The sequence below is a fragment of the Pezoporus wallicus genome, unplaced genomic scaffold, assembly GCF_028554395.1.
Source record: "Pezoporus wallicus isolate ANWC-B61680 ecotype Strahan unplaced genomic scaffold, APGP_CSIRO_Pwel_v1 contig_6807, whole genome shotgun sequence".
NCBI lineage: Eukaryota > Metazoa > Chordata > Aves > Psittaciformes > Psittacidae > Pezoporus > Pezoporus wallicus.
Genome location: NW_026636431.1, coordinates 1091722 through 1163810, shown reverse-complemented (window position 1 = coordinate 1163810; position 72089 = coordinate 1091722). Strand labels below are relative to the sequence as shown.

Here is a 72089-nt window from a genome sequence, read left to right as displayed (position 1 = left end):
ATATAAAGCTTTTGGTTTTTTTAAACTCAGGTTGCAAAAGACTTTGCTTCACTATGTTGGGGTGTTAAAAAAAAACACAACAAAACCCCTGAAACTAGTCATAGAAAATTTAAAAATCTTTAAACATTAACTGACTTGTGCAGGTACAAGCAGCAGTGGCTGCATGGGATGTACTTTATGCCTCTCATTATCCTCATAAATAAGTATATTGTTGATTGTTTAACAGACAAACTGTCATTCCCTCCAGATGTTATTTGAACAGCCATGATAAGTTTTCAATACGCTGAGTCAGAAAGCAGGTGAAGAGCAGGGTTTGGTTGGTTTACTTTTTAATTTTAATTCTCATCAAAACTAAAGAGTATTAGAGAAAAATCATGTGAACAAAAATGTAAAATCTGCAAGGAGAAATGTTTTGGGTTTGTTTTTAATCATCATTTCACTTTAGAGGAATGAAACAAAGCTTAAGATCTCAAAATCAGGCGGGTGGTGTCTGTTGGAAAGCCTTCAACATATCAACAGCACAAAGCAGCGGCCTGATCCTGCACTAATGGCAGAGACTGGAAATGTGGGAATTAGTCACATAGGTATGTCGGCAGGGTTGTGTCATCTGTCCTATAATGCACCTGGTTGTTATCACTTTTACTTTAAAGAGCACTAAAATCCAGCTAATAAAATTTAAAAAGAAAATCATATGAAGTGACATATAACTAGGTTTCACATATGCATAAAAAAGCTTTAACATGTTCTTTGACAAGGGAATGTATATTGTCTTTTATCAGGCCTTTCCCAATTAAAATAATGAAAAACATTAAGTACCTAAAAAAAAAAAAAGAATCCCAAACTCACCCACATTAAGAAGTACTGCATGTGTTACAGGATTATTCTGGCAAAGGAAATTTCTCCCCACCCCTTCCTGAAATTTTCTTGGGTAACATACAACAATGCATATTCTTCACACTGTGCACAGATTTGCACACATAAAGGGACTTACATGGAGGCAAGTTTTTCTCCCTGGGAACTCCTCTCCCTTTCCAGCAGTAACTTTAATTACCATGTGGCACACCTCTCTCTTCCATTGGGGCCCTTGGCTCTGCTACTGCCACCCCAAGCAAGTTAGTCCTTCAACCCAAAGACCTCAGCAGTGCGCACCTCAGGAAGTCCCAGCCATGCAGGCACACCTGCATCCCATGCAAGTGATCTGTGTCATGCTTGCAGGGACACTGTATCTCTTGTCACTGTCTTAGGGAATGGCTCTGCAAGCCCTGGAGATGCTGATGGGAGTCAAGACTACCCCAGCACACACCTCCTAGTTGAACTACTTCATTAAAAGAGACACAGTGCACCTTGAGTTATTTAAATTATTTAAGTTATTAGGGCAGATAATGTAATTCACATGAACTCATTTTGTAGCTGTATGGTTGAATTTCCAACACTTTCTCCACCGAAGAGAATCATAAACTCCAGCCCTCACTATGAGGAACTAAAGAGCCAGTGGCCAATAGACACCATTTCTTTGCTGTAGATAGGCTTTGTATCTGCGGCCCCTCTCCCCTTTGCTTTACCATGTGTTCACAGTTGTGCAGGTATCCCTGCACAGGCTGGCTACACACAGGCAACCTGACTGTGCACATGAGTACAAGATGACGCAAAGGCAGCCGCTTACAGACACCGCACAGAAGAATATCCCAATGTGGGACCTCACCTTCAGATAAGGTTTTCTCCACTTCACAGAAAAATGCTCAACCATTTTTGTCAAGAATGAATTAAAAAAAAAAGAAAAAAAAAAAGAAAAAATAATATTCTTGGCCTCCCATCCTGTATACGAAATTGAAATGGCTGGATCAGAAATGCTCCACCATCATGTGCTGTATATTTATTTATGTGCAAGGTAAAGGCCAGTGTCGGAGCGAGCACTTTGTTTCACTTTGTTTATCGACATTTCTTCATATCAATTCAGTGATCTACAGGATCAATTTCTTAATTTTCAACATCTTTTAAGCATGTCAGAGAGCAGAAATGAACCACATCTTGCTTCTTAATAAGTTTCTGTATAAATCACTGCCTTATTAAAAACAAAATGCAGTATCTTCCTCTAATGATCAAATTCTCCAGTTTAGCAATGTTAATGACCCTTTACTGTGGCACACTGAAATATTTTTACAATAAAGGTTAAGACTTGCATTGTATTTATTGTAAGCAAGGATTTTCTGTTTCTTAAAAATCGATATTTTAATATGTAACACCTAAATATATGACCTTATTATGGCTACATTTCAAAGGCAATGTGTGTGTTCCATTTAACTTTTTTTGTTCTTAAAAAAAGCTCACTCTTCAGAAAGTTGTAAATATTCTAAAAATCCTGTTAATCATGAATTCTTGTAAACTGAAATTCTTTCAGGGCAAGGGGAATCTGTATGATTTTCAGCAAACAGCATTTGTTTCAGATGTATTGGTTAGCATGTCAGCAATCCAATGTGTCATGCCTGGTTACATGTGTCTTGTTGTGTTAAAATTATGTTCCTGACATACCGAGGCTCAATGCCCCATCTCCATTATGTGTCAGGCTGCCCATTTTAAGAGTGTTAGCTTTTAATTTCCTTATTTTTTGCCTTGCATGAGTTTGCTAACTAGAAAATAAGACTGATGCCCTCTTCAATCACTGGTCCCAGCAGAGACTGCCCAGCATGACTCTTGCACCCACCAAAAACACTTAAATCATATATGGCAATGGTTCAAGCACACAGGAGAGGCAGTACAATAAACAGCTGTATCAGCTGAATATGACAGTATTGTTCGATTCCCACTGCTTTCCTAGAGCCCTCTCTGAAAGCCCAGCTCCTTGCAGGAGAAATAATGAATGCTTACATTTGTCATCTGTGCTAAATACACTCATGTTAAACGTCACAATCAGTTTCTTGATGAAAATCTATGTTGGTGTAGCAAGGTAACTGGCTCTCTTTGCAGGGCACATTCAGGTAACTCTTCATGCCATGGATGTTTTAGCTACAGGGCATCACTTCCAGTGGGCACAGAGGTGGCTGACAGGCATGAAAAACTTCATGGTTAACTAGAAATCCTAGATAAATTAAGCAAATGTGGGCTTTGATGACACTGGAAACAATCTAGGTAGAATTATTTTTCTACAACAGAATTCATATCTAGCTATTAGAAACACAAACACATGCCAGTCTCTAGTATTAACATTTGCTCTGTAAAGTTAGATTCATCAAAGTATTCGGCTTCTGTCTTCCTCTGAAATACTGATCACTGTCAGCCCAGCACCCAGGACTTACTTTGGAATAGCAAGGAATCATCAGTAAATAGAAGTTCCCTTAAAGGACATTTTGAATTTATTTTCCTGCTTGAGCACCAGTGTTGAAATGTCAAACCTCTCAATACAGAGCTCAAGACTTAAATATGTATTTTGGTAAAATTATAACTTTTTCCCTTTATTACAAATGTACAAGAGACAGAAAATGTAGTATCAAATTTTTATGGGACTACAGCGGTAATATGACAGGTATAAAACAAACATTTTGTGCATTAGTTACATGGTTTTTAGTTCCCTCTTGCTGAGAGACAGACCCACGGTACAATGTTTCACAGTGGCAGGGGGACTAACTCCCATAAACACCCAGCCTTTACTTTATCATACTTGTGTCCTCTCTGTACACTTGACAGTCAAAAACTGGAAGTCAAACCTGACAGAATCCAATTCTATAGAAGTAACAAAAAAAATTAATAATCAAGTTGTCAAGCATAATTATGCCACAAGTCAACATTTCTCCAAAAACAGTAGTTGATATATGCTGTATTATCTCATGCACTCGTAAAAAGTAACAAACATTACTTGTTGGTGTAAATTTTAACAGCAAATCCTGACTTTGGAAGCTAACATAAATACTGATATGATAGGTGACTGTAAGAGATCTTGAGTTTTGAATAAGTCTGAAAATTTCACCCAGTGATGTAGATTGGGCTAAAACTTAATATTTTGTAATTCAAAGTGTAGCTTTTCCTTATTACAAGGCTCCATATGTCTGCAAAGTACCCCAGTACTTCCATTTTCATATGTGTCTCTTACAGCTGGACAGTTTATGACCCAGAAATGATAAGACCCTAGGTTCCAGTTTGGGACCTTCTGAACTGCACCAGAATTTTCTGAAGAAAATTTGAAAGGCAAATTTGTTAGTCTGAAGCTAAACATGGTTTGGTGGCTTTTTGTTTGGTTTGTGGTTTGGTTTTTGTTTGGTTTTGTTTCAGTTTTGGGTTTTTTTTTGTTGTTAGGGTTTTTTTCCAATTAAATTGACTGATTTGAGTCTTGCAGCATTCCAAAAAATTAAAAATAATAAACATCTTAGGTTTGCTGCCTCTTTAGCTAGACAGGTTTCCCACAGCTGAATCCTTTGATGATACTCCTTGGACTTTCTATTTTAAGAAGTCATCCCTTTCTGCTTCTCTCTGGAGGCAAACTCTTTTGCTCTCCTGCCAATCTTCCTGTTGACCTTTCTGTCCTGTGTACTTAGCCCTTCCATCTCTTTTCCAAAGCCTTTTCTCTGTCCTTCCATACTGCTAGACCTTCTTTATTTCCAATGCAAATAAATCCCCTTCAGTTGCCAGCAGACCTCCTCTTCTGCCTTGGTTGCCAAACTGTTTAATCTTCTAGCCATTCTCTTTCACTTTTGCCAGATTTCTCCAACTTCCAGAGAAAGTGTGTTGCTGAGACCACCCCATGTAATTTGCACCAGTATAACAGCCAGTATTGATACAACTGGATATATAAACTGCAGGAACCACTTGTAGCAGTAAAAAGTTATGTTATTATGACATTGAATTTATATGTAAACATTGATCTTAATTGCACATGAAGAGGAAATTACTTTTGAAATACTATAGGTAATAATTTCATCTCAATCTCTAATTTCCAAACCAAAATATTATGTTAAATAACGCATAAAACTATACTGGAGACCACCTGTTTTGCATGGAGAGGCCTGCTTACTAAACATCTCTTTACCATGAATACTATAAAAATAGCAATATGGTTAGATCAGCTTCTTTTTACAAGTTTCATGAAAACTATTTGTCGCAATAGCTGCAAGACAGTATCCAATAACCTCTTCAGAAACTCATTGACATAACTGTTTGCAAAAAAACTATAACTCTCACTAAAGATTTTTTATTAAATCCCTCCACTCCTCATGTCAGATCAGGAAGAACTGTCCATGCCTCGGGACTAAGGGGCAATGTTCTTTTTGGCTTTGGACAAAGCCCTCATATACATATGCGTATTATTCCATCCCAGCTACAGCAATATCTCTATCCACTCCAGCCAGATTGATATTTAAACATATGACTATGCTAGTCAAAATCTTCAGGCGTGATTACCATGGTTCTCATAGTCGCAGTAAAAAACAACTAAATAAGAAAGAAACACAAATCTTTTGGAGTACAGAAAACCAGAAGCAGAAGTGGCTCCCAGGACCATCACCCTTACATCCTCTTTCCATTAAATATAAAGCTAGATACTTCATTTCAAGTTTTAGAGACCTTCAGAGGAGCAGAGCAGCTCGGTGGGCTCCATCACCCAGCATGAGCACACTTACACTTGAGAATTGCCTTCAAATAATAACATGACCAAGAATCAAACTCATGCAGATAGACTAAGTGGCTTAGATAGCAAAAAGACATTCTCTCCTAAAAATATAGCAATTATTAGAATACTAGCATTTCTAAAAGACACAAATCTTGCTATATTGACCTACAGCAGCCTCACAAAAACAACACCCTACAACTTCACAAAGCCCTTCTTCATAGATTAAAAAAAAAGTGTCTCCGCTGAAAAATTTTGAAACCAAAAAGATGAATGTTGCATAAATACCTACACTCATACACAAATTGATAAAAGCAGTTGTAAAGTTAGCCAAAACATTTTTAAATACTCTTCTTGCCTGATGTAAACTCTGCTTAATACAAAGACATTGTCTGCTCAGCTCAGAACATTTCAGCCATTCTTAGCCTTAGACCTGTGAAGTCTTAATAGGTTATTGTGATTTTGAGAGCCTTCAAGCTCTCCCTCTACCAGTTTTTACCTGGCAAAGGTACCTAACCTAATAATCAAGTCCACCTTTTATGCAGTATAGTAGAACAGCTTTCAATTTAGGGAATAAAACACCCTTCAGCTGAAGAAAATTCTCACATTACAGTACGTTAAGAAGAATCTACTTCAATTGTGGTCAGTTGTCATAGAAAGAGGAGGTGGGGGGGGGAAATGCATTCCCATGTGAAAACCTCTTGTTCTAAAAAAAACCCAACCAAACCCTGAAAAAAAAAAACAAAACAACCCCCTCCCAAGAAAAAACAACAAAAAAACACAACACAAAAAAAAAAACCACTTCTCTCCTTCCTGCGCTTGACATTTTATGCAAAGTAGGTGAATCCAGAATGAGGGATCATTTAAAAAAATACTCATTATGCTATTTATGTACATAAATGTGGTTGTGTAAAAGTATAACAGGAATGCATTCACAATTGGTTTAAGTAATTTTCTCTTGGCAAACCACCATAAAAAACGGGCGTCATGGCGCCACCAGAGTCCTAAGTTGTGGTGGAGAATCATCAGTACACATGGCATTAATCTCTGTCTCCTTGCAGGAGACACCCTTGCCTGCGTTACTGGCCTGTCTCTTAAATCTAAGACGTTGTAACTTGAGTTTAAAATGACACCATAAATAAAATACGCTCTCCCTCCCCAACAAAAAATTTACCCACTTTATTAAAAAAACACAGATTTCATAAAGTTTACTCCAAATAGAGCTCTTTATTGCTAAAGCACACCAAAAATGTAGTACTAATGGGTTAATAATAGATCATGTTATCTTCAGTATTCATACTGGTCATGAGTCAAACTACTGAGAGACTTTTTAAATATAATTAGTTAACCCATTGGTATTACATTCTTGTTACTTTGGATTGATCACAAGACTGTAGGGATCTCATTATACCATATCAGTTTATTTTCCCTAGTGACTGAGAACGCTTAGCTGTCTTTTAATATCTTACTATTAATCACTTTCTAAGTTTTCAAATCTTCTTTTTCCTTCTTCCAAACTTAGGCACTGTTCTGTTAACAGAACAATTTAAAATATCACCCTTATCTTTGCAAATTTCTCCATGACTTTTAAATATTTTTTAAATATTCCATCGAATGAAATTCATGTCTTTTAAAGGAAAATGTGTCTACTGTCTCTCTATTTTGGTGAAGAAAAAGAAAAAGGTGGGGGGGGGGGAGTGGGGGGAAGGGAAGGGAGACTGATAGTTTGGGAACACCCACTCAGGATAAAATAAGGATCCTGAAAGATTTCCTGTGGAGGTTAATGGAGGCCAGGCCAATGGTAAATGACCTTGAAGTCCCCAGATGAAGCTTTGTGTTTCTCCTCGAATTATTTATGTATTTTTATAAAAGATTCTTCAGCATGCAAAGCTAAGTTTGTCAACCCTGATATGGCAAGAGTCCAAAAAATGTCACAAATGCCACCTTTATATACACACACAAAAAAAGGGAATTCAGTATGGAAATATTTTTAGTTGATTTTCTTATATTCTAGTCAGTGCAGTATTGCCAAAAACATGCTCACATAATTCAGAGACAGTACAGCAGCATAGCATTAGCATATTGAATAATTAGTAGATATAGGTATTTTAAATGAAACTTACCCACGACACATGTTTAATTCAGACTGCAAGCCATAGTGTGCTTTTCCCAACAAGTTATATGACTGTAACACTGTCTAAAAAGCTATTATTTTAGGTACCTCAGAAAAAAGAGGGGGGAAAAAAAAAAAAAAAGTGTTAAGGATCCATACACAAGGTTTCTGCAAATGAATATGATGTATTCCAGAAACAACATGCATTCACAAAGACGCTCAATAAGAAAGGGACTGTTTACTCAGTTTATAGCTTGAAAACCACTAGGGACTGTGTTTCAGTATGGGAAATTTTAGTACAGTGCATTGTTAATGCAAAATAAAAAACAAGCCTGGGAAGTTAGGATTATATTTTTTTGAAAATGCTTGTTTGGACCATTAAAAAAATATTGCCTTCTAATGTCAAAGTAGGAACAAATACTTTTTCAGATGAATAAAATCTGTAATCAGTTAGATCAGTTAGCAATATGCCCTTTTCTGGCATTTAATCAAACAATGAAATCACATACACATTTCCTGACACAAAAGACAAATGATGTAATAATCTGAAGGAGTTTCTCTATCTCCTTGGAACTTTGCATACTTGACTTGTTTTCCATATTTTGTGACTTTAAATGGTGGGAAAATTATATTAAAATGCTTGTAGCAGTTCCTCTAAACTAGCATCCTTTTTGTTTTATTGTATTTAATATAAAAGCAGCAATTATTTGATTTCAAAGTTATGAAAATATGTACCTTATGAGAAAACAAGCAATTTAAGCTTTAATTGGTGTCATTTTTCACAGAACTGGCAAGATTCTTGCATCCCTGGCATGTTGTTTTCTATAAAACTGCAGAGCTGCTTTCAATGAATGTTTTACGAATGTATAAGTTGTTACATGAAGGTATGTGAGTGGATGTCTGGAAATATAAGATTTCTGGGGGGATTTATTCACAAAAGATGCATTTCATTTCATAGTGTATATACTGCATTTTTTCCTTAATATTCCTAATGTGTTTTGCTTCCCATTAAGCATTTCTTCCCTTCTTGTATGGGAAGAAAGGGGAGGTATGCAATAGGGATATTTTGCACAAGAGAAATAGAAACAAAGATGGGGGAAACAATGGAAAAAAAAACCTGCTTTGAAAAGATTATTTTATGTACATATTTTCTATAAAATTAGACACTCTGACCAGTTGGGTTTTGGTTAGTTTTGGTTAGGTGTGTGTTTCTTTCCTCCCTAGTGAAAGGCTCAAACCTCCCCCCCCCGCCCCGGTTTAACTTTCCTCTAGGAAGCTTATAATACTTATTACCCTTACCTCTTAGGGGCAAGATTTTCTGTTTTAATTTATCTTAAATGGCACCTAGAATATATGAGCCAGAGGTCTTTGATACTAGTTCCTGTAAAGATGATCTTAGTTAAAGAGGTTGGCATGTGTGTACAGCTATCCAATCCCACACCTACCATGGAAAGGGGTATATGAGTGCAAATAAGACACCCAAAATGTCAGTATTGGGCCTTAGGAAGAAGCAGGAGTCTCGTGGACACTGTCCTGCTGTGCTATTCATCTTCAATGCCCTCTCAGAAGCTTGTAGGAGCAAGCTAGGAGAGGGACTCACTGGTACCCAGGGTGGTAAACAACTCCAGAAAGAGCATACTTCACCAGCGGGTTGATCGAGGACTTGGTGTTGTCTCACTAGCAGCGTGATGTCAAGAAAGGTGTGAAGGAATGATGTAGTCGTGGATACGTAAGTCCAACAGCAACAGGGAGCAGCCCTATCTCTCCATGGGACTATCTTTCTCCTAGCGCAGACATAGCTTTCCCCACTCAATGAATACATGTAACACAAGGACTTTGGTGCTTTGATTTAGCAAGCAAGACTTACACATGACATCATCCAAGAGGATTTCAATGAGCAGACCTTTCACCCTGCACATGGGCCAAACTGGTGAAGTAACTCAATCATGTACCCAAGAATTTTTTTCTTCTGGAATAACTACATGCTATTAAAAGCCCACCATTGCCACTGGATTTGGAGACTTCCCTGTACAATCAGCCATGTGTGAGGTGGTCAGTATCTCAGAGTCAGAGCACAGAAGACCAGAGGATTGTTTTCCCCCCTCTTAGAACTCAGGAACACCATGAGCTGAGGCATCACAGGCTCTGCATGGCAAACATCAGCCTCAACCAAGAGGGCACATTGGTGTTGAGCACTTAATTAAGGGTTTTCAGCCATTTAGTCCATAATTTTTCAGTTCTAGATTTTATGTGGTAGACACCAGCTCCTTTGGCTCACAAATATTTCTATTCAACCATGCATTTACTGGAACTAGTAGTGGGTACCTGTGAAATACCCAAACAGAGTGACAGTCACTGCACATCTCCGCTGCCCATCTACCTTCTTATACATTCTCCTTTCACATCAAAACACCTACTACCGTGACTATCTGCCTGTGACCATTCCTTCTTTACACTTCAACATTTTAATTAAAAAGCAATAAAACACTTTAATTTGAGGTTTGTACATAAAAATACAAGTAAAAATGGCTCAAACAGTGGGTAAATACTATTGAAATCTGAGCTGAAAAGCAGTTAGAGTAACTTTAACCACCTGAAAAATGCAATAATCACCCTGAAATGCACAGCCTGGAGTGTTTTATTGCCATTATAAACTGTAATTTATACATTAAAATAAGGAAAACAGTCAGACCCATCCATTTATGAGCTATAATAAATATGGTTATGACATCACTGACAACCAGTCACAAACTTCCAAACACATCCAGAGCTCTAAAGCAATTTCACGATTACCTTTTAAATCTGTTTTCTATCAACACGTGTATTTTTTGGGTGTGCACACAGGCAAGGGCTTGAATCAGCAGCCATGCCTTCATGGATGCAAAAGCTTCCTACACCCTGCAAGCTCTTGATTTGACTTTGTCCTTCATGACTCTTGCACCCATCCTGTCCCCAGCTGCTCTTATCATCCCCTATCTTCCTGATGACACCCATGCAAAATAAGAAAAAAAATAATAATCTGATTGCGAATAATCCCTTTTTTTTTTTAAATTCTCAAAACACTCCCTTAACAGAATTTGGGAGAAATGCTGCTATTGGAGAAACTTTTAAAATTACTATTTTAAAATGACCATAACAGCTCTTCTGAAGTCCCTGTCTTTGAAGGAGAAGCATTTCTCAACAATTTATGCTCAGTGGTTACACCCCCGAAGAGTTAATCATTGCAGGCAGTCTTGAATACAGCTTCTCAATTGCATTTCTAGATTTCTCCTCCAAACACAGGCCCAACTTTTGTTCTTTCCATTGATGCAAGTTTCTTGGGGGAGGAAAGTTTCTAGAAAAGATAAATAGTACCTCAGAGAACGGCTCTTCTCTATGAACAAGCTAACAGGAGAAGCCCATAATAGAAATATAAATCAACCACAATATTTTGTGTGTGTGTGTGTTTAGGTTTTGTGGGGTTTTTTGCTTTTTTCTTTTTTTTTTTTTGTACTTTTTTTTTAAGAGAGTGTTTTTCTCTTGGAACCAGCAATGCAGCAATTTCTTTCTCTACTAGTCCTTTCTTGATGAAACTTGTCCTGGTCCCTCTGCCTTCCAGCTGCTGATGCTTTTGTCACATGCAGTGTAGCTTCATTGGGATCAAAGATCTTTGATTTCATCCTCAGACTCTGATAACCTGGAGATAAGCTGGAGAAGAAGAGCTGTGGTAACAGTTGCATGGGCCTGATCCAGCAGCAGCTGCCAAACACAAGGGCCTCCTACATGGAGGACAACAGATGAAGACATTCAGATCAGAGAAAACTTGCTGTGCAAAAGGAAAGAGGAGCTGGGAGTCACAGGGCAAGGACCAGCCATGAATTTGGTGCCCTGCTGAGTGCAAGGCAAGCTGAAGCAATGCACTAGGGTGACCTATCTGATTCACCACTACAAGCAAAGGCTAAATACCAAGTGAGGGAAGAAAGGAGCACATGAAGTGCTGGAGAAGGCACCGTGTTTGATGCACCTAGTTAAACACAAAGTCTTGTGAGATCTGATGGTACTAACCCTGTTATTTTACATTATAGCCTTCTCACTCAAAGCTTCTCATTCCCCTTCTATTCCGGTCTTCATAGCCCAGTGGTTTCCAGGCTTTTTGTCTCCCCACATTTTCCCTTAAATCAACCTAATTTCCCTGCAGAAAGTATTCCTGATTTTCATTCTGCTCACAAGCAACTCACCTCACCAGGGGACCGATTTTCATATCTTCCATCTTCCCTTGCCAAGCATCAATCTCACCACTGGAGTATCACCTCTTCCAATCAGCCAGCTTCACCCAAATATCTTAACCAAAGCTGATGATATGACCTTTGTCTCTATGACTTCACCTGCTACTAATATAGGTCATCGTCTTTCTTATCAATATTTGCAATTTCACATTACCTTGAGCATCACTAGCAAATGTGCATTCCGTTCCCCTAATGTTTTGTTTTCAGGTGGGGAAGACACCAGCCGCTTCTTCACCTATGCTGGGAAATTTCTGGTAAAAAAAAAGACAAAGAAACAAACAAATAAAAAAAATCCAAACAACAAAACAAAAAACAAAGCAAAACATGACAGGAAGGGGATATTGCACCTGCAATACCCACTGCAGCACATACAGAAACACGTTTCTTCTCCATTACCATACTATGTTGCATTATGGTTAGTAATATCTCATAAAAACCCAAGGAAGTCTTCATAGTTTGGCAGCAAGTGCAGCAGCAGGCCTAAAGTTTTGCAAGGAAATTTATTTTCTTGACCAGAGAGAAGACCAGGGCAGGTTCATCAGGAGAGTCACAATGAAACCATGGTCAGCACAGGAAGACTGCTAGAAGACATTGACTTCTTCAAACTTCTTTGTAGCCCTGGCTTTTCACCAGTTGGGTAAAAGTAGGCCAGACACTAAGGAAGCTATTTTATTCTGAATGAAATATGTTAATATTTGAAAAGGTTCATTTTGAACAACTCCCATGGATCTGGTTGACATGCTTCTACTGGGAGAAAGGGGAGAGAAATAAGTAGTCAAAAATAATCAACATTGGTGGTTAATAAAATGCTACTGGCAAGATGCAGAGAAGAAAGGAAGATGGAGTTGATTTCTCACTTAAAATAAAACTTTCTCCAGACTTCATTGTGCATCAAAATAGGAATTGAATGTATTTTTTAGATGTAAGCAAGTTAATATCTCTGCTTACTTCAGAACTGAGCAAACACAGACAGAGGACCAGGCAGGGGATGTGTTGTTCTTAATCTGTTGTAATGCTTGCATACATATATATAAGGACACACACCCACAACAATGCTTCTCAACCTTCTGTTTGTAATCCCAGTACTCCTAGTGGAAGAAGTCACGTTGATAACCTAAGTTTTAAGAAAATTTGTAATACAAATTCAAAATTTCAAGAGTGATTATAATAGGTATGTGCCTGTGTCTTTTAAGTATAAATGTTTGTCAGTAAAAGAAATCTTATTTTATGAACTGGAACTTTACTTCACGGATTTTTCAGCATCAGTTCATATCAATTTTTCACTGATACAGAATTTTTCTCATTTTCATCAGAAAATAATGTCTTAGTTGAAAAAACCCTCTTTAGTGCTCTTTATTAATGTTTAAGTAATTTAAAATGTTTATCAGTTTAACATATCCTAGATATCTAATTATTTGCAAACTTTCACTTACACATTCTTAATGGGACAAATATCTCGCCTCATTTGTTTTTATTTAGAAAATTATTAAGTTACAGCAAATACATTGTATGATCTAAAATTCAGAATATTTGGCCATTTATAAGTCAACTTATAAACAGGGATTACTACTCTCAAAACGCCAAGACACTGTTCCTCTCAATATTTGATATGTGTTATTTGCTATCTGAACTGAATGTTCCATCGCTGTAACTCACTTGTTCTTTGATTAGGTGATCTAAACTACATAAACAGGTGGCTAGTCTGATTAATTGGCTTTGCTTTTCTCTGAGGGATAGTGGAAATACTTCAGTTGGTGTGAATGACAGGCTATGCAAGGATGGAAATCAGGCTGGCAGAAATAATGAAGGTTTTAAACCTTTTCTTATGTACAGAAGCAAGCACTGTGTATGGCTTAGTATATGATGCAACAGGTTAATGTATCTAGTCTTTTTCTTAGAAACTGGAGCAATAAAATAGTGAAAACAAAATGTATTTTTAACTCTGAATTCAAGTTTCTTGTTTTGAGATCTCTAGTGAAAATGAATTTGTACAATTGTAAACCAAACCTTAACCCTGCAAAGACACATTCATATGCTTATCTGTACCCTAGTTGAGCAGAACCATTTTCTTCAATAGGATTCATCATGGGACTACTTAGAGACATTAGAAGTAATTAGACACAAGCATAAAACTCTTTGCAAGATTGAGACCTAAACTACTTCAATTTCTACTACAAATTATATTCATTTCATAATTAAAGCAAATTTTTTGCTACTGACATGGTATCTGATCTCCACTGAAATGTATGGAGATAAAACTCTGTTAGTACAAGTGTATTTCAGAAAGCCAATAAGAGCAGTGAAATACCTGCATTTGAATTTTTAGTTAAAATTTGGATTCTGAGTTTTTCTCATTTTTACTTCTTCACCATTCTTCATTATCACCACTTCACTACTTCACTAGTAGACCTAGATGTAGTCTATCACTTGTGTTGGTTTTGTCTTCTGGTCTATCAGAAGTGTCTCACAAACTGTAATATCAATTTCTGCGTAACTAAGGTACCATTTGGACTTGTTTTCTTGCATAACAGTGTTGGATTTTTTAGTATATTGCATGTTTCCCCAGGTCTTACTTGTTCCCCCAGGACCCTCCCCAAAATGTGACCTCTCATTCTCCATTAAATCCTGGTGGGTTTGAGCCATACTTACGTGCTTCAGAGAGCCCACTTGACCTGCCTTATCCCTGCAGCCAGATGGGCTCACTGCCCACTTTACAGCATCCAATAAAGGCATGTGCATGTTAAAGCCTACCAACCACCCAAAAATTGAATGCTCCAGTCATTGTAAATTCTCTTTTCCTAATCAGAAACTACCTTGTATACCATAGGTTCCTAATAATTGACATCTCTACAAAGTCAGAAAATACTATATGTTTATTGGAGCAAAGCTGGGGTTTGTTCTCCATCACATATATTATATTTTATCATGGGCATACCCAGGACCTGTTCTGGAAGGCTACCAGTTTAAGGCCATGACCTGCAAATGCAAAAAAAAAAAAAACAAAAAATGGAGAGATAAAAGGAGTCAACATGACAGGGACTCTATGGTATTTCTATGGAGCCTCCCTTAAAGAAAAAAATACCTATGAGGATGTTAATGAGTACAAGCATTGTGCCTTTTCTGAGGTCAAAATCATGTTCCTCCCAAGTCTGGAAAGTGAATATTGGACTCATGATCAGCCTTTTGTGGTTTAAAATCCAAGAATCACTTAGCCAGCTATTTCCCCAGCACTGCCAACCGCAGCAGAGAAATACATTTTAGGACTGAGGCAATTACACTGCTAACAACGTTAACGTGGGTTTGGTTTCTGGTTGGGGTTTGGGTTGTTTTTTTTTTTTGGTGGTGGTGGTTTTTTGTGAGGTGCTTTTTTTTGGGGGGGGAGGGGTAGGCGGGTGGGTTAGCACTAGGAGGAGAAAGAACCACTAATCCCTTTCTGTAAAAACATACTGCAGGGTTCAATAGTGATAACTCTTCTGAGGTCATAACATGTTTCAGATCATAAGTGTAAACAACTATATTTTTAATTCCTTTTTTTTTTTTTCCTCAGAATACATGCACTTTCAACTTTTCATGGGCCTTTTCCAACTAATTCTCTAAAATTACATCAGTAAGCCAAGGCCAAAAACATGATATGACTACTCAGACCCAACATAAAAGTATTACTATTTATATTGACAAAACAGTTAGGAAGTCTGACCATAGCTGCGGATGCCACAGCAAGCTTATGATCTGGAGAAAGACTGGAGAGCTCAGAGGAGCAGCATGGCACTAAGGGTAGACAGAGAGGGCTGCAGCCTTGCTGCTATCACAGTCCCACCACTGCTGGGTTCAGCAGGGGAACAGTGGTGAGCTGAGCACAGGCTATTTCTGCACCCTGATTTGAATGCTATTTGTACTACTGGAGTCCTATTTTGATTATCGTGAGTTCTATTTTGAGATTTTTGAATACTCTTTTGACTCTACTGTACATGTAATCTGGGAATATCAGGAAATATAACATTAACCAAAACATCTCTTCAAAGAAGGCTTTTTTAGTTTCCCTTCTGAAACTGGATTGAGAACATCACAGGACTTCCCCTGTCATGCCCTTCCACAGAACACCCTGTTGCCTCTGTGGCACTGTTAGCTCAGGGCTCTGAAGCCTTGAGGTGGCCCTCAAATAATGAGACTTGCTAAAAAATACCTTTTTTTTCTTTCTCTAACCAAAAGTAAATGAGAGATTGAGAATGTTTGATTATTCTTCATTATGAATGTACTACATACATTTATTTAAATATCTCCACATAGGGAATCCATTTGTATATTTTAAAAAATTAGGAGAGCTCAAAATTCCCTTCAATTTTGAAGGAAAAGATAAGCATCACTGTACTTACTGAAGCCAACAGCTTCATCTTCTTCCTCAGAAAGCCTGAAAAGAAGTAATGTCCAGGAGGACCTTTTGACCTAGGAACAGGAGAAGGCACAGAGATTGCCCAACATGTCTGCATTTTAACTAAGGCAAAATCACAAGTGAAACTTCTGCAGTAATAAAGCATATAGCACAGCATTCATTTACTTTTCCCTGTGCTTAATATTTCTGACAATGGAGGTCTACTCTTTGGCTTTGCAGCTCTACTACAACATCAAACTGAAGTGCCTGATTTATGTTTCCAAAAAATATATGTGGCAGCAAGAGACTCCAAACAGCATTCTTATAGCAACACACAGTAGCACATTTCAAGCCAACCAAACTTCCTGAGCCCTCCTCTATGCTTCTGGCATGCTTCAAATAATTTCCTAAGACCCCAGAGAAAGTAAGCAGGAGGCATGGTTGATTTATTGAAAATTTACCTTTTTAAATTTTAGAGTTAATGTCATTGATAGTCCATGTGTGATGCATATATTAATAGATAAAATTATCAATAAGGCATGAGGTATAGAAACAAAATGTATTCACTGACAAAATATAAACAAATATGGCAGTCATTCTGCTAATTTTAAGCTGCTTTTTTTCTCTAAATGAGAAAAATTAAGGCCCAAGTGTCTCTCTTAAAGATGTCCGTAGAATCATTGAAAACTCCTTGTTCTGCTCCTGGCCAGCACAGCACATCTTTGACTTAGTATTTCATAACTCTTTTCTAATGCTCCCAGAATGATTGAATGGTTTGGGTTAGAAAGCCCTGAAAGACCATCCAGTTCCAACCCCCAGCCATAGGCAAGGACACCTTCCATTAGACCAGGATGCTCAAAGTCCCATCCAATCTGGCCTTGAACACTGCCAGAGACTGAGCAGCCATAGCTTCTCTGGGCAACTTGTGCCAGCGTCCTACCACTCTCACAGCGAAAAACTTCTTCCTTTTGTCTAACCTAAATTTACCCTCTCTCATTTTAAAGCCACTGTCTCTTGTTTGATCCTACATTCTCATATACAAATTCCCTCTCCAGCTCTCTTGTAGGCCCCCTTTGAAAGGTACTGAAAAGGTCTCCATGGAGCCTTCTCTTCTCCAGGCTGAACAAGCCCAACTCCCTCAGCCTGTCTTAGAATCATAGAATCACAGAATAGTTAAGGTTGGAAAGGACCTTTAGATCATCTAGTTCCAACTCCCCTGCCATAGGCAGGGACACCTCACACTAAACTATATCTCCCAAGGCTTCATCCAACCTGGTCTTGAACACTGCCAGGGATGGAGCATTCACAACCTCCCTGGCAACACATTCCAGCGCCTCACCACCCTAACAGGAAAGAATTTCTTCCTTATATCCAATCTAAACTTCCCCTGTTTAAGACAACGTTATCCCTTGTCCTATCACTACAGTCCCTAATGAAGAGTCCCTCCCCAGCATCCCTATAGGCCCCCTTCAGATACAGGAAGGCTGCTATGAGGTCTCCACGCAGCCTTCTCCAGGCTGAACAGCCCCAACTTTCTCAGCCTATCTTCATACAGGAGGTGCTCCAGTCCCCTGATCATCCTTGTGGCCCTCTGGAGTCACTCCAACAGGTCCATGTCCTTCTTACATTGGAGGCCCATTGCTGACCACAGTACTGCAGATGGGGTCTCACTAGAGCGGAGCAGAAGGAGAGATTCCCCTCTCTTAACCTGCTAGTCATGCTTCTTTTGATGCAGCCCAGGATACAGTTGTTTTTCTGGGCTGCAAGCACACGTTGCTGGGTCATGTTGAGCTTCTTGTCAAACAACCCCCACAAATCCTTTTCCTCAGGTTTGCTCTCAATCCATTCTCCACCCAGCCTGTGTTTGTGCTTGAGACTACCTCAACCTATGGGCAGGACCTTGTATTTGGCCTTGTGAGCTTCATCAGGTTCACACAGGCCCACCTCTCAAGCCTGTCAAGGTCACTCTGGATGACATCAATTCCCTCCAGTGTGTCAACTGCACCACCAGCTTGGTGTTGTCAGCTAAGTTGCTGAGGCCAACAATGCTCAATCCCACTGCCCATCTCACCAACAAGTATGTTAAACAGCACCAGTCCCAGTACAACCCCGTGAGGACCACCATTTACCACTGATCTCCACTTGGACATCAAGTTGTTGACCACAATTATTTGAGTGTGACTAACCAGTCAATTCCTCACCTATCGAGTTGTCCATCTGTCAAATCCATGTGTCTCCCTTTTAAAGATAAGAATGCCATAGCTGACAATCTCAAATGTTTTGTACAAGTTCAGGTAGATTATGTCAGTTGCTCTTCCCTTATTCACCAGTGCTGAAACCTGTAAGTTCACCAAATTTGTCAGGCATGATTTGCCCTTAGTGAAGCCATGCAGGTTCTCAGTCTCCTCATTGTCCATTTGCCTTACATAGTTTCCAGGAGGATCTGCTCCATGATCTTGCTCAGGTAAGACCAACTGGCTTGTAGCTCCCCAGGTGTTCCTTTTTTCCTTTTTTTAAAAATGGAGGTTATGCTTCCCCTTGTCTAGTGAGTGGGAACTTCATATGGCTTCCATGACTTCTCATATGATGGACAGTGGCTTGGCCGCTTTATCTGCCAGTTCCCTCAGGAGCCACGGATGCCCCTTGTCAGGTCCCATGGACTTGTGACCTTCTGGTTTCTTAGATGGTATTGAATGTGATCTTCTCCTACAGTGGGCAGTTCTTCAATCTCCTAGTCCCTGCCTTTGCCTTCTGTGACTTGGGCAGTGTGGCTGAAGCACTTGCTGGTGAAGGTCAAGGTAAAAATTCTTTGTGTTCCTCAGTCTTCTTCATATCCCCAGTAACCAGGTCTCACGTTTTCTTCTGGAAAGGGCCCAAGTGTCTTCCTTTTGTCTCCCTCTTGAGCTATTGGGAAGCCAACAAACAACTAGAAATGTCTACCAGCAAATCCTCGCAAGTGCCTACCTTCACCTTGAGCTGAACACAGTGCAGATCAGCACTGTCATACACAGCTCATTCCTGCGTCCCCAGCTGCTCATGTATCACAGTACTTGTGCTCTGGTGGCAGCACATTTGGTGGCAACATAAGACACCATAAGGTAGAAACTCAGTCTCACTTTTGCTAACATCCAGGAACTCCCTCTCTCTGTCTGAATATAGCAACCTAGATGTCTTCACGTATTGAAGCAAAGCTATTTTTAAAATCCATTTTTATGCTTCAAAATAAACATAAAATGATGACAAAGCATAGGAATAGTATGCTTCATCAAATAAAGCTTCCAAGTAATGGCCATCATTTCCCCAAGTACTGTTGAGTCTATAACCAATACCTGGGTAAGACAGAATCTTATGGGGGGTATAATTTTTCAACTCATGTAAGAGGTGGTCACCTCTGATCGCTCGGGTTTGTTTTGTAAAAACCAAGACCAAACAAGAAACAGAAGATATGTGCATCCCATACACTGCTAAAGTTTTCCAAAATCTTCGGGGATCTTCCCACCTATGAGTCTCAAAAATTTTTCTGCACGTTAGCAGTCCATCCAAGTCAGATTAAATACTATAACTACTCTTATTAGTGGATGTGTAACACTTTATCACATAGCAGCTTTGAAATAAAATATCCTTTTTAAACTAAACTAAAAAAAAAATGTTTTCCTTTTTTTTTACATTAAGATAAGCATTCCTTAGTCATGACATAAAAATGATGACTGTCAAACAGCAAGATAAGGAAAGCAATAGTAAAATATTTGCAAAGGAAGTTATTTTTGGAAAAAAAAAATTTACTTAGGGAAGGAGAAAAAAAGTCCAAATGAAGTAAACCATATAGCTCATAATCATCAGCAAAGTGACACTTTGCACAAGCATTTCGTTTCGTCACTACATTAATTGGATTAGAACTGGTTAAAGGATTGAATATAGTAAATAAAAAAAAAAACTAAACAACTGGAAGTAGTTGCCCATGAATTAAAATACAGCCAACTGAGGTAAAAATTAGATCACATTATGTTGAACCTACTCCTACCTGTGCTATAATTCAAGACCCAGTCTGTGCATGTACAGCTAACTATAACGAAGCATAAAGTTTATTAAAGATTTCAGCTGTTGGGAAATGATCTAACTTGTGGAATTTCTACAAGAAAAACGCTAAAGAAGGGTGTTTTTTTCTTTTCTGGGTTTTTTTTAATCATCTGAATAGCTTTAACACTAGATAATAGAGTGCAATGCATCAGTACACTATAGCAAATTTTCTCTGCTTTAAATATCACTCTCATTCATACTGTGATTCAATTTAAAGAATCATTCAAAGATAAATCTAAATAAATAACAAGCTAGCTTTCAGGCAAACAAATGAATTTGCATTGTTTTATATTCATCATAAATATTTCACTTAATTACTGAGGTACTATGTTCAGAAATACAAAACAACATTATAAATTTATTAGCACTGTCCCTGCTGATTTTACAGAAGTTCTGTGGAATGTAAAAGCCAAAAGTAGAAACAGGCTCAAGAGCATAACCAAAAGAACAGAGGCTGCATTCAAATGCTAAACTAGATCGACACACTGGTTCTCTCAGTATATTTACCCCGACTAAAGCTTCCTGCCTTGAATCAGGTGTTATCCTTATTTATTCTTGAAACCCAAGGCCAACTAAACCCTTTTCCTTCTGTTGACTTTTGAAACCTAAACATCTGAATCAGGCTAGTTCAAGTATTATCTTGAAAACTACCAGAGGAGTTATTTTTCCTTTCATTGTAAAATTGTGAAAACGTAAAAGGTTGTAATAGCATTTTTAAAAGTCTTAGTGAGGTCAGCTATGTGAAGAAAAAAAATGCTACTAAAACATAAAGGCTACAGTACATAACATTTATCATCAAAATTATTTAAGTTCTTTTAATGCCTCTAAAAGCTATCAAAAATTTTTTTAAATGTAAACATGTCAGTCTTTTAGAAGAAGTTATCCTTCTTTGTAAACCAGAGCATCACTGGTGATTTATAATTTTCAGAAAATCTTAATTCAAGAAGAAACATACAAATTCCTCTTTATTTTTAACCTAATGGTAAATCTAATGTGGAATACAGTTTTTATTATTAGCAAAACCTCATATTATTTTTATTTACTTAGAATAAATGAAGATAAAATCTGAAACAGTGCAAATATGAAACCATTTTAAAAACAGATTTTTTTTCCTTTAGCTTTAAAACAACTTCAGAGGTAAATAAAATTGTGGATATAATATTTCCCTAGGGATTAAGTATCCTTACTGTTCAAATGTCATTAATTACCCTTAATGCTGTTATGAACTATTTGGAGATTATCATTATTAAACTGTTAGAGTATTTCTTAATTCCTCACCAGAAAGCCACAGAGTAACAAGCTGAGCCTATCTTCCCCCTCTTTTGTTGAAATAACAATAGCCTAGAGGAATTGTGTCTGAAAAGAAAAAGTCAAGAAACAACAATAAAAAATATTTTGTTTGACTGAGTGAGCAGTAGAGGGAAGAGCTGGGGTTTTAAACCATATGCTATTTCATAAGCAGTGTCTGGATCTGATGCAGCCCGATTCGAGCGGCTGGTTTCTCTGAGTAACCGAGGAAGCAGGATAAATCCCTCTAACACAAGCATCTTATCTGTAGCATGCCTGTTCTGGTAATACTGGAAAATGTCTATTAAACCCCCCTCCCAGATGAAAACATCCCCTGCTCATAGCCACAAAGGACAAGAAGGCAGAGAGACCCTCTGTGTGTGCACATATGTGTGCAGCCCCATCAGTAGCACAAGCACATGCCTGATGCACAATATTATTTTCCCTAAGTGCATGCTGAAGTCTTGGGGCAAGTGTTAGAGGCAGCTATTGTGAATAGTGGCTGAATATTAAAGCAGATAACATAGACTCAAAACACACACCACCACAACTAAACAAAACAAAACAAAAAGTCTAAAGAACCCCTAAAAAACACAACAAAACCCACATAAGATATCCTTCCCACTCCCCAACTAAAAAAAAAAAAAAAAAAAAAAAAGAGAAAAAAAGTTAAAGAAACTAAAAAGTTGTGTGGTCCAAGCCTGCAAAACGAGTGAACTCGCTGAGATCCAAGAAGTTTAATTTTAGGGTCCTAAAGATGTTTCACTGCTGTAAAGAATATTCACTAGAAAAGAATACAGGTACTGTAAATACTATATTTGATATCAATATATGGCATACTTTAAAAGTGCATGCATTTTTGTCATAACCTCAACCTCCTTTTGCAAAATGCTAAACCAAAGAGAATTTTAGCATAGTTGTTATTTAAACTGTGTCACTTGGCTCTTTCTCTGAATAACTGTTGGGCTGGGAGGATGAGTTTGCTCCAACACAGGGGCCACGTGTTTCTACTACAATCCCGTTACTCGTCTCCTCTTCCAAGATAAATCACAGTGCTTGGATTCATATTTTGAAGTCTGTATTTTACTTTGTTATTATTATTGAACTTGTATTTTTTATTCAAATACACACCAGAACTTTTATGCTTGCATGTTTAAAAAAAAACAAGCTAATGTAATCAATTTGGCTACAGGTAAATTTGATTGCAATTATCAAACAGAAAAAAGGCTGAACTTAAACTTTATAATGACTTCCTGGAAAGATGAGAGCAGACAACTTTAAAGTATTTACTCACTTCTGGCACTGAAAGACAAACTACTTTTCAGCTTGAAGGCACACATTAAAACACACACTTCCTTACCTTGTGGTTACGCATTAGATTAGCTGCCCTGTAGTTTCCTGATTGTAATTTTTTTAAGCAAAGGACTAAGAGGGCTTCCCCAAGGACACAAGCAGAGGACCTTACACAGTCCTGCTTTCTTGGTTTGCATTTCTAGCTCCCCTTACCCCTGCTCTGGAGAAGCTCCCAATGCATGCCTGAAGCACAGTGGACCAAATTTAGTATTTTAATAGGACAGGGGATCTGGAAGGTGAGGCTGCCAGCTTCATGAGTTACCCACAAAATCAGTCAGAAACTAGATGCTCTGGGAGCATCTGTGCTAATAGAGAGGGAGGGGGACACCAGAAAAGGGATTGCTGAAGTGCTGCTTGGGATTTAAAGGTAGGAAAAGATCCTCAGGAGGGCCACCACAAAAAGTAACATAATGAGACGGTGTGGTCTGGGAAAGGAGATGGGAACAGGCTTTTCCCTGTCCCTTTTCCAGATTGGATCAACATGTTGCAGAGACCATGGCTCCTTTGTAGAGTTCTGCTGAAAGGTAATGCAGTGCTTATGCTATTACCAGTTATTTCAGTGAGGAATGTCCAGTTATTTATGGTTATTTTAATTGGTGACTGGTGACAGTACTCACTGCTTAACATACTCATCTGGCACCTGTGTTCTTCCATGTCCTGCTCCATCCCGAATGCTCATCCTGTCTCATGGCTGCTTTCTCACCTCATCAGAAGCTGCTGTCTCATTACTGCATTGCTCTGGCATTATCAGGTCTGGTCTGTGTAACGCCAACCCAGGGGCAAGAACTGGCATACTTCACTGGAGTACACTGCCTGTTCAGAGAACATGCAAAGTTGGTAAGTGCAGCAAAACTTTAAAGCAAAACTGAATTCAAAACCATTCAAAACTATTTTGTTCAGACCAGTAACTAGCAGTTCAGCCTGTTCTTTCATACGTAAAACAGATTTTGTACCAGTGAAAAAGCATAGCTGCCAGACCTCTAGGTATGAGAAGGGAGACTCAGCTGTACACCTTGACACAACATTTCTTCGGAGCATCTCAGAGAATTTTACTACCAATAGTAATCTTTAATTCACAGTACTTTTAGAAGGTAATTACCATTACATTTTTACAAGTAAGACTAAGCGACTTAAGCATCTTGCCAAACGGCAGAGTGTCTCAGTGAGTGTCTCTTGCCCAGTGACTTAAGCACAACTCTTCCAGTCTGCTGGGCAACGAAAGTCCCATTAGGCTTCAGATCCAGGCCCAGCTCACTTCACTGTGCAAGTAAAACAAACCCTGCGTGATTCACCTTCCTTTCCCATTTTGCTAGAGAGTCAGGAGCTAAGATAACTAACACTCACCAGAAGACTTATCTTTCCCATCTCTATACTGTGGATGCAAGACTAACTATGGAGTAGTTAAGATGAACAAAAAACTTTTTTTTATTTAAACATAGAAAATAAGATCAGCTCAGAAGCTACTGCTTTCCAGCCTCCTTTATCACCCACCCCTCAAAACAACATACTCCTCCTTGCACTGTTCCCCCACACTGAATAGCCTCCTTTTCTCACAAGCAGCACAGTTATTCAGCCATCCCAGTATACTGCATGGAAAAATGCTTATTTTTTCTTTCACAGATTAAGAATACAAAAAGACATGACAAACCAAGAGATACTACCTGGGGGAGGAGATAACGTAGCCAATCATCCGACCAGTGGTATCATGGTGCAGCACTTCCTGGAAAAGTACTGGGAGGCTTAAGCTGGGAATCACCATCTCTCCCAGTCTGTGTCCTTCAAGATACTCATAGGTCCCATTCCCTACTTTATGCTGCTCAAAACCTGCCCATGTTATGCTTTGTCAAAGTTTGGTAGCTGCTAACCCCCAGCATAAGTAATGGAGAAAGGACTATCCTTTCATCTCAGCAGGCATCCTTTTGCAAAAAGGCCAGGGAATAATCACAGGACAGTAGTGACTCATTGTTTCTCTTGGTGGAAAGAATCTCTGCTACCCAATGCTCCCCTTCTCCCACCTGGCATCACCACCAAAACCACCACACCGATGAACAAGGAGGTTATGCAAGGCCTTTAGGTCAGAATATTAACTTTAAAAAGTCAAGAACAGTGGGAAAGGGCTGCCAGCTAGACTGCATCAGCTTTCCTGGCCTGCTAGGAAAACTAGGTCAAGGTTTCCCAAGGTGACAGTCAATGTTGGATGTCCAACTTCATGCATGTTAAAAAGAAGGGAAAATAAATTCTTTTGAAAAAACCACTAAATGTCTATCACAGGGAAAAAAAAAAAAAATAAAGCAGCCAGACAGCTGTATCTTTCAAGGTCTTTGCAGTTGAGCACCCCAGAAAAAAAAAATAAATTACCTTGAGCCAAAAGCCCTGAGGGAGAGGGGGAGGCAACGACCCTGCAAAATACAACGGAGGAAACCCTGTGGGTAAATAACTAGTGGGAGCTCACAAGAGCACAGCTCTCAGGATGCATGTGTGTTTCTACTGTGGGAGAGAGAACAATTGAATTATGAGGAGCTCTTAAGCAAGTAAAGTAAACATCTTTTGGCAATTTAGTGCTGTACTTTGAAGCCTGGCTATGTCATACAAATGGTGAAATAGCACGGACACCCTTCTGCTGGATAGTTTGTTTAATATGGTGAGTCGGGAGTTTTCGGAGAGCAGCACTCTTTTATGAGCTCATGAGCTGGAGGAGGGAAAGTGTGGAAGGAGCAGAAGAGGGTTATTTAAGCAAAGCTATAGTTGCCTGGAGCCTATGGGAAGTGGCGTGAGCAGGAAGGGTCTGCAGCAGGAGCCCTGCAGCATCTGTGAGGCTGCCACTGCAGAAACCAGCCCCAGAGCATCCCCCTCCAAGGGGAGAGAGGGGGAGAGAGAGGTATGGGGCAAGGGGACAGGGGTAATCACATGAGTGGGGTTAATTGCTATAAATATCAAGAATCAAATCAATATGTCAAGATGTGTGTTCCACTTTTCACATATATGCGGCATGTAAATGAGAAATGGAGAGAGAGGGAGGAAGAGCTAGAAAGAAAAAGGAGAGACTACTAAAGAAATAAGCCCCCCTGTACAGACAGCCTGACGCCAGATGGCTTCTTCTAATAAATATTCAACCTTAACTCAGTTCCCATGTAACTTTGTTGTAAAGCTGCCAGCACACCCACACAGATCTGGGCCAGCAAAATGATTACAGTAGTACAAACAAAATAGTGCAATAGAGGAAACAGGCAGACAGGGTTCTGTATACGGAAAGACAAAGCTGTAAAGATGTGAGTTGATGAACCTTTGTATTTAATACTGAGAAAAAATAATGACTTGGACAGAGGGGAGAAAAACCTTTGCGGGTGGGGAGAACCAACTTCTTTCTTCCTTGCTAATGCTTTTATTGTTGGGAATACAGAGAACATCATTCTGTTAAGACAACAAATGAGGCACTATAAATCAGTTGCTGTTCTGCATATTTTCTTCATTCAGCTGGAATTTGGATACCTCTCCTGAAATCATAGTCCGGCTTGCATTTCCGCTATCTATTGTGCTCATATGGGGCACAAATTAAAACAGAAGATTCTTTGCCTGACATTTTCTATATTAATTGGGAAGAGAAAGAGGAGATTTGGTATATTTTTCTTAAGAAAACACTGTCTCAATGCTCAAAAACATGCATTTCAGTTGTGTGAGTGTTTTTGCCCCAAGCTCTTTAATTTCAAAATTGGATTATGAGATCTGAATATCAGAACACACCATGTTGGCAATCCCAAAACTATCTAAATAGGACCCTGACCAAATCATAATCTAATGCTAAGATTAGGAAAGAGGAAAAGGCAATAAAAAAGGACATGCTTTGCAGGCAGGCATGTATTGATAATGTGGGAAAAAACAAAACCAAAACCAACTAACCAAACAAAAACAACTCAAACAAAAAAACAAAAAAACAACCCAACCCCCACCAAAAAACACACACACACACAAAAAAAAAAAAAACCACAAAAAACAAACAACAACAACAAAAAAAACCCACAAAGATCGGAATCAGAAAATAATTTTTTAAAGATGCTATCTATTCATACTACTGAGGGGTGTTTTTTTTGGCCATGTGTCATGCAGAATATCTCAAATTTAGAGGCAGAGAAAACGCAGGTAGCCAACTCAAAATTTCTACCTGCAGTTAAGGTGGTTATTTAAAAACTGTCTGTGGGCCAGCAATAAGTCAGAGAGATAAACTATGCATTTACTTAGGTTGAGAGACTAGCAACATGAGGCTAAGCAATTGTTTCTCACGAACACAGCCTTTTTGTGTTCTAAGCTAACTTATAGTGTGCTTCTGGAAAGACTTCATTTTGCATGATACAGAAGAGTATAAATAGAATTAATAAGACAGAATTAAAGAAAAAGCGGGGGGAGAGTAGGCTGAACGTCAGAAAATATTTCCTGGTTGTAAGAGCTTCCCTCTGCAAAGCAGATCGACAAGGAGATGTAGTTGGCTGTACAGTCAGGCTTTCACCACTTCCCTCAGGAGATTGTCACTGTGGAGGTTTTAAAAACAAAGCTGAACTCAGCACTAGTAAATATGCTGCAGGGAATAACCCTGTGTTGGACAGATAGGGACAAGATCAATTAACAGATCTCTTCCATGTGTACTTTCTATTATTTTTGATTGTTGGGAAGAAAACTTTGCTAGAGAAAAGCCTAAACTTACCTCCACACTCTGCCTTTTCTTTTAAGAAAGAACAGACTATATCACATTGCAGGCTCATGTATGAAGCTCTGTTCATTACGGCCACTAAGTCTCTCCCACCAGTTTTGCTCAGCTCGCCCTCTATACCTGCTGTTATTGAGAAGCACTAGAAAGAATTTCCTGGAGAGAAAGTAAAAAAAAAAAAACACAAACCAAAAAAAAAAACCAACCTGAATGTCTCTTATTTCAGATCTTTCCTGGCCCCTTTATAATATTCATCTACTTAAAGCAATGTTTGACACTTCCTTCCCATCCACCCCCATTAGAAATCAGCTGTGGACTGCCTCCTTGTGCTCCTTCTCCAGCCTTAAGGTACACATTACAATTCTATTCTTATCTGGAGCACGATAGCATCAAACAAGGGAAGCAGTCGAATGATGGCAGGCAGGCATCTTGGTAAGCTCCACGCCTGAAGAAATGCACACCTTTTGTTTATGGCTAGCAGGATGAAAGCCATGTGATGGAGCCGGACACAAATCTGTCAGCCCTTGGGAAAACACCACCTCTGAAGCTGCTAACAACATGCCTCCTCGACACTGTGTACCATAAGCACATCAAACAAGTCCTTCATTGACTATGCTGGCTTGAAGTTCAAGATCTCTATCCTTACCTTAATAAATCAGGCCCATGATGCTGAAAAATCCCTGTATAAAGCATAGAGGTTCAGGGTCACCACTTAGACTTCTCCAGCACTAAGCTTCATTCTGCAGACAAAACCAAATCAAAACTAGGGCTAACTTCAAAATCAATTTAAATCCTCATCACGTTTGTTTTGTTAAAAGAGACGCCTTGTATTTAAGGGAATAAAACCAAAACACATGGATTTCTTCCACGCGGAAGAGGGAGAAGATAAGCCTCTAGCTAAGAGCACTTCCTTGTGGGCTCGGTTGCCACACAGTGACCATACATTCAAACAGCAGAGCCCCACCAGATCAACACACAGACTTTGATTTTTAGATCAGCTTGATTTAGTGCAATGCCAAGTTTCTATCACTATTGTTTGGTTCAACAAAGGAATGAGGCAAAACGAAACCAGGAGAGAAAGAGCACAGCGAAAATTAAATAGTGAAGAGGTACTGGCAGAGAGAAAATGGTGGACACAAGTAGACTCTGCCCATTCTCCCTGTGTCCTCTCCATCACTGTTCCCACCTGCTTCTCTCTGGAGGAAATGTAACAAAGGTGACGCAGCCTGACTGGCAGGCAGAGCTGGAAGGAAGCTTCTGCCCTGCCTGGCTTCTCAGTAAAGCACTAGAATAAATCAAAGAAAGGAAAAAACAAGGAAGTGAACTAAGTGAACTGTGGGCTTGGGGAGAAAACTGACTGTGGAGGAAGCTCGACATTGCCTGAAGAGCAAGAGGAGGTCCCAGTGAACCACTTTTCACTGCACCTCCACTGTGGGTGAATTTCACCATGAAAACCTTGCCAACATCCCTTCCACTTCTGCCATGGAGCAGGAAGATCAGTTTTGCCCCCACTTCAGCCACAATGACTTTGGAAGGAGGGAGTCGCTGGTGGGACCAAAGTCCTCCGAGACTTGTAGCTGGAAGGAAAATGGCAGCATCACTATTTCATTCTCAGGTGATGTAAACAACCTGGATGAAAACTTAGCTATCATGGCAGGTTTGGTACTGCAGTTTCTGCGGGGCTGGGGGTGGTGGGCTTGGGGTGTGAGGCAGTCCCTGAGAAACCATTGCTCTGACACCCCCAGCACCTTGCTGGAAACCAACAAGGTTCATTAGGAGGACATGTGGCTGGGTGCCTTACATCCACATAATACAACTTCCATCACACTGGATTTCTTCAGAGCATGATATTCATCAGGCTGGAACAGGATCAAATCTCATTACTGCAACTAAAGAAAAAGTCAGGGCAACAAAATTGGTCTGGGTAACACATTTTTTTATAAAATTCTCTGTTGTCTTAGAAATGCAAGCAGTGATTATGGACCTGTGACCAAGCAGAAAGCAGTGTTGATGCTCTCAGCCATTAGTCTATAAATTGAGTAAGATAGATGCGTTTATACATATGAACTAATGTAGGGCTTCTTTTTTTATGAAGGTTTCATATTATACAAATCCATTAGCATATTTACAAATTAATCTTCCCTTAGGAAGAAAAAAGATCAAAGATTTACAGACAGAAGTGCTTTATTACTTTTAAACTGCCTTTAAAAAAAAAAAAAAAGAAAGAGAAAAAGAAATGAAGGGAAATTATGTTGAACCATAAATGTTTCTTTATGAGTACTGTACAGCAGCTTTGTGGGAGATTTAAATTTACTAAAGGGCAAGGGGGACTTTAAGCCATCCATATGAGTTCAGTATTAAAAATATATATACATGACAGGTGCCCATATAAGTTCATGCAGTACAAAATATTCCATAAATGAGCTCATTTATCTGAGTAATTTAAAAAGAGATTCTGCACAAGGGGAGATATTTAGTATGAATTATAGTCCGTTTACCTTTCATAAGTTTTTTCATCACTTGCCATACCTCCTTTGGTGCTACTGAAAATATCTGTAAGTTATCAAGTGCTATATTCAACCTTGCTATTCCCCATTCCCAGGAAAGCCCTATTGGTGAAGTGATTCCGTGTTCTCTTCAAAATATGCAATTTGTAAAGCCCTGCATGCACAATTATTTCCTCTTCCAGAAGAAACAGATACCAGATAAAACAAGATCAGGCTGAGAAATCTTTTATCTAAGCAAATAGCTTGAATAATAAAAAGTATTACAGGTAAAGAAAAAAGACTCTAGGTTTGTCTTCATCATTTACATTCTGTTCTGTTGTAAAAAATTCCTCTTTATTTTTTTCAGAATTACTTTGTACTATGGTTAAAAACAAAATAGTAAAGCAGAAAGGAAATGAAGCAAGATGCAAATCTTTAATGATTTATTAATAACCACTTTCTGAGACATTTCTTACTACTAAAGAGAAATCAGAACACTAAATAGGAAGGATTTTGGAGGAATCAGGTGAGGGGGGAGGGAGAACTATTGAAAAATTATAAAAATAACAGAAAATTTCCAAGGGAAAAACACACCTGACAACTGAAGTACATTTTAGGTAGAGTTACTCCTGCCTTGGGACAGGAGTTGGAGCTAGATGACTTCTGAAACCCCTCCCAGACGTAAGTTGAGTACTTTTTTAACAAAACGAAACAAAAAAAAAACCCACACAAAAAAAAAAAACACAAAAAAAAAAAAAAAAAAAAAAAAACAAAAAAAAAAAACAACCAACCAACCATCCAACCCCCATTAGGATAGTTTCCACAGGGAAACTGCAAAGATATTGCAATAAATGAGATTAAATCATTATCATCAACAGAATAATTCTTATGTTCTCATGATCATTTCACTCACTCAAGTGTTTAACTTCTTGGAGCTTCCTGAAAAATTGATGTTACATTGAAAAGGACCAGCACCTGGATAGCATCTACCTCTCCTCCTTCCTCTTTACTACATGTCTGACAATGAATAAAGCCTTTTCATAGCACAACAGCTGTGGTTTTACTCTACTGGTGTTATGGACGTACAGAGGTCATATACAGAGATGTCACTGCCAGACAGTAAATGGTTTCACAGGATCTCACGCCAGCAGAGAAAGAAGATGCCAGTAAGCACACTATTAAGATAGCAGAGATTTTTAAGGCTGTTCAAAAAATTGTACATTCACTCTTTGCCACTTTCATCAGCTAGTGCCTAGCAAAGCCTACAGATGGAACCAAGCTGGACCTGTCCTCCTCCCTAACCCTCCTCTTCTGAAAAATCTCCTCCCTCTCCATCCACACTCCACCTATCTCTTGAGCACATTTTGAATGAAAAGATATTCTTCCTCTACTCTGAATGTAAGTTTAATTATAAAACACCTCCATGTTCTGCTATCATTCAGGCATGCTCTCCCCGAATAACCAGGCAACTTCATCTCTCCCTGTGTTCTTTTCCTCTGTTTTCCTGAAAGCATCAGAGAGAAACTCTCCAGAAGTTTCTCTGTAATAGTTAGAAGGGAAATTCAGTGTCAATATTTGTTTTCCTAAGGACGCTGCATTTGGATATCAGTCTTTACAGTCAGCAGATGATAACTCTTCAATGTCTCAGTCTACCCGTTTGGGAAATCAATAAAAGATTAAGACTACCCATGCTTCTGGGCTATGTGGTTTGCAAAGTGGCCTGAGAACCTGGAAAGGTGCAATGTTTGTTTTTATAATACCATTAATATTTTCCTTTTCTACAGAACGTTTTACTCCAAAATCTTAAGCTTTTGCAAATAACACTTTCTCTGAGGTGTTTGTAAATAAATAACATACAGGGCAATCCTTAGTCTATCATAATTTAGTTCCAAATACCGACATCAGGTGCTGTAATTTGTCATTCATATGACTTGCTAGTCCTGCTGAAGCCTATGAAAGTTTTTTGTTAAAAGTATTACTGGCAAACCTAGTCAGTACATTAGTGCTAATTAGCCCAGGGTGAGAGAGTTATGCATTACTTAAAATTCAGCTCACAAATGGAAAATGACAAAGCAGAAGGACATCTTCTAGAGCAAACAGGAGAAAAGTCAACAACTGAAGTTCAGCTACAGAAAAATTAGTCAATTCCAACAGAAATACTTTTAGGCCAATAGTCTCTCAAACCGAGAGTCATTTAAGGTTAACACCTTACACTTTCCAGGCATTCACTTCTTCAGCCATCACCACCCTGTTAATGATACTGACTACATCGCAGATGTGAGATGAAGTTTTGCACCACAAGATTTTCAGGTGAAAAAGCATGTCATCAATGAAGAAGAATTACAAGTCATTATACTAGAGTGCATGCTGTGCGTAAGGAATTAAGAAGTCAAATGCCTGTGGCATTAAATATGAATGTGAGAAATAAAATAAGTAGAAATCTATGTGTTTCATTACATGAGATAACTTTGTCACTGGCACCATTTTTGTATGAAAAACATGGTCTAAGATGAGAAAGAGAAAACTCATTTTAACGTTATTCATATAAAATTTTGATGAGATTAAGAAATACAGTATTTTCTGATTTTGATTACAGTCTGGAAATCTAAAAAGATAACAGCATATGATACTTTATGAACCAGGAATTGAGAAGGATAGAACATACATCTTTCTTTGTAACAGTCTTCTAAAAGGACAGCCAATATTGAAACGGAAGAACACAAACTACAGAAAAAGAATAATGCCAGAAGTGACACATTATCTCGTTTTAAGGCATGCATCTGACTCCTTGACTCCTTACAGTATGAAGAATAAACAACATAAGCCACAAAGGCTTCTGTGTGTATCATAAAGCACACGGCATGGGAAACCACTTCTCTAGCTCTCTGAAGGAAATGGTTTCTTTCATCTCTGATCAGGTTTCAGAGGTATTAGTTATTTATTTACACATGAAGGACTGTGAACCAAATTTACCTCATCATTTTGTACAATAGATTGAAGAATATGTCTACTCAGCAGCTTTACAAAGACATCTAGCTTTGTCCCACAGAGTTAGATGCTCTCTGCATCTGGGACATCTCTCTTATGGATATCTAATATTAAGACAAATAATATTAATTCTCTGAATGTGGTAGAACAAGCAACTGTGCCCAAGAAAAAATGAGAATTAAGAACAGCCAGCCAGGTAGCACTAAAAGAAAACAAAACATATGGTTGGATTTTTTTCAAAACAGTGAAGTTGGTGGGAGAAAAAAGTCTATGTACTGATCACTGAACCTTACAAGAGAGATTGAGGAGTGCAAAGTGCTGTTGGAAAGAAAAGAATGTATTAGTGAGAAGGAAGAATACATTTGCTTGCCTGTTTGGAGCTTATGAGGTTCCAAGAAATCATGGTACCCAAACAGTTGAATATCAATTAATTCTGATCCAACATCAACTGTTCAAAGACCTACAAAAATGTCTGTTTTAACCGAGCCAATTCTGAAACTTCTGAAGCATAAATTTTTGTTGTTGATAAAATGAAATTCCATTAATTCTTAAGGATAAAATTGTGAATTACACATGTATACACACTCAAATAATGTGCGTGTTGTTTGTTGGCACCTAGCATGCTTTCTGTCCCATATATTCTTATCTAGGTCTTGCTCACCTTATTTTCAGACACAAAGTATGAGATTTTTGCATCATGTGATTTCTTTTTCACCACATTTTTATGTGATAGATCATAACATGGATGGTGAGGATCACATCCCCTTAGCAGAACCATTATGGAGTTGGAATCAACAATTTGAACAAGATACCAATCACAGAGCATCTGACAATAGGAATAAATATGGGGGCTCCTTTAAACCACTTTATATGGCCTGGCTTTTTGCAGGCACCCTCCTACAAAGCCAAGAATATTACAAATAATCCCCCAAACCTCAGGCATTGCACCTTCCTAAGGACACGGTGTCCTTTTACTAATTCAGCATAGGGGTTGTTGACATTTTGCTTGTGCTTTGTTATCGGGACTGGGTAACTGGAACTTTTCACAGGCTTCTTTTGCAAAACAGCCATTGTGGAAAAATCATAACTTTATTATCAGCACCGTTCACCACACACAGAATGTGGCTGCTAGAGTAAATCAGGTGGCACAAGAATCCTTGAGAATTTCAGTCTGAATTAACCTTTTTTGAAACAAGATTTCTTTCCCTCCCTGACACAAATGAAAATGATGCAAGTGCAAAATCTCCCTAGTAAATTAGTGATAAAAGAATAAAACAGTTAAATGAATATATTTTTTCATGCTTGAGGGCTGTGTGTTTAACAGTTTTCTAACTGTTCATTCATTTATATAAAAATACTTTGGTTATTATCTACTTGAGTTGAAATTAGATATTTAATTGACTGCAGGGAATGAAATTCGCTCACTTTTAAATAAAGCAATGATTTAAAAATATTCCTGTAAAGTGATTTGTAAGACCACACCAGCACTAGTTCTTGGCACACATCCTTGTCTGTGTATATATTTTAAAAGCATAGTTGTTTTTACAAATGTAGCACTGTGAGAGCTAACTTCTTCAGAAACATGTTTATCTTAATTAGGAAAGTCAACAGACTTCTAATGGAAAGAAATGCGTATTTTTCTCTGTGGTATCTAAAGCATCAAAGGCCTCGTTCTCATGCCAAACCAATCTTCCTTCCTGCCTGCCTTTCAAACCCAGGTGATTGCAGACAGCTGAGCAGACATTTTCCCAAAAGCTTCTATTGACCTGGCTCCAGTCCTTTCCCGTGCTCTGTCTCCTTTTCTATCCACATGTCACTTCTCTTTCTCTTTCTGTGTATTTGTTGTATTTTTGCCTGAGGAAACCTAGGGATATTCATGGCACTGAGGCAAATAATGTGGAATTAAAAACTAAATTCTTCAGGCCTTATCCTAGCAACAGGACCATCACCATCTGTTCAGAGGACAGGACTGCCATTATCCACTGCATTCTTTGTACGTACTCCATCACCTGTGAGGGGAAAAACATTACCCCTTATCCTGGGGTCTTTGTTTAAAAACAAAGTCATCTGCTTCTTTCTGGTACCAATGCGTTTCATAAATGTGATATACAGTACATTTAAAGGGATTAGGTGGCAATAAGAGCCTTAAGAATAAAAAAAAAATAAAAAGTCTAGGGGATGGCATCTGCATGATAAACAACAAAAGCAAATATTGTACAATTTAAATAAACAGTTGAGATTAACTGGCAAAAGTTCATGCAAATTCCTCCATCTACTGCTAATGTCGGTAATGGAAGCACTACCTTTGACTTTGGTATAATTTAACAGCAGCTGTAGGATTATTATCAGTTGTTTGTTTATTTTTTTTATTTAAATCCAATTTAATATTTGTGTTCCCCCATGTGCTATAAAGGCCATTTTGGCTGCTTACAACCACATCCCCAGTTGAAGTCCCTGAAATACAAAAATAAAAGGTAAAGGGCTGCACCCCTTTTAGTTCAGGAAAACATGAAGTTTCTCAGAGAGCTAAAATTCCCCAGTAAACTCATTTGAAGGCATCATCTTCTGCTCTTTAAGGATCGTACTGCTTATTTCTGCGCTGCACATTTGAACAAGGGGAAAAGTGTATGAGAGAGAAAAAGGTGAAAAAATCACTGAAATAAAACCAAACAAAAATATATTCCTGGAAATTAGAGCAGCAGTCTTGACCTTATATTATGCTTTCAGTTAAAAATTATAATTTATAAAAGCTGGTTGACTGTCTCTGTTGTTTTTATGCCACTTATAAACAAAGCTGCAGTCATATTTATTTCTCAAGGCTTACAGACACATATGTGGTATGTAGCTTGGCAACATAAATTGGTAAAATCTGCCTGCTCCTACCAAATCCTGTCCATTACAGCCACAAACCACAAGTCAAGGGTGCTGCATCCCCTCCTCCCAGGCGCAACAGCAGGGCAGAGTGAAACCCACCACTCTCCCCCCACCCCTACTTTCCCTAGCTCCTGTAAGTCTCACTACCCTCCTCCTCCTCTCCTCACAATGAAAGCAGCAACAGTAGGCCCAGAAGAATGCAGTGCAAACTCAGTGCAAACATGGCACCTTCATCCAAAGGGTGCAAGAAGGGTTGGAAAGTCATATCTTTAGAACTGAAAGTGAACTTCCTTATCTCCTTCCAATACTTTTTCCTCACTCACTTTCCACAGCCTTTTTCCCCATTCTAATTGCATTTATGATCTTAATTAGGTTGCTCCTGCCTTGTAGCAGGCTGATGGTCTGATAGGTAGAAGCTACACTCCTACTTGGTGGATCATAGGACAAGAGTTGTCCTAGGCAGGCATTCAACATCAACTGAACACAGACACTGGACCAAGCACATCATAGAATCATAGAATAGTTAGGGTTGGAAAGGACCTTAAGATCATCTAGTTCCACCCCCCCTGCCATGGGCAGGGACACCTCACACTAAGCCATGCCACCCAAAGCTCTGTCCAGCCAGGCCTTGAACACCGCCAGGGATGGAGCATTCACAACCTCCCTGGGCAACCCATTCCAGTGCCTCACCACCCTAACAGGAAAGAATTTCTTCCTTATATCCAATCTAAACTTCCCCTGTTTAAGTTTGAACCCGTTACCGCTTGTCCTATCACTACAGTCCCTAATGAAGAGTTCCTCCCCAGCATTCTTGTAGGCCCCCTTCAGTTACTTGAAGGCTGCTATGAGGTCTCCATGCAGCCTTCTCTTCTCCAGGCTGAACAGCCCCAACTTTCTCAACCTATCTTCATATGGGAGGTGCTCCAGTCCCCTGATCATCCTTGTGACCTTCCTCTGGACTTGTTCCAACAGTTCCATGTCTTTTTTATAATGAGGACACCAGAACTGCACACAATACTCCAAGTGAGGGCTCACGAGAGCAGAGTAGAGGGGCCGGGTCACCTCTTTCTACCTGCTGGTCACGCTCTTTTTGATGCAGCCCAGGATACAGTTGGCTTTCTGGGCTGTGAGCAAGCACTGCCATCTCATGTTCATTTTCTCATTGACCAGCACCTCCAAGTCCTTCTACACAGGCCTGCTCTGAATCTCTTCTCTGCCCAACCTGTAGGTGTGCCAGGGATTGTTCCGACCCAGGTGTAGGACCTTGCACTTGGCATGGTTAAACTTCATGAGGTTGGCATCAGCCCACCTCACAAGCATGTCGAGGTCCCTCTGGATGGCATTCCTTCCCTCCAGCGTATCAACCGAACCACACAGCTTGGTGTCATCGGCAAACTTGCTGAGGGCGCACTCAATCACACTGTCCATGTCACCGACAAAGATATTGAACAGGACTGGTTCCAACACTGATCCTTGAGGACTGGTCTCCAGCTGGACGTTGAGCCATTGACCACAACTCTTTTGTGCGGCCATCCAGCCAGTTCTTTATCCACCGAGTGCTCCATCTATCAAATTGATGTCTCTCCATTTAGAGACAAGGATGTTGTGTGGGATAGTGTCAAACACTTTACACAAGTCCAGGTAGATGACATCAACTGCTCTACCCCTGTCCATCAGTTCCATAGTCCCGTCATAAAAGGCCATCAAATTGGTAAGGCAAGATTTCCCCTTAGTGAAGCCATGCTGGCTGTCACCAAGCACCTTGTTGATTTTCATGTGCCTTAGCATGCCTTCCAGAAGAATCTGCTCCAAGATTTTGCCATACATGGAGGTGAGACTGACTGGTCTATAATTCCTTGGGTCATCCATTTCCCCTTTCTTGAAAATGGGGGTTATATTTCCCTTTTTCCAGTTGTCAGGAACTTCACCCAACTGCCATGATTTTTCAAATATGATGGCCAGTGGCTTCGCAACTTCATTCGCCAGCTCCTTCAGGACCCATGCATGGATTTCATCAAGTCCCATGGACTTGTGCATATTCATGTTCTTAAGATGGTCTCAAACCAGATCCTCTCCTACAGTTGGGGCCCAAGGTCTTCATTCTCACAGTCCCTGTGTCTGCCTTCCAAGACCTGGATGGTGTGGTCAGATCCTTTGCCAGTGAATACTGAGGCAAAGAAGTCATTAAGAACCTCAGCCTTCTCCAAATCCAAGGCAGCCAGTTCTCCTGACATCTTCAGGAGAGGGCCCACGTTGTCCCTAGTCTTTTATTTGCAGTGTACCTATGGAATCCCTTCCTCTTATCTTTAATATTCCTAGTCAAGTTTAATTCTAACTGGGCCTTAGTTTTCCTAACCTGGTCCTTAGCTACCTGGACAGCATCCCTGTATTCTTCCCAGGCCACCTGTCCTTCTTTCCACCTTTTACAAGCCTTTTTTTTCCTTCAAAGTTTCCTCAACAGCTCCTTATCTATCCAAGGAGGTCTCCTGGCCTCCTGCTCCACTCCCTGCTCGTTGGGATGCAACACTCCTGAGCTTGTAGCAGGTGATCCTTGAATATCAACCAACAGTCTTGGACCCCTCTGCCCTCTAGGGCTATTTCCCATGGAACCTTATTAAGCAGGTTCCTGAAGAGGCCAAAGTCTGCTCACTTGAAGTCCAGGGCAGTGAGCCTCCTTTCCAAGTTAAAACTCAAGTCTTTTCAGTCCAGTTTTCTCACAAATATTTACAAGGACTGAGAACACAAAAAAAAAAAATCCAAGGGAAATGAAGGAGAAATGACTAACCATTAAAAAAAGGGGGCAAGGGGAAGGGGGAGCTCTAATATTTGATCTAGACTGTTAATCAGTTGCATTAATGACTTTCAGGCCTTAGTCAGGCAAGGGCTAATGGTTTGGCTCAGCCAAGCAGGTGCCTCAGTTTAGGTGAACAAAGCAGTCAAAAGCAGAAGTATACAAATTCTTCCTCCTCAAAGCATCAAAGGCTAGGGACAAGTTGTTCTATAGCATAAATAAAGTCCTAAACTGCCATCAATTCCTCTGTAAGCTTACATGTGAGTGGGAAGCTTCCTTGGGAAGGCAGAGGGATCCCAGAGGTCCCTTGGCTTTGTGTAGAGGCTAGTACTTTAATTTAGCCAGAGGATTCAGCTTGCTCTTCATCTATGTGGCCTCAGAGCAGAATATGAATGTAATTGTGTTTTGGCCAAATATGAATGTAATTGTGTTTTTGAAATCACCTCTCAATGGCAAAATCTGTCTCAAATGGTACTACTTCAGCTGAATTATCCACAGTTTTGTCAACACTAACATAAAGACTCATTTTAAAAGACTTTGAAGCATTGTTTGAATTTTGGCTTTCTTACCAAATTACTGGATTTCTCATATTTGCATTCTTCCAATATTTCATAAAAGTAATAAACTGTTGTACATATTTACAGAATAAAAATTATGTTGCCTTCACTGTAGAGAATACAAAATACATGTATTCATATTCACACAGTCTCATCATTACAGACCAACCTTTAAAGAAAAAGGAAAGTTAGAAACATTGTATTTCACATGGAAAATTGGGAGGTGGCAGGGAGCAAGTTAGAATGCAAATATACTGAAAGCAAAACTCCTGTTTCTGTAACAAACTAATTTTTGTAGAAGCACTGAAGTGCAATACAGACAGAACTAATGAGGTCCTCCATACTTTTCTAGTTTCAAGGAGGAAATTGTTAGTAATTTGAGACAGATAAAGAAATCCACTAATTAAAATATTCTGAGATGAATGGTAGCTTCCAATTATTTTCCTGATTTGACACAATCTAGCAACAATATAGCATAACAGTATTTCATGCAATATCAAGAGATTAGGTAAAAAGAAAATACAAATGGAACTGGAATTTTGAGGACAATTTTGAGGACCAGCCCATTGCTAGATTTATCACACTGAGTTTAAATTAATACGCCAATGAATAGGGGGAAGTTTAACATTCAGGAATAACAAAATTTTAATAAGAATTGAAGGTTGCAAAGGAGAATGTTAAGTATTAATGGTTTTGATGGATGTACCACATCAACTAGATATTGCACATCTTTTTTTTCTGTAGTTTATGCTCTTTGTTAGAGGTTTTACTCTTTTTATGCAATTTACATGTGTCTTATTTCTTATTCCTAAATATCTACAAATATAATAAAGCAAAGAGCTCAAGTTTTCTCACTCCAAAATCCATCACATCAGCAGGTCTGCCATCCAACTGGTATAAATGGCTGTATAAACTTCTCATCTTGAATATAATTTAACATAACACCACAATAACTGCTGAGAGCATATCCAAAGTCATTGGTAAGTTAACTGAAGCATCTGCAGAGTAACTGTAAGAGTTTAGCTACTCTAGTAACATGAGCTGGTGAGACAGGGACGTAGTGGAGCTGCTACCCAGCTAGGAGAGTGCTATCTCAGCATAATGCACCTGGGTTTAGCCACTTAAGACAAGCTGCATCTCAGTTTTATCATTAGTAGCATGGATGTTAAATATTTGTCTCTATCCTGATGCATTGCCAAGCATTTAGAACATTTTGAAAGCTATAGAAATACAGATGATCCTTGTGACTATCAAGCAAATGCTTAGCTGCTGTTATACTATGCAAGCGTAGTGAATAATGGCAAACAGTAAAGACATTTTAAGTTGCTCACTACTTCAGCAAGCTGACAACTTCAGGTTTTGATTAAGGTTTCCACGCTGCCCAGCCAATCGCTACGGGAAGAGGTGGGAAAAATAAATAAAAAGCTCATTTCATCATGTAGTGTTTCTTCAGACAGACCCAATAGTGCTGTAGATTAATAGTGCTTAAAAACAGTAGCATGAGAAAGGACCAAACAAAGGTAAAAACTATTAATTAGAGAACTTGTTTCATTGAGGAGACCACAAGGACCAGGTGGCAGAAGTTACAAGAGCAGCTGATGAGGTAGGACTCTCAGATAACATGCAAAGGCTGGGAGCCACAGGCACTTACAGTGGTGGCAGGGCATCGCTGCCAGTGGGAAGTTGGAGAACTCAGCAAAGGGGAGGGGGAGGGGGGTGGCTGGAGTGGTGTTATCCAGCCACGGCCTGGCAGAAACTACTGCTGTTGCTACTGCTAATGATGAATACCATATGCTTAGCTCTTAGTATATAAAATAAGTTACATTACAACTGCCTATGAGTGAATCAACTCTTCTTTCATTAAAATTAGACATTGATGCCCATGCATATTTCCTTGAAGCTAGTACAAGGGCAATAATATTTTAAAATTTAAATATCCTCCAACTATGTCTTTCTTCCAATATTCATCATCTTATCACCTTGTTCCATCCTAAGCTTTATTCAGATACAGCATGTAGTCATTACCTTCTCCCAGAAAATAATCCTTAGAGAAGAAAAGGAATAAATATGATCATTGAGATAGAATTTTATTTTTAACTTCCATGAAATGAATTGGTTTAAAGTAAACAGTAGTTAAAAAATGTGTTTTTAACAAATGTGTTATAACATAAAATGTGGTTTTGTCATTTTGGCCACCATGTATTAAATTGTCAGGGAAAAGGAGCTAAATGGATCCGCTTACTGCCTTTTATAATTTCATATCCAAACAACTTATTCTGGGGTGCTGCTAAAGGAGATCAAATCAATGGACATGAAGTTTCTTTAATTAACATGCATCCTGCAGACCTATCTGCTCAGATACTTTAGGAATACTTTAAAGTTTCACCATTTAAAACAATTACTTTCACAATTACGTACTCTTGCACAGCTGTGAAACAGAAAGACATTACTTTTCTATTTCAGTCAACATCCGACTCCATTTTGTAAGTACATTACATATATGTAAATTTTGTAGCAGTCCCTAACTGCCATATGGATGCTTAAACACAGAAGCAGAGGTGATTTAAGATTTTGCCACGTCTTCTCCTGCTTCTGGGTTTTCACTAAGATCAGCTTTACCGGCTACTGTCAAATGAAGCAAAGCTCCTGAGGAGCAGTATGGTGTCAGTGCAGGTAGGAGGAGAGTGATGCAACTGAATGCTGCAAAAGATCTCTTCTTCATTCTTCTTTGGACAAAAAAAACTAGTATATTGTTTCAAAGCATGCTATAAAAAGAAAACTGGGAAAAAAAAAAAAAAAGAAAAGGAAAAAAGAAAGAAAAAAGAAAAAAAAAGAAAAGAAAAAAACCCAAACTGGTAATGGGCCCTTAACACAGAGACAACCCACTGCAGCACCTCTATTTGTTTTATGCCAAGACGATTTCCTATCCACCTGTTCATTCAAAAAATAAAGCTAACAGCACCCAGTTATTGTGAATCAGAATCACAGGGAAAACTAATACCTTGGCATGCAGCCTGTAGGAAAAAAGAACACAATATATTACTTCCGTCATACATGTAAGAACTCCAGGGGATCATTTTCATACACTTGAATGGGCCACTGTTAGCTATCAGTAGTTGATTGGCCAAATTAACCCCAGGTCTACCTCCAAAATGATTATGATTGCATAATATAATTAATGATGACACTAAGGATATTAGGCTCAGAGGGGTTTTGTTTGTTTGAGCGATAGATTCGGTCCATTCAAGGGTAGGTGCTCATGGCATGCTTTTGGCTTATGCATCTACATGAAACCCTTCAGATAATCGCATGGCTCATGGTAATTCTGGAGAAATGGGGAAGGGAGGGGAGTCTCTTATGGATTTTAATCTTGTTTCTTCCCTAATAGAATGGAATTATCTGAACACTTCTTGGTTAAACTCTAGTCTATCATTTTACTTTGATGTATCTAAGCAGTCATCATAAAGCCTAGACCATAGTAATAGGTTGGCAAACTTAATATTGTCATCTAGAGGCAGCAGGGAATGTCTGCAGCAGATATTTATGGCATGTGTATTTGCCTTAGTAAAACATTTAGAGGCTTTATGCACATATAACAAAAGGGGAGCTGGGGGGGAAGAGAGAGGTCGGTCTAAATTACCAGACCAAATCTGAGCCCTGACTTCAAAGTTTAGGAGTCTGAGTGACTACAGATCTAAATCTTGCCTGCCACCAGCCAGTGCCTCTAAAGAAACCAGCATCTGAATTTTGAACCCTTGAAGTTAAAGACTTTGAAATTTGGCTCCAGTTTTAAAAATTTGCATCACTTTCTTTTTGTCATCTCATCCCCATCTTTCCCTTAAAAGAACCATAATAAGAGCACTTTGAAAATTCAGGATTTTGGAGTTTAATTGGTAAACAGCCTCAAATACAGTGCTGGCTTCACCTCTACCCTTACATCGTTCCAGCAAAGAAGCAACACACATTCCTGGAAGGAGTTGCAGCAGCTGGCTCTAGAAACCTAAAATACAAGATTTTACTCCTCAAACATCTTTCCATTTGTGTTTAAAAGTGCCAAAGAAAGAGATAACACAAGAAGAGGCAGGGTTGTGGCTAACCCCTTACTGGAGAGATTATTCAAAACAAAAGAGAGGGTTTTAATTTTTCAAAAGTCGCTCCCCCTTCATTCAAAAGCAGAGACAAGTGAAAAAAATGCATGGCCCCTGAAGTAGTTTTTCTAATTCTGAAAGTGATCTTCCTTGAGACCCCTTCCCTTACCACCAGAGATTTAAGTGTTACAGTTCACCCATGATGAACCAAGCAAACAAAAATCTGCAAGCCTGGCACAAAAATTCTTAAACCTGCAACGTCTGTTTGGTGGGTTGACAGGGTGCGTTATCGCATGCACAAAGCACAACCTTCAGCACTAGATCTGTCAAGAGACTTGTTCACATTTTTGGAGAGAAAACCAGCCAGTTCCAAAGTGGTTTTGGTTTTATCTTTTTTTTTTTTTTTTCCTTCCTAGCAGTTAGTTCCAGTGTATGTGTAACTTTAAAAGAATCCCTTCTAACGCCACATAAGAGCAGATTAAAAGTCCTTTCTGCATAGTCGTTGATTAAAGACTAAAATCAACAGTTCAAGACTGATGTTCACTACTGAAAGAAATTTTGGTCTATGAAGGAATTGCCCTTCAATTGTTACTGGAAAGCTGGTAATAATACCCTCTCTACTCGTTATTCCATTGTGACTACATGTCACATACGGAAAAAACAATTGTCAAGTGAAAAAAGTTAATGCTGGACTGCACTAAAAGCTTCATTTTCTTGTCTTCCTTCTCATATTTACTTTCCACTTTCATTGTCATATAGTAGCTGATATGATTAAAATAAACTGCAGTTTTATGAGACAAAATGCAAACTCTACTGGGAGTTCCTTGTTCTTTATTTTCTTTTTCATTCTTATAAATGCATTGTACTGCAAATTACAGGCATTGTATTTATAGTTCTCTTATATCGCCTAAGAATAAACATCATAATTAGTTTACTTAGTCAATTTTTCCACTGCTAAGGTCTATCCACTTGTTTTAAACATGGCAGCTACTTGACAGAGTATAATGATGGACTTTAATCACTGCTGTGCATTTTCTGTCTATTTGTAAGCACTCAGAGAAACACAAGGGGCATCATCTACAAGAGTTCAAGCTGAAGTCATTTGACATGAATTCACAGAGAATAATTGTGGAATTATTTGTGTAAAACAGGATATTGAATAGTGCAACTGCCAGTCCAGGCAGTTCAGTAATCCTTGTGTAGCCAGAAAAATCATAATGCTCACCTCTTACCAACATGGCACAGTTAAATCATTTGTGAAATCTTTGTAGAAAGCTCAAACATCACTAAACTCTAACTGAAGCTTGCAGACAAGTTGCAGAGAAGGAGAAGAACCAATTATATCCCAGTGTTTTCCCATTTCTCAAAAGCAGTGGCAATCAAACCTTGAGTTTTTAAACTAGCTAAATAAAAATAAAAAAATAAAAGGAAAAATGCATTTTCATTTTCTAATATTTAAAAAAGAACCCCAACTTTCTTCCGGTTTGTTTTTTTGGGGGGTTGGTTTCGTTTTTTTTTTGGGGGGTTGGGTTTTTTTTCCTCACATAGAAGTGGAAAGCATGGTACAGACTGGAAGAGATAATATTTGCTACTCCAAACCCAGGAACAGCAAATGAGCTGTTTGCTTCAAGGCAATTCTGCTTTGCATTACCTGGCCACTTTCTACCCAAAGGACTCAGAAGCAAAGGGGGGCCCAGATGACATTAATGGGCCAGTTTTAGCCTGCCTGACCCTGAAGCACGATGTTTTACACATGTGGCGGCAATGGTGGTGATGATTTGGCAGAAGGGAACTCACAATAGGACCAAGTATCCATGGGAAAGAAACCAAATCAGAGGTCACAAGGAACTCAGGGACTGGAGCTAATGGGGCAAAAAAAAAAAAAAAAAAAAGAAAAAAGAAACAGGACAGAAAAAATGGTTGACAAGAGGAATGCTGACTCTGAAAGAGAGTCAGAGTGAGAAAAAGGGAGCAAGAAGAGAAAACCAAGCTCAATTATATTGATTAAGAAATATGAACACTACCTGCAAATACGAGCTGGGGAGTATTACCTTCGGGTTTACAGAAACAACGTGTTCCTTGACTGCAGACTGACAGGGAGCAGGTGAAAGGGAGGTTGTGTTGAAGGACTAGGAGGAGAAGAAGCAGCTGCAGAGATGCATTAGTAAAACTGAATTTCAACAAGGCTTAATTCAGCGTGGAAATAGTCCTGACAATGTCTAGAAAGAGCACCAAAAAAGTCCTCTTTCTCTGCTTACAGCTAGATACTCAGTGCAGCAAGTTGCCAAGCCAAGGCCTTAGAGAAGGGATATAGAGTCATTTGGTAATGAAAAATGCCTCTGAGGAAGGAAAAGACATACATGCATTGTGAAGAAAAAGACACAGCCCCTGGATTTATTATAGATATAGTAATTAATAATGACCCATTTTTTCCCCCTATTCCAGATTTCAAAATTCCTTACTCACTTTAATTAAGTTCACTCTAAAAATAGAATGCTGTAGAACAAAGAACTTTTTTACTACTTTAAAAATGCAAGCTTACTCACTAGCTAGGATTTTCCCAGCTCTCAGTGCTTTGGTACAAAGAGCTATTATAACACGATATAAATGTGCTATCAATGGAAGACATTTTTAGATAAAACTTGATAATGTAACATTTACTGATTCCATCTGTCAAGAGAGATAAAAAGAAAGAGACTTCATAGCAAAACACACAGGAAATGTAACGGCAACAATAAAAACAAGTACAAGCAGTGTAGACTCCACTTGTTGACCTACAATCTGTATTCGTTAAATTCTTTCCCATAGACACAGGACTCGTTTTCTTCACCAGTATGGCTCTAGGATCTCCAGTTTCAGAAATACAATTATATTTACTTGACAGCATTCAGAAATTATTCACATTATGTATTTTTAAACCTCCTAATTCTGTCTTGTGTACACAACTTTTAATGACAAAGAGCAATACTGGGCTATACAGTTGCCTAAGCACACAGATAGTCAGATGACATCTCCTTCTGCAGAGACACCGAGAAGCCCATCAACAGTGCTCAGCTCAGAAGCCTTACATTTCCCTTCTGCATCATGAACCTGATTTAAATTCAGAGCAAAGACTAGCATCCCCAGTGAAGAAGAGCAGAGTTGCTCTTTAAACAACTTTTGTAAATGCTTCCTGTGCTAACAAGGGGGCTTAGAGTTTGCTTAGGTGAAATAAAGCAGACGGACAGACATCCCCATATCCTGCTTTGATTCCAAGATTAAATAATGAACAAGGGTGTGCAAAGAAATTAGAGCAGTGGAAGTGCCAAAGGTATCCCTTGGAGATGTATATATCCTGTTGTCATGTAAAAGAGCTTGTGAATGATAAAGAAGTAGAACCCAATTACAACTGGTTCCATGGTAATCTGAACCAAGGACTAACTATAGACTTTGGATGGTATCATAGTGCACAAAGTAATTAATTCACCTCTTCTTTCCCAAAACATACTAGGAAATTAATTTCCAATGCTAGAATTAATTTGGCACTAAAAGATATGAAAGCACTTGGAGTTACCTGGCAATCACTTTGAAGTTTTGTCTTGGAATCAGTGCAGTAGTATGTGCTACCTCACAGATTGAGAGGCATGGGCTCAGAAACACTGTTACCATGAAAACCTACACTGTCCATGCCTGTCACTGGAGAACAGAGCTTATCCCAACACATGGTCTTCCTTTCATGGCTTTTTCACCTTTAGGAACAGTGGAAACCACCTGGCAAGAAGAGAGCAAAGTGCAAAGCTCTGGTGTTTAAATGGATCAACTCCCATTCTTGGTGTTCTGGAACACAAAGAAAGAGGTAATAACCAAATTAAAAGTGAATAAGCTCTTTTCAGCCCATTATACCACTCAATGAACATAAACATCATGGCTTTGGGAATAGGTGGTGATAAGAATAAACTTAGCTGTGTCAAGTAATTATCCATGCTGCAAGTCTAAAGCTAAGTCCACCCTGTAAAGCAAGTAAAAGTCAGATTTTAAGTGATTTTAGATTAATTTTCTATGTTTGAGCAGTGAAGTATTCCTAAAAACATTTTCACTGAAGCTTGAATTCTAGTTAATGAGAAGAATTTTACACGCAAACTATCTTAGACTGCTCAGAAATATTCTCACTAATTATCTTTTTTTACTTCTATGGCCATAATTTGTAAAACTATGTGCAGAAACATCATCAAGATTTTAGTACTGTCAGCCTCATGAACTCACCCTCACAGATGATACCAGCAAACCAGTAAATGGTTGAATTTGCCCTAGGATTTCAGCTATGTGGGGAAATTTGAAGTTGTTGAGTAGAAGTCTTCCTTATTTTAAAATGCTTCTGAAAATAAAAAACCCTCCACAATTCTGTTGGAAATCAAATTTTTGAGAATAGGTGCTAAAATAACGTGATGTGTATGTAAGGATGTCACTAGATACCCAGCAGTAATTTACTAAATCTGTTATGGATTTTAATTTTCATCTCTCCACTTAACTCTTCTTTCAACTAGTCTTTTTGTCTTCTTTTTCTGAGCCTCTGCAAGTCAGTGGTTATCTGTGAGCCCTTAAGAGACATTAAGCAGCAAGGTACTGCATTACATCTCCAGGGTGCAAGGAAGATTTTCATCTCAAAATCCACAGCTGGTGACATTGGACCACTGCAATGGGTCACACTTCAAGATTTTGGATTTGAGGCAGAATGGGGACAACATTTGATTTATCTTTTTTTCACTACTTGTTTCTTAAAGAAGCCCCTTTTCAAATAAAAAAGCTAAACCTTTTATGAGAGGTAGGGATGTGGCAGAGACACCCTCCCACATCACATCTGACTTTTGTTTTTTAATTATAAAGAAACCTTATCCTCAAAAAATGTTCACTAATTAAACTTAATTTTCTGAATTACAGCTTTTTTTTGCCTGGTAGAGAGTTAAAAAAAAACCCAACCCTTGAGAAATGGAATTTTGCCTGTAGACTGATGACTACAGATCACATTTCTAGTGGGCTTATAACCTGCTCCAGTGAAAACATAATTTTTAATTTGCTTTTAGGGTTATTTATTTTTTTATTATTACACTAAGGGTTTATAATTTAATGTCAAACGTAATTTTGCACGAATTACGAGACTGCACTGTGATGCTGAAGATAAGATGTATGTGACTGGTTGGCATGGCCTCAAACTAGGTTTCTAAGAAAATGGATCACTAACTGGCAAGCTGCCATCCCATACACTGCTTAGTGCAACTGAAACAAACTATCTTTTGCAAAGAGTTATACACAACATCCTCTCAAATAGCACAAAGAAAAATAGGCATCTTTTAACCATATCATATTTACCACTTCACACCACCCCAGCTACATTCGATGTTACCAATGCAGAATAATATTCAGTTTCTGCTGTTCTCGGGGCGGGGGCGTGAGGGGGGAGATGGATGGATATTTCTACACATTTATGCCTTAAAAAAAAAAGAAAAAGAAAAAAAAAAGGGCATTTCAGGTACCAATTAAAATTCTAAATTATTGGTCATATCACTTCATAAAAATCACACCAATTTTGATTAATTGTAGTTCAACCATTTAAGAGCTGAAAAAAATATGACATTTTACTATGATGTCATTTTCCCATTCATTCCAGTGGTAAAAGTCCTCTACCACAGCTACAGAAAGAATAATATAAAATTAAAGCATGGAAATGATCAGAGGAAATAATTTTGACAATGAAGTAATTCCTAGATTGGTTTTAAGTATGACTCCTTTGTCAGCTTTAAATAAAAAAATAAAAGATGCCATAATTTTATTGAACTTGCATGGTAAATGAGTAATGTGCATATGTAAGAAATGGTGTCACTCAACTTAAAACCAAACCATATGCTCAAGCCTAACTAGAACAGAACACCCCAAGACTAAACCCTAACCAAACATATACACAGGAATCCCAAGCCAAAGTATGGTGTCTTCAGAACCAAGTATTACTGAACATAAAACCCACAAGAAGTGGGATGATGAGATATAGACATGAGAAATAGACAATATGGCCTTTATTCAAATTTTCACATAAAGCTGTTTAGCAATATATTAAATTTCTTACCAGAAATGTCTGTAAATTTTGAAGATTCTAATTCCAAAATTTTGTTGTTAGATTTTTTTAATATTATTTTTGAGTGCAGTTGAAACTAAAGCCCTTACATATGTTTGTATTTTCATAGGTGCCAAACTGATGCTAGGATCTAATCCAATTTCTTTTGAAATCAATTGGAATTTTTCACTTGACTAAAATTCAAGCATCTGTTATTAGCAATTTCAGAGAGAGAGAGAGAAAAAGTAAAAAATAAACCAAATTGTGGAATCAGGACACCAAAATTTTCTCATTCCTCTAGCTTCTATTCCTCTAGAAATTGAATTATTTGCAAACTAGATGACTTCCCAAAAGGATACCAAAGCTGAGCAAAAGCAGCAGTGACAATATCTTTGTGAAAAATTTCTATCTAAGAAATGACAGTGTTCCCCATCAGTGCCAGGAACACCAATACTTCAAAAGTTCAGATACAAAGTTCCCACACAGTCCTGAAGTCCCAGCAGGATCTAAGAGCAGATCTGTGGAATTTCCCTTTATGGCAATTTACATCATCTCAAAATGCATTTTGACTGGAAACAAATCATCTGCTCATTAGGAAAGCTAAGAAAACTGCCAGATTTTGTACTTTTTTGCTTTTCCAAGATTCAAAGTCCTTGGTTCCTCCATGCAGATAGCATAAGGCCCCTCAAATAATATATACCCAGAACAAGAGCTACCCCTTTAGATGCAGAGTACATATTTTAATTGCCAATCTGCAAGTTAAGGAAAATGTAAGTTTAAATTTGCCTCTCCAACATACCAAGCCAGTAACTAAATGTCATACTTTTAGCACATTATAAAAAGAGGGAGTCCCCACTGAAAACAATACAGCTCAGAATTGTTTCGACTGTCAGGAAATGAAATTTCATGGGGGAAAAAATTAATAGAATCAGAAGGGAATCGCTCTGCCTGGGCAGAGCTGTGTGGAATGAATCATCAGCACCAAACTGGTTTTGCTATAAAAGCATGCAACAGTTTGTGTATCTAGGACAACATTCATGTAGCAAACAGACATCAACAAAATTTGCTCAAGAAAAGCGCACATATGTTTGGGGTACGGATCTGACCTCTCAGGAAGAGGAGAGGCTAGGCTCATAGCAGTGCTGCGAGTAGGGCTTTCCTTTGGTCCTGACTGAGAGTCTGAAAGCAGCTCCTCTCATGGGGCTGACCCAAGCAAAGAAGGATTTGTAGCCTTGCACACCTCATTTACTAACTAGAAAACACAGTTGTAGCAGCAACTGAACTTCAATTTATTTTGGTTAAACCATTTTCTATAAGTAAAGACAATTTCTTACATATAGGTGACAAATTTGCAGCAGAAAGACATACACAGGTTTTACATGTTCGTTGCACCTTCCACTACTTGACCCCTGCTGCTTGAACTAGTCTGAATGCTGTGCAATCCCCTTTGGCTCACATTAAATAACACGAGAGCAGCAAAAGAAACAAGATGTTTAAGACCTCAGGCATGTACCAAAGCACCAAAGGGCTTAAACCCATGAACCCCAGGCAGAAGCAAGAGAAGGGCAACGAACTGCATTTTTTGTGCGTATGATAATGTGATGTGTGGATTGTATTATATAAATCACTGAAGTCCTGATAATGAAACATCACAGCCACCACAGGAGACTGAAGCCATTTGTACAGTGTAAGCCAAGCACAAGAGGGGACAACACTGCAAACAGAAGGCCTGGAAATGCTGAACCAGAAGAGTGGATTCTATCCTTTTAAAATTCATGGATGGTTTCTTTGCTGAAAGCTTAATTTCACATTGCAAACTGTAAAAAGCAATCAGAAGCTAGATGGGTTTTCATTTTTCTGCATGTACGTGGGATATTTCACGAGATGGTTTTCGTGTCTAGTCTTGTACTACTGGGAGTCACCTGGATAAGAAGTCTTTATCATCTGTGAGCTGTGGAAATTCCTGGCAAGTGAACTTTAGCTAGCTCTAAAATTAACTACATTTAGGCCACCACTCTGTCCAAGTGTCCCGATTTTACTGGTGAGGGTCTAAAAATTGAAAATTATGCTTCCACAAAATGTTTTCATGTAAATATATAAATGCAAGCTCAGGAGTTTCTCTTTTCATAATGACTAAGTAATACAAACCTTCCAGTTTTGCTTAAAATATCCAAGTGTTTATCTCTTTCCTAAACTATGTGCGTAAAAAAGGGGGAAAGTGTGGGATGATTATGTTTTTTTAGTTCCTCTAATGATTGTACAGGAAATATTTCAAAAAGACTTCTGCAGACTTGTACAAGGTCATTCCCACTCCCAAATAATTTGATTAAAATATTTTTCAGTGCTAGTTAAGAGATTATTTTTAATATAGTTTCATTTTGCCTCTTATTCATACCTATATTCCACCACAGCAAGTGCCTTTCTGATCCCTCACTAAGCCACCAGAAGCATTTGATACTATCTCCTCTGCCAGCAAATGAGTAGGCCATGTCAATGACAGATTTTGGTGCTGTAAGAAGTGACTCCTGCATTACTTACACCTTTCTAATCCAGCAACAGAAAGGTGTTTGTCTAACTTGTCTCTGGGAACATTTTTAGTTGGCCTGGATTTTGACTTCATGTCCCTCCCATCTCAGAAGTCAAACATTCTCAGGCATACAGAAAGAACATTTTTCTTTTGTGACTCATCTGATCAGCCTGAGATCCAGCTCTTCTAAAATCTTTAAAAATGACAACAGAATTATTTTGTAATCTGATATTTTGCCAGAGTTTCTGCATGAATACAGCAACCCATAACAGTGGCCTGACATAACCACAAGTCCACAGACCAGCATCCCCTCACCACATCCACAAGTCAGGTACCAAAGTGCTATTTCCCACTGAAACACATCTTAAGTCTCCAAGTTCTGAGCCCAAGTGCTGCACACCTCTCATTTTCACTCCTCTTCTTTTTTTCACAAAAATAGATACACACACCCCAACACACAGACCAATACTGTTAGCACAATAACATGGACCTCTGGATTCTTGGCAGTCTTCAGTCTTGCAGGTTTTATATAGGGATGTTTAATAAGTACCATAACATTAACATATATAAAAAAGAAAATGGAAAAGCTATAAAATATGTCATCATCCCCCACCTTTACACATGTCAAGAATCTTCAATTTCAAAAGTAACTAACTGAAAATTAGGCTTTTTGCACTGTTTCTTGAAGTGGTATTTTTTTTTCCTTCAAGCTGCTTCTTCTGAAGTAACAGGTATATGGGAGACATTTTTAATTCTTTAATTTCCACTTCCCCCCCCTCCCCCCCCCGTTCTGTCTTCCCAAGATTTTTATGGCTTTCAGATGAGCAGCAGGAACAAAGCGGGCAGTGGACACTATCCTGCTCTGATCCTGCTTCTGCTCTGCTGTATGCCTATAGACAAGCCTGTCTGTTCTTCCATCCTCCTTTCCCCTCTTAATTTTTTCTTTTTTACATCTATTTAGATTGCAGTTCTTCAGGGCAGGGACTGCCTCTAAAACCATGTAGTTACCCTGTGCATAGCACAACATGGACTGATCTCATCAGGGCCTCTAGGCATTATTTAACATAAATGCAGATAGTCTGTGATCACAAGTTGCACAAAATGTGTGTGCCACACAGTGGTACACATTTCAAGTGTCTGCAAAAAAATCACTAAAGCTCTAGATTTTAAAAATGTTACTGTATGCTTTTTCCCCCTGAAAATTAAATGCATGAAAAAAAAAAAGTTTGAGGAAATCCTGAGTATGCCAATGAAAGACAAACTATTTCAACAGCATACTTTTACTTTTCTGACAAAGAATAGAAAATACAAGTCTGCCTACTCACTAACTCCATGTGAATCATTAGTGAACGGGATACTGTTACCCTTGGGCTGCTGTAATTCACGTACATGCCCTCCTTCCTGTTTCAAGATCTTTGAATTTATTTTTTTCAGACAAAAAGCACGTATGGTTGAAATAAAAAATAAAGCAGATACAGATGATACTTGAAAGTTCAGTAGGCTGCTGTACAGCAATGAGTGGAACCATTAGGGCAAAGCTACACTGTCTTGGTCAATATCTGCATAGCAAAAAAACAACAGAGTTTTCAATATCTTGAAAGTAGAGAAAGTTTAGTGGTTCTTGGACAAAGTACTATTTTTTTAAGTATTAAACACAGGGTCTTCATTCTGTTTTCCCTTTCCAGCCAATTCCCATTAGTTTAATGAACGTTTCCCCTGCCTAAATGCAGGCAGAGTAAAGCCCCATGTGCCTGTTTGGTAGTGTCCATTAATTGCATTTTGAAGAGGAGCACAGTCCAATCCAACAATGATGTCTGTTAGGAAATATATCTCTGTGCTAACAAGAAATGTCTTTCAGGAAACAAAAAAAAAAAAAAAAAGAAAGAAAAAAGCCTACTATAAGCTTACGTTCATCCATGCTCATTCTTGCTTCATTGTTTTGCATTATCCTAGATACAGTTTGATACCTTTGATTGTATAGCTCATTCTCTCCACACAGCACAATTGTTATTTGCAATGAGTTTAAGTATTTATGTTGCTAGCTTAAACAAAAAGCTATACCTATTGTGCTTTCAAAAATATTTCTAAAAGACAAGATCAATTTAAGTGGAACCAACTTCAAAATGAAATGTGCTTGCTACAACTAAAACTGCTTCATGTAGACTCAAGGAAAGGTGAACTTATTACAAGTTTAATCTAGCCATATTCAAGATAAAGCAGCTCATGTTTTCAGAACCGAAGAATCAAAATTATAATTGTTTTTGTCATTTGCACAGCAATTTTACTCCTGAATGAGTTGTTTTAGGCAGGAATTAATAAAAATTGCATGCGCTTCAGGTGCTGTGTAGCTCACCCTTTTCCACACAGCCCAGCCTGGAGCTGTGAATGCTCCTTTTCTTATTATCAGTTAATAATTCTCTCTCATTGAGGCAAATTAGGAACTTGACTGTGTTAGAGAGTCCAGAACGCTGCTAGAGGCAAAAAGGGGCTAAATGGCAGAAATTCCTCTCTGAGCAAGATGCATGAAGCACAACATTGTGTCCACCACAAAAGCTGCTCTGTATTTTTGATCCTTTCTAATTTAATTAGCCCAAGAGGTAGCGCATTAATTTGCCAAGAATTCTTCTGATGCGAAAGCTGCCCTCATTGCAGCGAAGGGAAAAAATAACCTGCCTGCTACAGTGGCATGCCAGTAATGAAAGGGGGTTATTTTTGTGTTACAAATGGCATTGCAGGGTTACAAGAGACCTTTAAACCTTTTTATCTCTGGTTGGGTCATATGTAACACAAAGCACTAATTAACCAATTCTGTTCCAGAAATCTTTTTAAAAACTTTGAGTAGCACTGTTAGAACCTAGGTCAGAGGCACAAGTTAGGTTGGGTTGTTTTGTTGGGGTTTGTTATGTTTTTTTCTTGGGAGGGGGGAAGGGAGGATGTAAAATCTTATGTGCTATATTAAAAAAATAGCATTAAAAAAAGAAACAATCAACAGCAGAAGTCCTGTTCTGTGGGACTCCACATCCCAGACATTTATCCTGGCTTTGTTTTCTTTATGTTTAACAATATTCTTTATGTGGGTAATCTGGAGCCTTCAATTCCCTCAGCCTGTCTCTTGGCTCTTAATGCTGTATTTGTTTGGTAAATTTTCTCCATGTTAATCTTCTTCATCAAATACTTGGGGTCAGATTTGAAATTCTTTGATCAAATCTACTACCACCCAAGCTTCTTCACTGCCATGTGCTTCTGATATATTCTTATGCACATTAACAGGTCATTTACTCATTAAAGAACAATGAAAAACATGCATAGTATGAGAAGTCCTTCAGGAGACTTTGAACTGTTTATTAAGTCTATGAAATAATTTCTCTCACTTGTTGCCTTTTTTTTTTAAAAGGTGATAAGAGTGTTTACAGGGGGATTCCTGTATGATGCACCATCTCCTTTCTGCTCCCTTGCTGTATTTTGAGGTTCAAAAATTACTCTGCAAAACAAAAGCTCTGGCATGTGGCAATTCATTCTGTAGTACCAAGAGTAACTGACAAATTAAAGAGATTTCATGCTTTCCTCCACAGAAATCAAAGGGCACAACAGCTCAAGAAGGTGCTAGTAGCCTGTGCCACTACTATTACTACTACACATCTCAAAGTCCAGCAATTGCTTAGGAGATCTGCACCCTTGAGGAGGGCAGCATCTGGCCCTAGCTCCTTCAGAAGCATGCTACATACCTGGTTCAGCACACAGCCACTCTCACGATTCAGACTGAACCCTTCACATCAATACCTTAGATTCATAGAATCATAGAATAGTTAGAGTTGGAAAGGACCTTAAGATCATCTAGTTCCAACCCCGTTGCCATGGGCAGGAACACCTCACACTAAACCATGCCACCCAAGGCTCTGTCCAACCTGGCCTTGAACACTGCCAGGGGTGGAGCATTCACAACCTCCCTGGGCAGCCCATTCCAGTGCCTCACCACTCTCACAGTAAAGAATTTCCTTCTTATATCCAATCTAAACTTCCCCTGTTTACGTTTTAACCCATTACCCCTCGTCCTATCACTACAGTCCCTAATGAAGAGTCCCTCCCCAGCATCGTTATAGCTGCCCTTCAGGTACCGGAAGGCTGCTTGTACCCATCTGCATGCCCTTAAACTTCTCTGCTAGAACAGTTGTAAAAAACAAACACTAATAACTTAAACTACAAGTAAATATTTCCCAAATGGGTTGCAAAGTGTTTTCCTGGACCAGCAACAGCACAGGGGGAAGGGAGCATCATGGAGAGCATGTGGGATATGCTGGGGAGACGACTTGGCAAGTGACAGACAGAGGTCAGCAGGGATATTCAGGGCACGGGCAGGATTTAGTTCCTCACCATCACTAGCCAAGTGTGCTATTTACTTTTTAGCGGTTTTTAATAATGTGTTTTTCTGCTGCGTCTGAGGTCAGAGGGACCACAGAGTGAGCCACTTGCAAATCAAGACTGAATACTTTATTTCAAGATACTTTTTGCTTGCATAATCATTTGGTGTATGTTTATATTTGCTTCTTTTTGTACCACATGGCACTAAAGTTCAAGTAAATGGCTTAATCAAATGGAAAGCCCCCTTCTCCTTAAAACAAAATGCAAAACAAACAAAAAAAAAAACTTAAAAACAATGAAACTTTAAAAAAAAATAAAAACCTAATCAAATCCAAATACAGAATTTTTCACTTAATCAATTTATAAAAGTTCCTTTAACTACTTTTCACGTCAACATCTCCAAAGAGTAAAAAGAAATTCTTATAACAGTGTGAATGTTGCTCTTGTACAGTACCATGTCAGAACTGGTGTTGGGGTTTTTTTCTCTATCGAAGTGGCATCTTGTACTTAGTACCTTAGTACCTTAGTACCTTGGTACCTTAGTACCAAGGGACTAAACCCTTCCCTTGGGTACCATCTTCCCATTTCTATTGTCTATCTAATACATTCCCATCACTAAATTTTGCATGTGTGTAATACATGACAGGAGGCATTGCAGAAGGATCACCCAACCACTCTCCGTAAGCAAAGAGAAAGAAACCCGGGAAAGTTCACACTTCCAGACTGCAACTCTGAAGGAATTGCTGAGGAACTGGGTCTTGGTTTGGCCTGGTTTACAAAGATATTGTGCTAAAACTGATAAAATGATGTCTGATGATGAACTCTGGAGCAGACTGCCTGTCCACAGGGGAGGAGAGCTGTGAGCTATTTGAGCATAGCCTTAGAAAACCCATTGGAACCACCCCATAAATAACGGAGGGAGACGGCCATTGGATGGACAAGATGATGAGCTGGGCAAGAGCCTTGAAGTCAATGGGAGCTTTGGCACTGATTTTAATTAGGCCAGGATTTCAGCCAGTGATTTTCAGGCTTTTAGAAACCCATTGGGAAAGAAGCCAACCTTGGGAAGAAAGAAGCTGATCAGCAGGAAGAGGAAGCTTCCGGATTTCCCCATGGCAGCAGCTTCCTTTCTACCAGAGCTCAAAAAGTGATGAAGCTCACGCCTCGTCTCGGTGCAAATGGCAGTGGGACCTGAACCACAACAAACAAAACCAAGCACCGCGTTTTTAACTCCTCTGCATGATGTCTGGAGTGAAAATTTACTAGAAGAGCTAACATAGGTGAGGGGCTTTGCCAAAATCATCTGCAAATGCTCAAAAACAAAAAGCAGAGAAGCACAAATTCATTTGAGTGTTGGAAATCACTGTGAAAATGTTTAAAAGCTGTTTGTATTAAAAAAAAAATTACAAATGATTAAAAAACACCTCACAGCCACACCTGGAGAACCAGTACATCAGACACTGCAGTGTTAGTAGTGCTTCCAGGGTTTGATATCCAGTGTTTTTTCTTCTGAAGTTATTGCTGAATGCTGAATTTTGAATTTCAGGGACACAGTTGGGTTCTGAGATAATGCTTAAGTGGCAAATTCACGTGCCTTTTTAATGCAGCTTCTGATGAAAGGACAACATTTCTAAATAAGGGAAAAGAAATCTTTCTGGAAAAACACAGGATAAGAATGCTGACTACATTATCAAATAGAAGACATACAAGAATCACTAAGTAGGTTTACCAAAAAAAATTAATAAATTAAAAAGATAAAGCAAACTGGAGACGATCCTTTGGTGTTGGGATTAGTTTAGTGCCTCCTACAGTCAAGAAATTCCTTATTCCTCTAATCCTTATGTGCATACATTGTGCACCTGGTGGCTGCAACCCCACCTCCACTGCCCATGGAGGGAGATGACAGCATCGAAGAATTGTATGTATTTTGGCATTTCCCCTTGGAGTGAGTTACTACCACTAGTTAGGAAAGATTGCTCTGGCTGACTTTTCATTTGATCTTTAAAGATTTGGGGCCTTCATCATCATAACAACCACCACCATCATCACGTAAGATTTTATAGGATACAGACAAAACATTAGCTTAAATTTTCATCATCACTAAAAGCATGCCATCATACCAGAAGAAGTCTGATGAAGCCAAGACAGCAAACTGAAATTAGAAAAACAAAGTATTAAAGCAAAGTAAATTTCCATCTACACAGAGCTAGCTCTGCACATGTAGCATACAGTACTTCAATAAAGTAAGAACTGTTCTAGAGCTAGTTAATGCAATAGAGATTTGCTGCCTAAAGTTGTCCAAAAACCCTGGGAACAAATCTCATAAGAGTTTTCCAGCTGAAATTCTTGTTGAATTCATGGCTAAAAATGAAACATTTAATCTCCATTTCATTTAAGAACAGTTATATCATTTTTTTGTCTGAAGACCTCTACAAGCTTTGTGGGGATTAAATTAATCTTTAGGGACATTTGCTAAGGTAATATCATCACATTATCATGATATCAAACATCTCATTAGACAAACTAAAGCCAGCTTATGTATATATTTTTGTAAATATACAGATATCTATATGAATCTATAACTAATATGCATGTGCATGTAAATTTACAGAAGTAAACTTGTGTTCCCAGCAAGTAGGTACCTGCTGTTATATTTCTTTTCAACTTACCTCTGAAAATATTCAGCACCATTGAAGCTGGAGGTTATAACAACTTGCAAGCAAAAGGCAACACAAGTCTTTTGAGCTAATCACAAGACCTAAATCCTTTCTTGTATATATGGGATAAAAAACACATCAAAGGACACATGTCAAAGTGGATGACGTAAGTCATCTCCATTATTGGCATTTCATGAAACAGTGAAAGCAGCCTTAAGTAAACAGGGGGCTGGCAGAAACAAGTTAATTTAATAGAGGTGTCAGTTTTGAAGATGAGCACTTGTACTCTAGACAGACATAGTAGGGTATTTTTGCAAGCATGAGAGGTTCACCAATAATTATGCAGTGTACTCTGAAGATTCCACTGAATTTAAAAACTCTTCATTTTTTTCAAAAGCCATTTTCTTGCCAGCCATTTTAATTTCTCTAGCTACAGCAAATGCATGGACTTGAAATCTTTTTTTGGGGGGATGGAAGGGGGCAGGAAAGAGAGATGTAAAGGAGACATGGGGGGAGGGAGGGAACAGGGAGGGATTTGGAAGAAATACGTAGTTATCTAGTGCTCTACTTCAAGTAAATAAAACATCACTGACCTTCACAGCCCCAAAATATTAACTGCCACCTGCAAGAACCACCTTCAGCAACAACTCTAGAGATGGAACGCTTTAAATATTTTCAAGATGACAGATTGTTGCATAATATGAATATGCACAGAGAGTAAACATACACCAAACCACACTGCAGAATAACTCTATAGTACATTTACAGGGAAGGCATCTCAAGTATCTCACCACTTAAATCAAGGTATGAATCAAGTGCTGCCCTTCAGAATTTGCAAGGATTTTCCTTAACTGCTTTGAACCTTATCTGTCTTATCTTATGGCGCAAGGGTCCCCCACTGCATCATAAACATTGACACTATAAAAGGAAGTTAGAACTAAGTTCTTCCCTTCTCCTCACATTTTTGCTTTAAAGATAGGCTGAAAATCATACTTTTTTTTTTTGTAGCAAACAGAAGCAGATCAAGTATTTTAATTACTCTTGGGTTGTTTGCACTCATATAATTTTATACTCACATATCTTTAATATTTATAGCAGACACTGAAAAGATTTAACATATGTAACAATTTTCACCAAGTAACTCCACACTCTTCCTGAATACAAAGATGTAATTTGCCACCATTTATACAACCTGCTAAAAATCCAGCTAGTAATTCATGTGAACAAGTTTCTCCTATAAGATTTTAATTAAAAAACAAATGCCTTGCACACTTCAAACTGTAATATCCTGTACATGTATTTTAACTACTGCCTGATCAGAGGAGGGGGTGGTGTGTAAATAAGATGCATTCTCACATCTGAATATGTCCTGTGTAATTAGCTGAACACAATAAAATATATATTTTAAGATGACACTAAAATAGCAACCCCAATGAGAAGCATGTAAAACATGTAAAAAGTAATAACAATCAGTGAGACCAAAAAGAAAGACAAAGTCAGGACTAAAGCAAAATACTACTTACAGGGCAGCAATTTCTTAAGTTTTAGAGAAAAGTTCATATTCTTTTCAGAATACTGTGAGGAGTTTTTCAGAAAGGAATCCATAAAACAGGAAATTTACTGTAAAATTGACATGGTACCTCACATGGGATCTGGTGGTTGTTTTACAGCAACTGCGTGTACTTGCTGCTTCAATGAATAGAAAAAAAAGGAAGTTATGAATTTGATGCATAGAAACAGCCTCAAAATGTATTTCTTTCCTCAATACTTCCTAACTAGCATGTCCCAATTGCCTTAGGAGCCCTTTCATATTAATGAGAGGTTAAAGCAGTCACTTTTGGATACTTGCTTTTTTGTGTGTGTGTGTATATATTGACACTATATACTGGCTACAAAAAGCCATCTGCCAAAGGTGACATTTTGCCCTGAAATGCCTACACAGAGCTCAAATTAAAGTCAAGAGGAGTGGTATGCACATATCTGAAGGATAGCTATCCGAAAAATCTATTTCTTAAGTTGCTGAAAATCTCCCTGGAACAAAACAAAAGTGATAATAGGAACAGAATATAATAAAACAACTGTGTTCTCTGGAGACCTTAAGACCACATCCTTCGTTTCTCTGAAACATTCCTTGGTAACTTTTCAGCTCTGTCACTTTTTATTGCCCAAGCTCTATAAGTATTCTTTTCTTTCAAGTATTCCTGTCCTCATCATAGTCTCTTGTTTTTTTTTTAATCACTGGTCTGTAATTTGCCAGTAATCTCTGTATCTTACAAAGCAGACCTAGAGCTTTCTCCAGACCCTTTGTCAGTAAGTGAAGATATATATGAAGAGGAGGCTTATTTGACAATCTGACACTCAGCAACAACTCCTAGGAAATATGGGCAGCTTCTTTTTCCTCACGGACTGTTTTCTGCTTTATTAAAAACTATGATTCATAATTTCTGGAAATTGGGGCCAAGTGGGGTGAAAGGAACTATTAATATCCTAAAAAATATGTGTCTTCATCCCATCACCAATGTACGTTAAGCATTGCTCATACTACAGAACTTCTTAAGGATACTTCACATGTTTTCCAGCCAGCCAGGAGGACGTTAGCTGAGACCTGCCAGGAATATTTGCGTATTTGAAGTTAGATTAACACTGCAATTTATAGCACAAATAAATACTGCTACTCTGCCTTACACAAATTATTTGCTGTACCCCTCTTCTTGAAAAGGCTTGATGGTACTGGGTAACACCCATTACATGTTAACATTTCTACATATTAAAATCAGACTGCAATCTCGGAAATACATTTTTTTCTTGGAAAGAAAGCTTTTTTATCTTTATATTAAACACAGTTCAGATGAAATTAATCTTGAACAAAGGAGTGGTAAGAAATGATTGCATACTTGAATTGGTTTGTGTAATCTGGCTGTGTTGTGGCTTCTATTTTTCTGGGAAGGAGGTCTCATATAGTGTCAGTGTATTTCTTGTATTCTCTAGTCCTAAGGGAAAGTTGACCTTATTTTCATTTTCCCACTGCCTGAGCCTTTGGTTTGCTGCAGAATTCCAGGAAGAACTTCCTGCAGGAGAACAATATCTGGCACCCATCAAGCTGACTAAGTGAAGGAGCAGTATACTAAAGGGTAGGTCAACTTCAAGTAAATAAGGTAAATCATTGTTATCCTGGATATGAGACCTCTGAGGCAAAGCTGTAACACCTTTCAGGAAGCTAAAAACAGCAACACAAAAACTGCTGCTCTCTTAGTAACAGTAAATGGACAGAGGGTCATTCTGTTACAAAGACTGTTGTGCTTTCAGAGCACATCTTTATTTTATTAAAAAGAAACATTTCCACTGAATTTCAGGCTTGGGAGAGAGGGATTGCTTGGTCTAATTTCACACACACACCCCAGGAGTAGTTTTCATTAATACTTGTAGAACACATGTGTAACTTTTGGTACTATGTGGAGATGATTAAAATAATGCAAGCAATAAAATTCCAAAGAACTGTCAGTGGGTCCCCTTGTAGTTTAAGGACTAACACAAATTCACTTTGTCAACAAAGCAACTCTAGGTCAATGCAGCAAGTAAAAATCTGTACTGTCCAACACTATCCAGTGAATCCACACTCAAATAGTGGTCTTGTCTTGGTTTCTCACAACAAACACTAACATGGGCAGCAAAAACATGGTGAAGTTCAATCTGGACTAAGGTGAATTTAGTCAGTGTGCATGTCAAATAAAAGCTGGAGTTGCTTCCCTGCAGTTACCAGCATGCATAAAGCATATTTTTCATCCACCTGCCCAGGGCTAGACACAGAAGAGAAAAACAGAACTAGAGATGTAGAAGAAAGTATAAGAGAAGATCAACAGCTTTCTCTAAATCCTACCAGAGCTGTTACAGAAAGCCACAGTAGAAAAACCTCAGAGAACGATGGTGGGCTCGATTCCCAACCCGCTAGGTCAGGACAGCAAACCCATACTGACTGAGGCAGAGCCAAGTGCCATAGAAACCAAGCTGGTCTTCACCAACCCTCTCCCTTAATCTCTTCTTCCCAGCTTTGATCCAAATTGCTAACCTAGATCTAAGAAACATTTCCTGATGAAACAGTTGCACTGATTCCTTTTTACCAAACTCAACACATTCATTAAAGGTATACCTTTAGTTCTAGAAAACCATGAACAGCAACCACAGGAAGGTGGGAAAGCACATCTGAAATACGTCATACTCTGCCTGCTGGACATGCCCACATAACCCCGCTGATTAATTCCACTGACTCTGTAGAAGGGTCCAACATCAACACCACGTCTGTCCAGAGTGGCTATTTCCTATTCACATTTCTGTTCTCAGGCACTGAACACACATGACACACAGTATTCCCTGATCCTTTTGGCTCATTCCATTAACTCAGTCTCTATCCAATTCAGAAGCAGGTTTTGTACAGCAGAGCATTCCTAATAAGCACCCACATCTCATTCAAAAACACTTTCAGCATTGACACTGTTCTTAAATTCTGCTATTAATCTGGACTCTAATTTCAGTGCTTTTACAGCAGCTGAGAATCCGTCATGTTAAAGTGTAAATCCAGAGAGGATTAAACAAAGAGGGCCTCTCCTTTGAGGCAAACAGGCATATGGTTTTAAATATTTCAGAATTCTAGCTGTACCTGTGAAACATAAGCCTAAGCAGATCACAAGCCTGGGTGCTAGTTAACTAGACTAGTGCAAAAGCTTCAGTACTCTTAAATTAGAAGACTTTCAGGGAAATGCGTTCCTTTGAGTTGACATTGACAATCAGACTAAGACACATTGCACTGATGGGGCAATTATCCCAAATTTGGTTTGGGACAGTACAAGTGATCTGTGGAGAGCAGTTGCCCTTGAGATGAAGGCAAAACAGACGGATGCGTAACAACTGCATATTTCTTGAGGGAAAAGTAGGCTCTGGCAGAGCTCCAGCAATGGTAGAGCAGGCGCTGTACTGCACTGAAAATGCAGCAACCACCTTGTATGAGAGGATGAAAAGGGACTGCTTCTCTGCATCTAACTCCTTGCAACCCACAGTCAAGTCTCTGATGCAGCTTTACTCCAAAGTTTTATTATTCTCACTAGGGAGAAGCATGTTTCTGTAAACGCATTAAAAGTGTAAATATATTAATGCAATACTTTCTTCCAATTAAATAATTTATATACTCCCTTTATGACTGAAGCATGAAGAATATGTGGCTTTCTACTAATATTTGAAATGGCAATGGTTCAAGTACTGCCACTTTAGGAAGTCGACAAGTTGTAGGTCAAACAGAAGTGTATGTTCAGCAGCAGTCACGCTGTTAACCAGCATCCCTGTATTACATTGTACTAATACATATACCTGTGGCGTTTGCTATGACACACCAGTGAAGAGTAACATCTATAACACATACTAAATTTTAGTGCTTTCCCTAAGTGTGAAATAGGAAAAGAGATATATTCCATAGTGTAATATTAAAAATGTATTTTTCCTCCAACTTTTGTGAGAATCTGCAGATCAGACATCTACAACAGCTCTCCCCAGGCAGGAAAAATCATTTCCTGTCTCTTTTCCCATGAATTTTGCTGCAATTTACAGGACTTTGTGGGAAATTTGCCACAATTTGTGGGACACTTCAGTTCTCTATGGGAGTTCACAGTTGTGTACTGCTGCAGCCTGAAGACCTCACCAAGATATAGATTTCATATGGTGTGATTTAAATGCAGAACATGTGGAGATAGAGAATGGCATTGTTTGTTCCAGATCACTGGCAATGACATATTACTCCACACTCACTGAAGTCTGAAATCAGCTGGACAATCAGGAACCCTGTTCATGAGTTATAGGTCAAGGATAATTAGGGAGAAGGAAAAGTGAACTTTCTCACAAAAAAATTATCGGTGAATCAGGGAAGAAAGCTTGAGGGAATTATAAAAAAAATGTCACAACAAATACTACATATATTATTGAGAAAAAGAGTGACCTCATTTTTTTCCTGCCTTCTACAAAAGTCAGCTATGCCCCATCTCCCAGGTAGCTGATGAGCAAATACTGCAGCTTGCAGGCTGCATCTCAGTTTCTCAAGTGAGTGGTACAGCACCATCTCATTCAAACCAACTTCGCTGAATAAAAAGAGGATAATAGGCTCCTTAAACTGCCATGTCTCCTGTACAAGGCTGGTTTAAGATTAAGTACCTGAACTGTACTTTGAGCTTTTTTGGGGGGGGTATGGCACCACTGCTAGTACTTTTATGCACTAATTAAATACCACCAAGTAATGAATGCATTTCATTACCTATTTTATTTTGACTTCATCTGATTTCTTAACAGTACAAGAGGAAGAAGTGGTCTGATCATTTCTGCTACAACTGACATTTTAAGGAAATCGGAAAAAAAAAAAAAACAAACACAAAAAAAAAAAAACACAACACAAGTGGAGATGTGGAAGAGAGAAAAGCTGATATGACAGCAGATAAATGCAGGAAAGCAATATTGCCAACATGCAGAGCATCAGGATACCAGACATTCATGTGCATGAATCAGCGCAAGTGCTTGTTGAATAGAAGGTAAGGGAAAGGAAAAGTGATGAAACATGAGAATGACTCTTCAGGAACAATTTTCATTTGTCTCTGAATTTCACTACTCCAACAGCTCTTTAGGTAATTATTTGTCCAGGTCAAATGTGTTAATTGTGTAAGGCAGGCTTTATAAACCTAGGTTTTTCAAAATCTTGAAATATATTTAGCTTCCCTGAATGATGCTGATGTTTCATTTTCAGAAAGTTATCATCCCATTGGTGATGAGAAGAGAAGAGAAGAGAAGAGAAGAGAAGAGAAGAGAAGAGAAGAGAAGAAGAGAAGAAAAGAAAAGGAAAGGAAAGGAAAGGAAAGAAAGGAAAGAAAAGAAAGGAAAGAAAAAAAAAGAAAAAAGGAAAGAAAAGAAAGAAAAGAAAAAGAAGAAAAAGGAGAAAAGAAAAGAAAAAAAGAAAAGAAAAGAAAAGAAAAGAAAAGAAAAGAAAAGAAAAGAAAAGAAAAGAAAAGAAAAGAAAAGAAAAGAAAAGAAAAGAAAAGAAAAGAAAGAAAAAAAGAAAAGAAAAGAAAAGAAAAGAAAAGAAAAAAGAAAAGAAAAGAAAAGAAAAGAAAAGAAAAGAAAAGAAAAGAAAAGAAAAGAAAAAAGAAAAGAAAAGATGAATATCTTAATTTTCCAGGCACAGCTACCATGTGATAAAAAAACGCAGCCCATCACCTCTGTCAGAGGGAGATGATGTGATGGGCACTAAGCAAAAGGCACTGCTAACCACTGTCAGTGGACCACACAGGAATTCAGTAATTTTACAGGTAGGTCAGAAAAGTAGTTCACAGACCATCATAGCATTTTTTTTACGTAAATTATTCAGCTCAATTTTCTCATTGTCCAGATTACTTTAAAAACATGCAAAGTTCTGGTTTGTTTTTTTTTATGAGCATCTTGTCAATGATGGCTCAATCAGTTTGAAGAAATATCACACTGTCTCAAAGAAGCCATGCAAGACCCACTCTTCAGATTTGAGGGATTTGACTGTTTTGTGGGTTTGGGGAGTTGGGCTTTTTTTGTGTTTATTTGGCTTTTGTTTTGTTTTTTTTAATATTACAACTGTTCTGCAGAGTACTTTTACATTGCATGCTTTTCTTCTCCAGCTACAGCAAAACCCACTGATCTGATACTTAACAAGACAGACAGTTAATAATTCATGTGCTCACGTTAAACCAGGTAATGCCATCAAATGGTGGAACCTGCTTCATAGTTAATTTTTAAATAGTGCTTCTGAATGCTGAGGGGACTGCAAGCACCTCAACAGTATGTAATATTAACACATAAAAAGCTACATTTATATAACTTTTATGCAACAAATCAGCAAAAGCACAAATATTCAAGAAGCAAATGCTCCGTCCATAGCTTACTCATAGACTTTTTGCAGTGACACACTCATACACAGGGGAGGCCAGACAGAAACGTGAAGCACACGAGGCACAGCAGAATACGGCAGGGTACGACTGACTTATCCTCTGCTTCCTCTCCTCTTACCTACTTGGGTCAGGCACTTGTAAGACAACAATTTATTTATTTTAACTTTTTTTTCACTAAATTAACCTACAGAACTAGGAAATACAATGGTAAGTGTCCTTTGGAATTGTTGCTTGCAGAAAAAAAAAAATTAGGGAAAAATGTAAAAGCCACCACAAACCAATTTGTAGCTTTTCAATTTGTAGCTTTTCAATTCTTAAGAGAGGCCAAGAAGAAAGGTAGGGAGAAAATTTTTAGCAGAGCCTGTTGTAATAGGATGAGCGATAATGGTTTTAAACTACAAGAGGGGAGATTCAGGCTGGACGTGAGGAAGTAATTCTTTACAAATGGTAGTAAAATACTGGCACAGGTTGCCCAGAGGGATGGTGGTGAAGGTCCCATCCCTGGAGACGTTCAAGGCCAGGCTGGATGTGGTTCTGGACAACCTGATCTAGTTGAAGATGTTCTTGCTCATTGCAGCGGTTTGGATCAGATGACCTTTGAAGCTCCTTTCCAACTGAAACTATTCTATGATACTACTCTCCATCTGTATAGGAAAATGCACATTCACTGTGCAAAAAGACTGAGACAAAATAGCTTCAGTGACTGAATTCCCTCACTTGCTCAATTCCCCTCACTCGGGAAACCCAAAACACTGCATGCAATTTGTGACTGAGATTAACACAAAACAGCTCAACTTGGAAAACAAAACTAGTTTGTCAGAGATCTTTGGAGTCCTCTTAACAGAAACTGGCAGTTTTTTGCCCAGTAGAAAAATTGCCATTTTTTACATAGTTACTTTTAATTTTTTAAATTAAAAAATATGCATGTTTTGAAGAAGAAAACCTACCTTAAGGTGCCTACAAAACTCCACATAAAAGGCACTAGCCAGCACCACTATAAGGAACTGTCATTCCAGAGACAGCAAATTTACATAGTGTACTAATGTATGGTAATACATGTAATATAACTCAGCAAAAGGCTGAACGAGATGAAGTGATTTCCTTAGCTTGGGACCGCCCAGATGAGGGTGTTATTATCACACAAATTAGGTGACTTGAATGTCTCCCTATAATGCATTAGGATAACAATAAAGACAGTTCACCCTAATGTGACCTGCTTCTTCCATAACATTTAACACAGTCAAATTAAAAGGGCAAATCTGTTACCACTGCAAATAAAATATAACATACCTCATATTATTTTAGGACTCTTTTTATATTTAAAAAAAAAAAAGAAAGAAAAAAGTAATGGCGAAGTAATGCACCCTGTCAACCAGAAAAGGAAAAAAGATCAAGTTCTTCAAATAGGCAAAAATTAATTAGAAACATCTAATTCCATCAACTTTAAGAAAGCCCCACCTAATTAAGGATTTGTAGTGTCAATATATCATAGTCCACTTTATGCTGCAAAAATTTTCTCACTTTTCTGTGTTTCTTAAGAACTGTAGCTTTTCATATACTTTTTATATGGAACAGGACTACAGAAGGAGTTGATTTTTCACTATTTTTTGACAAGGTCCATTAAAGATGATTTGTGCATTAAAAGCCCTTTTGTATCCTTTCTATTCATGATCCAGTTTAAAGTACACATTATTTACAATGTTATATACCTGAAGAGTTAATGTTCTGTTCTAGTAGCTGTCACTGCACTGAAGAGGTGGGGGTGTTAACCTGTCCCTCCAAAAAAAAAACAAAAAAGAAAACAAAGTACGCAGCCAATAATTTCAAAGTTAACAAAATAATCTTTGTAGTAATTCCTAGAGATCAACAAAAGGACACTGTGTAGAGTGAGGCTCTTAACTTGCATGAATTTCTATTGCTTCACACACAGGTTGAGTTACATTGCGTCAAGGAGTTGTAAACATGGCCCATGACAGAAACAATATAGGACAAAACTGAGTTTATCAGGTATGATGGGTTTAATTTAGTAGTATCTTCTGCCTCTGAGCTATTGCTTGCCAGAAGTGAGGAGAGGACACTATGCTGTTCTGTTGCACCATATTTCAGGTAGGAAATAATCTTTGCACTTTGCACCATTAAAGTCCTAACAACTTCTGCCAGAAGCAGACTTCATGGACCTGTTACATCAAACCCAGTAATCGGTGGAAAAGTACAATGACTGTTACATTTTCTTAATCAGTGAACATTGTAAATAATTTTTCTTAAAAATGTTGTTTTGAAATAATGAAATAGCAATATAGCAGAAATTACACACCCTTTTCTTAAACCATTTCCTTACCTACTAATGCAATATTAGACTACTGATATTAAAATTCTTTTTTATCATAAATTATACCTGAGAGATGCTGTAGAATACAGCAAGTGGACACATTGCATTACCATAATATGGCTTCCCCTGCTTCCCTTGGCACATGTACCACCACCACCACCCCCCCCCCCCCCACACCAACTTTCTTCCCCCTTAAAAGCAGATTAAGAGGCTCTAGTACCAGACCAGATGGACTCTGGTTCTACATGCCTGGGTTCAGCTTTTGCTCCCCAAGACTAAGCCAAAACTAGAATGGAAGAACACCCCACCCAAAACACTGGCTTAACTCCAAACCCTGTCATTAGTCAAACCCAAATCAGACATTTTGGAGACTTTAAGTATGCTGAACTTAAAAAAAATAAAGTAAATTATTTTGCTGACCATGTATAGGTTTGTGTTCCTGACTTCATGCATCTAGCAAGATATTTTCAAAGTACAAAAGGCAGTCAAGCACTCAGCACCACTGATCTGCAGCAGAAATAGGCCACCTAGCTAAACCTCCTGCATTTAAATATCTCTTTCCTGAACCCAAAAATGATGGATGACTACTCTTCTCCCTTTCTCATGCTAAGCTTCTTATCCCAAAAGAGAAAGAACCCTAAAACATTAAGCAAACTGTTAGACTTACTTTTTTAATAAGAAAAAGAAAATTTAAGACAAAGCCAAGTATTTCACCAAGGAAAATAGGATGGTGCTAAGCTTTAGGTCGGGATGTTAATGGTGTTAGATCAAGTCCTAGGGCTAAGGTTAATGATTGCATCTTCCATCATAATCCTAAATGTAAAATACTTGCTATTATTAGAATCTTTTATTCCTAATCCTGTTAAATTTCTACTCTAGTAGTAACTTGGAGAGTCAGAGAAGTAGAGCACAGGTCAAATGACTCCTCTGTGTTACAAATTTCTAATTCAAATGGAGGATGTTCTCTGCTGTAAGTTAGTTTTCATTTACTCTACTTTTTTTTTTTTTTCCCTTCTCCTTTAATCAAAACTAAAATATTTGTCAAGAATGGAAACTCAGTGGAAAAAACACTGGGATTTTACTTCTGTGACTGCAGCCTTTAATAAAAATCAGGGAATATTTGGGGGGGGAGGAAAAAGAGAACTAGGACCATTCAGCAAGCACTCACCACAATAAAGTCAAAGTGCTTATTGGCTGTGTCAGTCCCTGGCTCAGACCCAGCATGCTCTAGTTTCTAGAAATATCTGTTGCATCTTCAACAAACAAGGCTCCTGCATGGCAACCCACTGTGCAATACATCTCCTTAAGACCAGAGCCAAGAACTATGAAAAGATCTGGCCACCACTGAACCCCTTCAGACACCTATCCCCAGCAACCTTGCAGGGCTCGAGGCCAGCAGGGCTGTTTGCACCAGGACAAACACTGGATCAAGTCCATGCCTCCACATTCCAAAACTGCTATGGTCCTGCTGCAACACAGCCAGCTTATGCCAAGGGTGACTACAGGCAGCCAGCACCCAAGACCCTCAAACTGCCATCCTAACTAGCCACATCCATGTCATCCATGGCACCTAGCAAGTCCTTTGAAGTCTGAACTATATCTTATATATTCATGGCCCTTGCAACAAAAGCTTCTTCAGAAATGCTGCCAATAGCTATCCCAGGAAATAAGGTAGCTGGAATGAAGTGACTTGCACAAATGTGAACTTAGCTTGAAGTCCAGTTGCCTGTACTTGGGCTTTTTCCTTCTTAATTTTTTTAGGGGGTATTTTTACTTTGAAAGAATAAGCTTGTGTTGCCTCTAGGTAATAAATGTAGCCTCCACTCCTTGATCTCAATTTAATTTAGCAATAACTCTTAAGAAAAGGTTCCATACTTTTTTATTTCAGGTTTTGTTATGCAGGAATTTTTTATCAAGTGACCCAAAATATTTAAGAACAAATCACCCAAGACTTTTTCTGGGTTTTCACCAGATTGCTCTAGTTACACCAAAATTGTTCTGATGAAACCAGGACCAGAAGATGGGTATTTGCACCCCCAAAGCGGGTAATTACATGGCTAAATACCAATTTGCCCACACATGGACAGAACCCACATTCCTTATGGGCTGCAGGTACAAGTTTTGTGCCAATCTTCAGTATGAGGTTTGCATGGTGTTCACAGGAGATGTGTTGGAAAGGTGAAGGCATAAAGCATTGTACATGAATCTTTGATCCTTTAAAAAAAGTCACAGAAGCAAATGGCAACCAAACTGCAACCGTTTCTGCTATAATTACAAAGAGCAAAATATTCTATTAAAAGGGTGCCACTTGAAACATAATGTATTTTAAAATTATTAAAGATGTTTTACTTTAAGAAAACCAGTTTGGAAAAATATAAAACCACTTCTGTGATTTTAAAGGTAATATGCTATAGTCCAGAAACAAGATCAGTTCCAAATTAAAGCACCTATAAAACATCTGTAGTGCTCTGATAATTTTAAATCACTTTTCACTGCTGAAGTCCAGATTCCCTATCACTTTCAAGCTGAAACACTTATGATAAATTTGAAGAGCTCTAATAATTTTAAATCATTGTGTACTGCACATGCTCAGAAGCTTGATCACTTCCAAATTCAAGGACATATAAAAATTTGAAGAGCTTCAATTAT

At 38.5% G+C, this 72089-nt stretch overlaps 1 long non-coding RNA gene across 1 annotated transcript; it reads right to left on the bottom strand.

Moving 5' to 3' along the window:
- Positions 1-14493: 14493 nt before the first annotated feature.
- LOC130594402 (uncharacterized) lies at positions 14494-18646 on the bottom strand. Its single transcript, XR_008971076.1, has 3 exons — positions 18470-18646; positions 16345-16414; positions 14494-14947 (listed from the first exon to the last, which is right to left on the bottom strand). It is a non-coding gene; the product is annotated as an uncharacterized LOC130594402 (long non-coding RNA).
- Positions 18647-72089: the final 53443 nt, after the last annotated feature.